Genomic DNA, 72,089 nt, shown 5'->3' on the forward strand with positions numbered 1-72,089 from the left:
AGTCTGGGTTTAGCGGTTGCCAGGAGAACGGTACTTGTCTGACTGCATTGTGCCAAGTGTAAAGTTTGGTGGAGGGGGGATTATGGTGTGGGGTTGTTTTTCAGGAGCTGGGCTTGGCCCCTTAGTTCCAGTGAAAGGAACTCTGAATGCTTCAGCATACCAAGACATTTTGGACAATTCCATGCTCCAAACTTTGTGGGAACAGTTTGGAGCTGACCCCTTCCTCTTCCAACATGACTGTGCACCAGTGCACAAAGCAAGATCCATAAAGACATGGATGACAGAGTCTGGTGTGGAGGAACTTGACTGGCCTGCACAGAGTCCTGACCTCAACCCGATAGAACACCTTCGGTATGAATTAGAGCGGAGACTGAGAGCCAGGCCCTCTCATCCAACATCAGTGTGCGACCTCACAAATGCGCTTCTGGAAGAATGGTCAAAAATTCCCATAAACACACTCCTAAACCTTGTGGACAGCCTTCCCAGAAGAGTTGAAGCTGTTATAGCTGCAAAGGGTGGACCGACGTCATATTGAACCCTATGGATTAGGAATGGGATGTGACTTAAGTTCATATGCGAGTCAAGGCAGGTGAGCGAATACTTTTGGCAATATAGTGTATATAGAGACAAAGTGATCAACAGAAATAACTGCATAACGTCACAATTACACATTTATGTTTTGGTTTTGGGGTTGGAGGCAGCAATAGTCATAACGAGTTGTTAATTTACACCATTTGTAGTGTATTAAGAGAAATACAGGAGATGCAATACATTACAGAATGTCTCCATTCATTCTGCACCAAGGAACCTTGTTGTAAACATTATAGGAGCAGGTGTAGATTTGAATGACACTCTTATGTAACCATTGGACCATGCATTAGGGTATAGACTTACAAAACATCAGAAACTGTGCTTTGTATAGGGCTACTTTTTGCAACCATGTTTGCGACAAATATTTGCATCACTTATTATGTGAATATCATGCATTATTATTTATAGCACATTATTATTTTGTCTGTATCCCTGCATGTGTGACATATGATTTTGCTTGTTGTGTTGGTTATGTTAAAAGGGAACTAACAAGTAACACCGGGGGTTTTCCTGGGGGAGGACAGGTTGTAGTAACACCGGGGTGAGGGAGAAGAGCAGAGAGAAAAAAGTTCATGTACATGTCTTGCCGTTTGGCCGAAATAAATAAGTTTTTGTAACTCAACTGTAGCCCGCTTATTACCCACAACCAGAAAAGAGACTGGAATAAGCCAAGAAATTAGGGTTACATAAAGCTATACTGCTACCTTACTGTTGTGTAATTATTCCATTCCCATTTACACGATTTACTCATTAGCTTTTTACTCACAGAACTAGCTACACCATGTTTAAATGTATACTTTGAAAGATTTCTATCATATTAACAGTTACACCCTATGGCCAGTACACTCACCATCATCCATTTTATTAGGGACACCTGTACATTCATGCAGATATCCAATGAGCCAATGACATAACTGAAATTGAAAAATCATGCAGATACATGCCAAGTCCTTCATTACATCCTCGCATCAAACACCAGCATAAACAATGTGATACTGAGACCTTGATTAAGGCATGATTGATTAATGCACGTATCAGAAGGGCTGGTTCGAATATTTCAGAAACTGCTTATATTCTGGAAATTCCACACTCAACTGTCTCCAGGGTTTATGGTGTGAAAACCACAAAGCATCATTTAAGCAAAGGGTCTGCAGGTCGAAAAACCTTGTTTTTTTTCTTGTCAAGTGCATCTGTATATTCCTTCAGGTCTGGTTGCAATAGCCCATATCTTATAATAAACAGTATGTGAAATCTTATTTAAAAAAATATGATGACGTTGTCGACAATGACCTAATATTCATTACCTAAGTGGATGTCCTTGCCTGAAGAGGAAAAAAAAAAACTATTTCGCAATGATCATATGACTGGTCGCCATGAGGTTTTCTCGTAAGGCGACCACATTGACTTTACACACGCTAACACACATTGTATAACTGTTTGTATAACACACGTTGTGCTGGGTCTCTCTGGACCAACCGCTCTCTTCCCACGCTCCCGCTTCATTCACTCGCTCAGCTCCTCATTACAGATTTGCCCACGCGAGCAGCACTCCGTCACTGGCCATGGGTTTCCACGTGAGGCCTAGGCCTGCCTTATATAAATAAACCGACGGCGATTTTGACCAATAGTCATTTGAGATGCGTTATGCCCGCCTACTTTCATTGGAAACACTATTTTCTGAGGCGATCTGATTGGTCGAAGAGAGACTTGGCTGGCGGAGTTTGAATTGAGGTCATCGCTCGCGCTGGAGATTCAGGGCAACAGTGTGAGAGAAGACTGGACGAAAGCGAGTGCAGTGTGTCAGGCACCTAAAAGCCCAGGAACACTGCTGTAAAGAAGTTCATCTAGGAGATTTACAAAAACAAACAAGAAAAAAAAGGTGGGTTATGTTTTTACTTCTTGGTGTGTTTTTCAACTGCGTGCTTGTATAACACTGAAATTTCTCTGGACGCAATGAGTGATGTAAAATGGAAAATTTCCTTGTAAGGGCATAATTCTCTTATTATGTTTCTCCTTGCAATAAAAAAAGGCTTGTGTTTTCCCCCCAGTTATTTCTCACATCATGTTATAGCATGAGACAGCAATGAGAAATATGTGTATCTTAGGGGCGCGTCTTTAACCCACATTGTTTAAACACGCGCGTTGCGTAACTGTGTCACGGAGTGGGTCAGCGCCGGTCACGGGCTCATAGTGTCCGTGAGTTAAAACGGAATTAAAAGAAAACTGTGGGCGGTTGCATCCAATATAGTGTTTATAAAATAATGTAAAAGAAACATATACGAATCCATTCTTTAACCCCTTTATGGTCACATGTGTTTTTACCTCTTAAAGCGCATTAAGTATTGAATAATCTTCCAGTGCAACAAAGGTTGGAAACACTTAAGGGTGGAATAAACTTAAGAGCTTGTTCCGGTTAGTAAAATCTGCGTGCTTAAACGAGCTTTCCGTGACCAACCCTGTGGGCTCATTATCTGATGGACTGAAAGATCAGAGATTTCACCGCTGGGACACACTCTTTGCCCTCTGTACGAGTTCTTTCCTTAATGCATGGAAGACTATGTAATAAATAAATCTGGTGTGGTTTCATATATATATATATATATATATATAGAGAGAGAGAGAGAGAGAGAGAGAGAGAGAGAGAGAGAGTCCTTAAATGTAACCATATGGTTGTAAAAATGTCTTGAGTATTTTGCAGAAAACAAGTTATGGTAGTAATATTTTAGTTATATGGGACTGATCTGTCAGTCTACTGCAAATTTTAATCCATTCATTCATTCCAGTGTTCCACCACCTACATACAAATTTACACACTTCCACCTAAGGGCCATATAGTGTAGCAAACCTAACAGCATGTATTTGGGAAGTAGATGGGAACCGGAAATCTGGAGGAAATCCACACTGATACAGACAGAAGATGCGAAAGACATAGGGTGATGACTTTTCTATATTACACTGACTTCAGCTGTAAACACTCAAACGGAAGACAGCAGTACTTCATTAAAACAGATTTTTTTTTTTCATTTACAAGTTTTTATGCTAGGGGGAAATAAAAATGAAAGTCTGGGGAACGTTGAGAACCATGGCTTTTGAGGGAAGAGTCAGTGTAAATAATTGGAAAGTTATTCTGACTGATCATCTTAATCCTATGATGAAATATTTCTATTCTGATGGCAGTAGTCTTTTCCAGGATGTTAAACGCAACATCCCCAGGGCACAAGATGTTAGTGAATGGTTTGATGAGTATGGAAATATTTTAAATCATATGCTATGGTCTTCACAGTAACCACATTTTTGGAAAATTTGAAAGCTCCTTTTAGGTCTATCATCAAAAATGCAAATTAGGGAATATCTCCTGGAGGAATAGTGTTTATCACCTTGTACAGTTTCAAGGTGCACTAAAGCAGATCAAGTGGCTTGTGATGGGCCAACACCTTATTATGACACTTTATAATGATTTTTCTAACTTATCACCAGTCTGTGCAGGTAATATACTTTATTCAATTAGACACTTACAAATTGTGCATTACTGAATAATTTACAGTCACAGGATTAAAATAAATACTTTTTTAGTCACCCCTTTTTAAGAGTAAGTAGAGAGTTTGGTTAAAGAGTAAGTGAGACATCCTCTTTTGTTTAATGCGGATATCTGCAGCCTTGATCAAATGTTCTCCTTCTTCGACACATGTGGAGCTTGGATACTGACAAGAAATACCAGACTCAAAGTTTACTGATAAAAAGTACCAGTTGCAATCTGGCATTCAAGGCTACATCATGGCTATCCAATGGTCTCTCCTATCTGTGCTCTACTTGGATGTATGAGCTAATAATCGTGTTTGTTTTCTTAACTGGTGAACATTAAGTAGGTCTTTGCTGAAGGTTTGATATTATTGCATCATTCAATGTCATGCCAGTGTATTATCATGTAGGGATGATAAACTGTCACACTAGCTGTTTTTGGAAATTTGTAGCAATGCCCACAATACATGATGAGACTTAGACTTTTCCCATTTCGTATTTGAGTACAAGAACAAGAAAGAAGAAAAGGCATGTATGCACTGGCAGCTGTTCACTGAGTGGATAAGACACATTGTGATGGGAAAGCACATTGAAAATATGTGAAGCGTGTTAAAATGGGTGTTGACATCACTGTAAGTGTAGGGGTGTCTGCTAAGTAAGTAATGGCTTCTGAGTGTGTATGCTTGTAATGTGATGTATGTGTTTGTGAGCTAATTATTAAAACTGACCTAGTCCTACATGAGGTGCTCCAAATACCTTAATCTGGCTTTAACCTGTGTGCCTGTGTTTTTGAATCTAATTCAGCACCAACTCCCTTGCCTGCTAATACTCAACAATTTTTGGTGATGAATTTGTGTGATGAGGGAAACTATTAATTTATGATGTTTAAATATTGTTTTTTTTTTTTTATCTTACATGGTCAAGCTGTTTTTGCTGACACTAGAATTCCATCTGTGGGCTGTTGTTTGTCTGAATGATATTGAAGAATGAGTACAAAGACGTTTTCTTTTAAAATGAAATCTGTGAGAAATGAGTACTTGCAGATATTTATTCTAGTTCATGGAAATTAGTGGGCGGTTTGGCCATCTGGTGTTTTTTCAGTCAAAATAAAGCAGGGCCTTACATTTAATGACTTAATCATCTAAATCATTTGGGATGATTCTTGGCTCATGTATACCTGGGTTTTACTATTAATGCATCATCGTACTTGTATCACACTCCATATCTAGCTAAAGTTTTTCTTTATTCTTTCATCCATTTTCATAACTGTCTTATCCTGTGGCATGAATGTACTTCTGGTAGATTTTTGTTGTTGATCTCAAGAGCTCAAGTCAAGCAGCACAATTCATATCCCATATCTCATTGTGTGGTTTTCTACACTCATACAGATAGCAGTTAGTTCAGTATCACCAGGAGATGACTACATGAAAATGCACCCTAGAGAATAAAGAGTAGATTTGGCAGGCAGTGCTGAAGTGGTTGCTGTGTTATTGCATACCACACTGTTAGGCATGGAGGAAAGGCTGATGACGCACATTGAGAGGGAAATGCACTCTTTTTTGCAGAGAGGCGTTCTGGCCATGAGTCACGCACACACATACACACATACAGTACAGCACAAAAACCTTCTATTTAAATGCTTACTGGACTAGTGTTTTTACATATACGTATGTAAATATGATGCATCACTTAAAATAGTATACAGAAATGTCTGTATGCTGTTTGTACATGTCACTGTCACTGTTCTCTGAGGCTTGTTAACCATTATAATAGTCCAGGACAATGTGACAAAAATAGATAATATAGTATAATACAGTATAATAGTGATATTGTGATATGTCACAGTATTTCTTTTGAGATATTTACTTTAAAATTATATGTCATTTCAAAATGATTGCAGGTAGCTGATGTTAAAATTTTGTATCTTTTCAAATGATAAAACGTTAAATTAAAAAATGCTTTCAGTGTTGGAGCCAGGTCTTCCATTCAAGGAGAACCGTAATTTTTCAAGCTTTATACATCTTAAAATTTCTTAGATATGCTTATCATGTGGAGGGGAAGCATGTTTCTATTTTAGACGGATGCCATGTTTGGCCAATAGTGTAGTGAAGGCAAGAACATGCTGCATTGCAGTTGGTATACGTAACACAGTCTAGAAAAAGCCTTCGGAAATCAGCCAGAAAAAGACACTAAATTCGGTTTTGACCCAAAGTGGAGTTTTTCAGCTAAGAATACACTTTGATACCTCTAACCAAAGAAAACAAATATATTCTCCCAAACTGATGTGAAAATGATTTAATTTAGGTTTTCTAACCTACCCTTCATGTGTGCCAACAGAGATTACATGTTTCACAGAGAGCTTGTTTAACAGTTTAGCAGTATTAGATATCATAAACATGGTAGTTGTCATTTCAGGTTGGAATCTGTCAAAATGTCTGCGATGCAGAATGCTTTAAATGGCCTAATATATGAAAGTAATAACAAGAAATGTAACCAACAGAATATTGATTGAATTCATTAGTGAGTATTTCCCCACCCTCAATGGGTAAAGTGATTAGTCCAGTGAAGAAGTGGAAACACCTGGTTTTACATTATTGATTATTGCTGGTCCAACATGGTTGTGAATTGTGGACACAATCTGATAAATATTGTTAATCAATGTATTTAAAAGCTGATAACTAATAAGCTTTTATATCATATGTAGTATCCCATATTTTTAGTAAGGAGCAATTTGGAATGCAATTGTTAAACCCTGGAAAAGTGTGAATGTTTCAGAGAGATACTAAAGAAGATCTTAAATGGCATTGTCATACTTTTTAACATTGTTAAAAGATTAGTGAAAAATTAGGATACTGTGGCATGTAGAAATGCTGCCTCAGAACTTTATGTCCACATTTCAATTCTGTGCTTACTGTCTGCTAGGGTTCTCCGGATTTCCCCTGTGTGTGTGTGTGTGTGTGTGAGAGAGAGAGAGAGAGAGAGAGAGAGAGAGTTCCTGTGCTGGACGAGTGCCCATCTAGGGTGTATCCCAGTATATGCTCCTGATGCACTGTGACCCTGAGGATAATGTACTTACTGAAGATGAAAGAATGAAAAAGTTAAAAGGCCTCACATAGGTCGTGTCGACTTTTAAAAGAATGAGTGAGAAAATCAATGAAAAAAATAGTAAATGTGACTATGAAACACTGTAAGAATGACATCTGGATAAATGTTCGATTTTTTTCTTCATTTTCCTCAAGTACTATTTATTTCATGGTCTATGGAAAATAGACAAAATGGAAATTCCAGCCTTGAAAGAATTTAGTGTGACAGAATGCACTCAGCATAGTATAATACAGGGGTGTCCAAACTTATCCGCAAAGGGCCAGTGTGGATGCGGGTTTTCTTTCCAACTAAGCAGAAGCCACACCTGAATCTACTGAGAGCCATGATCTACTGATTAGCCAGTTGGAATCAGGTGTAGCTTCTGCTTGGTTGGAATGAAAACCTGCACCCACACTGGCCCTTTCTGGATAAGATTGGACACCCCTGGTATAATACCATTTTTTTTTTTTTTTTTTACTTTTTCACATTAATTACAAAAAATTCAAAAGACTTCTTGTTCCAATGGAACTGACTATAACTTGAAGCAAACCTGTCATGTCCTGATAATCAGTTGCATCAACAGAATGATTTACATAAAGCCTTCCTGCAATTGTTTTCCTATAAGACCATTATAGAAGCTGATAGCTGAAGATTTCAGATTGGAAAATGGCAGTGGATATAGACAGAAATTTACAGGATATAGAAAGAGATTTTTTCCACTGAAACTCAATCTTCAGGTATTCCCACAGTTGTCTTTGTTTAATCAAGTTCATATTTTATTGGTGAGTTAAAGATTATTTAAAAGCAGCAAATTCAGTGAACAGAATTAATGTGTCTGTCACTGTGCTTTATGAATAGCCTGTTTGACCAAGTGACAGTCCACAAATGCACTGACGTACAAGGAAATTTGGTCAGCTGCTTCAGTCTCAGCAGAATCACTGCAGCCATGACCTCATTTTCCAACACTAACTCTTTGAATTATCAGGATCATTTTATCTGAAAGTTTTGAATGTTTCCTAGTAATGATAAGGTTTCACTCTCAGTTTTTAATTGTTTAAATTTGTTGGCCATTTTGTCAGCATACATGCAAGAAATTCAGCTGTAGGTGACCTTAAACATGATATGTTATATATATATATATATATATATATATATATATATATATATATATATATATATATATATATATTGTGGGGTCCGGTTGCTGTGGGCTTTTATGACTAATAGGAAATCTGTTTCTGGAATTTCACTCTCAGTAGAGAGTGGGTAGAAAATTCCTAACAATTTCTGTCAACCTCAACCTAATCATCAGGTACCTGAAGCCAGGCCATTTTAGGTTTATTCCATGTCACATCAAGACAGATCTTGGTAATTAGCATTTAAATAAAAAGTCTCCACTGTGCTGAAAACCAGCATCATACCAAATCCAAAAAATCAAGGCGTGTATACTTGGCTCAATATTTTTTTTTGTGCAAGAAAATCTGACTGGAAGACATTAGGCATCGGGTTCCATTGTAGATTATTTGGCTCTCTACATTGGTAGGAAAATACTTGCCTGGCGAAGTGTTCTTGGTTTGTACTTGTCTAATGTAACACAATATGTCAATATCTTTTGTTCATTTTGACACAGCTAAATGTGATTTGATTGCCAATTTCCTTCATTGCTTTAATTTTCAGTTTGTTAACCAGTTATTTCACCGGATTTTTCAGATTTCTGATCATAAGGCTGTACTTGTTGATCTCCTTGTTTCTTCATACCAAGAATATTAACCATTAGCCTTCCTGTCTAGTAAACATGCATACAATACTGAGAAATCCTTGGCTTCTGCGAATATAATGATTTAATTGTTGCTACATGTTCAGTGACAGTTATTCTGATTATATTACCAAACTTTCTTTTGAAATGAAATTCTTACCTCCTTTTATTGTTCAGCTCTTTACAATTATGCTTCTTCTGGAAAGTTCTTTTGTGAAGCTGTGAAAACTACCACTTTCCATCTGGATGCTATGCCTTCTCCTCTAATTAAAACATGTCTGCTTTCACCATGTCCACTCCTAATCCTGCTCTTTTAGTTCTGGCTCTAGTCTAACCAACTTGAAACTGGCAGCAATCAAGTTCTTAAAAAGTCAGGGCTTGACCCAGAGTAGCTCAGTAATTACAGGCCTATTTCCAACAAGCCTTTTCTGGGCAAGCTACCTATGAGAGCATGTGGTAGCAGCTTAGCCCAAAGAATGTTTGGCCTCAAACGCCCTGATTGAAAAGTTTCAGCCATATGGAACGTGTTATTTTCATGGTTTCAAGCAACTCATTGGTTGCAAATAATCCTTTTGCTAAATATAGTTTAGCTGAACAACTACTTTTGATATAGTATGCCACGGCATACTTCAGCACCAGCTCAAAAAATGGTCAGACTATGGGTACTGTCCGTGCCTGGATCTCTGGATTTTCTCTCTGACAGACAGCAGATTGTTTTAACTGTTATAGTGTTCCCCAAGACTCAGTACATTAACCTTGGTCAATATTAGTTGTTATTCTAATGCTGTGCAGATTTGCATACACACAGACTGCCTCCTCCAGCTAACGTTTGTAAACCACCTATCACTTTACACATTACTAAACTTCTAATGTAACCTTGTAGCCTTAACGTTACTTCTAAAGTTAATTATAACATGCTGTCATTTTATTCTCATTAAAAAACTATTAATACAGCTTTTCTCATCTGAAAGGGATACTTCATCCCACTCTGTAGCACAGATGCTTGTCCTTGTGTATGTCACATCTAGGCTCAATTATTACAACTCCCAAACCTACATTTTCTGCCTTTTCAGGTAGACGTAAAATAAAATTCTTATGGCAGAAAATTCAATTCACTGAATGGGAAAATATGCTGAGTGTGAACGATCCACATTACCTTCTAGTAGTTAGTTATTCATTAAGTAGTGATCACACAAGACTGGACTTTTGCCATGCTCTGTATTACACAATAACCGCCGCACTACAGAGTGTATTTGATCAGTTAATGTACATGCAACCAGTGAAATCTGAATGCCTGTTTAAAGCTTCAGCAAGGCACAGACAAATGTTGCCAGAAAGACTGAATACTTGATAATGACAGACTTATCTGCAGAGAGTAATGTATCTTCATGTAATTAATCACCATTTAAGGAGAGATCTATTAATAAAGCAATTTCATAATCCTGCTGCATGACATAAGTTTCTTTTGTCTGGAAGTTGTATTTTCATTTAGGCATATGATGACTATTATCTATAACATTTAAATAATTGCATACTTTGTAAATAACACAATCTTTTTTACACATTTTCCCTGAGACATTGTAGAATATTAATTAGAGCTATATTTTAATTATGAGCATGAATTTTGGCTTCTGCAGTGAATTAATCAGAAATGAATGCTAATGGTGAGCTTAGCTAAAGTGTTTTTAATTAATTCTTGCAAATTAATTAGATTACGTTTTTAAATAATACATACTTGTAATGTACAATGTGAATGAAAAGGCGGAAATTAGCCACGCTCTCTCCACTGAAATATGATAGGGTTAGAGCTGGCTGGAGGGTGGCAATAGGGCCATAGTACCATTAGAGTGGAGTGGATAATCATTGTTTCTGAGAATACACTAAATTCCAAGCTAACTGGTAAGTCCACGCCACAACCAGCACATCCTTTCCCCCCTGACCCAGCTCTAATTGGCCTAATTCTGATACCAAATATTATTCTCTCTCTCTCTCTCTCTCTCTCTGTCTCACACACACACACACACACACACACAGAGCATGACCTTGAACTTTGACCTTGAATAGTGTGAAAGCCACAAGCTGAGGATGGCCACATTTCATTTGGTTTGTTGGTGTTGAGTTTTTGAAAGGGTGCTGAAAAATAAACAGGAGCACAAATCTATTGTCAAAAGTCACATAATACCAGAGTCCTTCTTTCTACCCACACATGCCAGGGTTTTACACTGTAACCTTCAACATTTAAAAGCTTCCATGTTTAAATAAGCTGAAAAAGATGTGTTTGTTCAACAGACCAGCTATTTAAGTTTGCCTGTTTTTAATCCAACACTAGTACAGGATGTCACTGCAGCTGAGGGACTTTGAACTTGAGTTGCACATGAGGGTTGAATGACTTAGATATGCCTTTTACTTCAGAGCTATTGACTGGGGATTTTACTTGGAAAAGAAGCGAAAGTTCATTTGACTACATCACTTAAATATAACATTTTTACTATTTCATTTATAACTACTAATTGAATCTGTCCGTTCATGCTTTCTTTATGTGTGTGCATTTTTTGGGCTTGTAGCTCATGTTACATGTTTTTTTATTGTAGTGTAATTATTGCCCTTCTTGTCATGTACCATGCAGTGGACATGTGAGCAGAGTTACACAGTGCAAACTATTAATGGGCCAAACGTGTCGCCACAGAATGTTTCTACTCACTAGTCTGTGACTAACTGCTTTTCTACAAGACAATATTACATGGTAATCTTTAGTAGTAGTTGTGTAGTGACGTCCAAAGTTTCATTCTTTTTTCAAATGTCCATTTCTGGCAGTTTTATGAGACAATGAAAAAGTTTTCTAATATAATTAAATGTGCTTATTTAGTAGTGCTATCAGGAACAGCTGGACAGTTCCCTGCCAGGCCTAGAGAGGGCGCGGGCAGGTGAACCTCACAAGCCTGCTTTTCTGTGTATTATGCCTTGCCTATTCTCCTTCCGGTTGTATCACCCGTTTCCCCTTTTCCCTAATGTTAATCCCTATAAATAGGGATCCTCTTGTGTCTGTCCTTGTCGGTCATTGTTTAATGTTTAATGTTTAGGTCGCATGGTTATGTCAAGTTTGGTTTCGTTTTGTTTAGTCAAGTTCATGTTCACGTTTAGTCAAGTTCATGTTTATTTAAGTCTTGGTTTTGTTTTGGCCAACCATGCTATGTCGTGAGTTAAGTTTTGTCGTTCCCATGTCTTGTGTTTAAATAAAAGCAGCACTTTGCTGTATCCTGCATATGGGTCTGTCTTCTCCTGCTGTGCGAGTGAACGCGCTACCACGAAGGTCCGGGTTCGAGCCCCGTACACGGCCGGGGTTGCCCAGACGTGACAAGTGGGATGGGGCAGAAAATGTATGACAAAAGTGATGTTATGGAGAATGATCAATACCCATTTATATACAGAACCACAAGTAGTAGAGTACATCCTCTACTACATCTCAGCTTGCAGTCAACAGAAACTTGTTTCAAGAAATATTCCTGATATACACTAGATTACAAACCCTCTATAAGTTAAAGTAAACTCTGCAAGTGCTTAACTTGTGATTTAGTTTTTTAAGCTATTTGAAGTATATTTATCCAGCTTGGTACTATCAAATTAGATATTGATTCTATTTACATTTTTTCCTCTATATCTGAGCAGTGAATGTGGATTTCCCAGGGTGTGAGGGTGGGAATATCTGTGTATGACCAGCTGCCTTCTCTTGAGAGTTGAAGCTGTTATGTGCAGTTTTTTTTATTTTGTTATCACTTTAAATGGCTTGACCAATTTGTTCTATTTTAGGGCTGCAACAGCTAGTCAATAAAGTTAATTAAAGTCAATAATAAAAAATTTCATTTTCAGGTTGTTGGCCTGTGAGGTGAGGCATGCTGTGATGTGCTACATCTCTTGACTTACACTAAACATTTGATGGCAAAGGCAGAGCACAAAACAGTAGAGAAAACCTTGAAGTATAGGAGCTTTATAATTACACTATAACAAAATTAATTACACTCATAACAAAACTAGGAACATGAGAAACTGTGGAAAGGTGATGTCCCTGGTTGAACCATGCTTATTAAACACATTATTTTGAGTTGTCCAATATTATCCAGTTTACTAGCCATGGTGCACATTTATTCCCTTATTTATGTACTTTTCCTGCCCTATCAGAAAACATATTGTGCTTCTTTGTCCAAAGTCATTAATTTGTATTAAAAAAGACAGTGGGCTGAAAATTAGCATGGTCTTCAATGAATGATTAGAGGAACATTTTCTCATTTTAATATAAAACTCCTCAGGAAAACTATACTGAACTATACTGCATACAGCTGCTTTGTATAACTCCACCAGCAGCTCAGCTTTTCTGATCCTTAAAACCTCTCTGCAAAACATCTCTCACTGATGTGAAGTGGATAAAGGCAAACTCTTGTTGGGGCTGTGTTAGGCTGTAGGAGAATTTTACTTAAGCTTTGGGCTCACTTTTATTCAGTACACGTTTTTCAGCTAACTTTCAAAAATTCAGCAAAACAACACAACAGTGGACAGACCAACAGTGATCTGTCCCGGGTTGGCAGAATTTGCTCAATCAGGCTCAAGTTCACACTCTTTGGCATGTGTGAAAACTAATAAGACACAGGTCAGAATCAACATACACTATATTGCCAAAAGTATTCGCTCACCTGCCTTGACTCGCATGTGAACTTAAGTGACATCCCATTCCTAATCCATAGGGTTCAATATGACGTCGGTCCACCCTTTGCAGCTATAAGAGCTTCAACTCTCCTGGGAAGGCTGTCCACAAGGTTTAGGAGTGTGTTTATGGGAATTTTTGACCATTCTTCCAGAAGCGCATTTGTGAGGTCACACACTGATGTTGGACGAGAAGGCCTGACTCTCAGTCTCCACTCTAATTCATCCCAAAGGTGTTCTATCGGGTTGAGGTCAGGACTCTGTGCAGGCCAGTCAAGTTCCTCCACACCAGACTCTGTCGTCCATGTCTTTATGGACCTTGCTTTGTGCACTGGTGCACAGTCATGTTGGAAGAGGAAGGGGCAAGCTCCAAACTGTTCCCACAAAGTTGGGAGCATGGAATTGCCCAAAATGTCTTGGTATGCTGAAGCATTCAGAGTTCCTTTCACTGGAACTAAGGGGCCAAGCCCAGCTCCTGAAAAACAACCCCACACCATAATCCCCCCTCCACCAAACTTTACACTTGGCACAATGCAGTCAGACAAGTACCGTTCTCCTGGCAACCGCCAAACCCAGACTCGTCCATCAGATTGCCAGATGGAGAAGCGTGATTTGTCACTCCAGAGAACGCGTCTCCACTGCTCTAGAGTCCAGTGGCGGCGTGCTTTACACCACTGCATCCGACGCTTTGCATTGCACTTGGTGATGTATGGCTTGGACGCAGCTGCTCGGCCATAGAAACCCATTCCATGAAGCTCTCTGCGCACTGTTCTTGAGCTAATCTGAAGGCCACATGAAGTTTGGAGGTCTGTAGCGATTGACTCTGCAGAAAGTTGGCGACCTCTTCGCACTATGCGCCTCAGCATCCGCTGACCCCGCTCCGTCAGTTTACGTGACCTACCACTTCGTGGCTGAGTTGCTGTCGTTCCCAAACACTTCCACGTTCTTATAATACAGCTGACAGTTGACTGTGGAATATTTAGGAGCGAGGAAATTTCACGACTGGATTTGTTGCACAGGTGGCATCCTATCACAGTTCCACGCTGGAATTCACTGAGCTCCTGAGAGCGACCCATTCTTTCACAAATGTTTGTAAAAACAGTCTGCATGCCTAGGTGCTTGATTTTATACACCTGTGGCCATGGAAGTGATTGGAACACCTGATTCTGATTATTTGGATGGGTGAGCGAATACTTTTGGCAATATAGTGTACGTTACATGCCAGTTTGACCCATCTCCTCTCCTTATGGCATTATGGGAAGAAGGCAAACTGGTGACAGCAGAGTGAGACCCTTGATTTAGAACCCTTGGTTCTTGGCATTCATGCTGATGTTACATTAACATATAAAATATACTACTGTTGCAACAGTGTTCCTTAATTCCCTAAGGGTGTTGACTTGGACTCTAAATTCTCCTTCGTGGGATGTGCTGGACAAATAATTATGTCCATGGGGCCCCACACTCGCAACTTGCAGGACCTTCAGATCTTCAGGTCTTGTGGAGTTCATTTCTGATTGGGTCAGACCTACGCAATATTAAGCAGGTGGTTTTAATGTAATGGCTGAACTGTATATCCTGGCTGAATGCAGCAATGAACTGTGTACTGCTCACACTTTTCTTTCATAGCCAACTTTTTAAGCAATTTGTGCTACAGTTTCCAGTTCACCAGTTGTAATCAATCAAGGATAACAATAAAGAATTACAATGCAGTGTACAATTCTATAATCTACAATGTTATAATGTTTCAATGACAACATGCACAATTATTTAACTATAGATCTCCAAATAAACATGATTCCTTTTTACAAGGAAGATTCCTAAGTAGGATTCATTTTCAGTGGCATAGATATGGTTGCAACTTTATTGTCATTGCAAAGTACAGGCACATAGCAACGAAATGATGTTAAGCCCCTACCAGAAGTGCAAATTGTAGAAGTTGTGCAAATGAACAAGTGCAGATAAATATGTAAATATGTACATCAATAAATAAGACTATGTCAGTGTGTGCATAGAGAAGTATGTGTAAGTTGTATTTACATATAAAGTGTAAAGAGAAGAATAATTATATATTTGTGCTTTTAAATAAAGTCTATTGTATTCACACAGAGTTAGACACCTGTCTCCTGCCCAAATTTATTACCTATATGTCTTTCAACTGAGATGTAGTGCTGGTCAGTGGTGTAGTGCAGGGTATACGCAGGTATATGGAGCATACCCACTTCTTTATCAGCCGGGTTTGAGTATACCCACTTCTAAATCCCCTCTGATGCACATCATTCAGTTGTGTCTTGCATAAGCGAAAATCATGAAAGATCATCACATGAGTAGCTAACCCAATTAAATTGTGAATAAATGCAAATATTCCCTAAAAACACCCAGAAAAGACAGTGATGTGCTCAGGACGGAGACGCCGGCTTCCCTTTAAATAGGATAGCAACCTCCCCCCCTTCTTCTTGCATGTGAAAGTTATGGTCACATGGTAAGAACAAAGTTTAGCTGCTTAATAATTAACTTGTAAGGTGTGCAATTTGTTCAGTGTATGTTTATCAATGTTCAGTGTTCAGTGTATCTTTGTATGTTTAGTGTATCTTTACCAATGTTCTCAAATACAGCTGAGGGCTGCTTTTGAGAACATTGGTGTAGACTTTGCTTTAGTTGTCTCTTTGTCCTCTGGGTTACTAGGTTACTCTGGACGTTTGGCACACATATTCACTTCCACTGCTATGCTCACAATCAATAGGTTCAAGGTTCAAGGTTTCTTTATTGTCAATACCACCATATGTGCAGACATACAGAGGAATCGAAATACCGTTTCTCTTCTCTCGTCAGTATTAACATTGTAATTACAGTTAGTGTAACAAAGAACAGATTTGTGACGGTACCAGTAGTATACTTATAATAAATAGATATAAATAAACCAGTGAAAAATAAATTGAACTTCTGAGTAAGTGTAAACAGTGAATTCTATTAATATACAAATATATTCAAGGTGCAAATAAGCTGAAGATAGATGTAAACATGAACATAAACATGAAGATAAATGTAAACTTCACAGTAAGTTAGGTAGAAAAACAGCGTGTACAATATGTACAATAGCAGCAGTATGAGTAGTGCAATAAGACTGTAGGTGTAAAGTGCAAAACAGTGTGAGATTGAAATAGTTGGTGCATGTATGCTAAAACATGTAATGTAAGAACAAGTGTTTATAAACAGTCCAGTTTATATAGAATTTTGTCGACAGTATAAAGTGTCTAATGTGCAATAAAGTGTCAGTGAGCTGTGGTTTCAGAGTCCAGGAGTAGGTATGGGAGGAGGGACATGATTGACAGAGTTCAGCATCCTGACAGCCTGATGGATGAAGCTGTTTGAGAGTCTTATGGAGCGAGCCTGGAGGCTTCGGTACCTTCTCCCTGAAGGCAGGAGGCTGAAGTGGAGGTTTGATGGGTGTGAACCATCTGCTGCAATGCTGATGGTTCTACTAGTGAGGCGGGTATGGCAGATATGTACAAGGGAGGGCAGTGAGACACAGATGATCTTGCCGGCTGCTTTCACTATGCGTTGGAGAGTCTTTCGACAGGAGGCAGTGCATCCTCTGTACCATATAGTGATGCAGCTGGTGAGAATACTCTCAATGGTGCCCCGGTAGAAGGAGCACATGATGGGAGGCAGGACTCGTGCTTTCCTCAGTCGGCGAAGAAAGTAAAGGTGTGACTGAGCTTTCTTGGCCAGCGATGTGGTGTTCATCGTCCAGGAGAGGTCCTCAGAAATATGCACCCCTAGGAACCTGGTGCTGTTCACATGCTCGACTGCACCACCGTTGATGGTTAGTGGGGGTGCTGTGGTGGTCCTTTCCTGAAGTCAATGACGATTTCTTTGGTCTTCCCGACATTGAGGAAGAGATTGTTGTCGGCACACCACTGGACCAGATGACTCACCTCGCTCCTGTAGTTGGCCTCATTGTTCTTGGTGATGAGGCCCACTACAGTTGTGTCATCTGCAAACTTTATGATGTGGTTGGTGTTGTAGCTGGGTACACAGTCGTGGGTCAACAGGGTGAAGAGCAGCAGGCTGAGCATGCATCCTTGTGGTGACCCTGTGCTCAGTGTGATGGTCTTAGATGTTTTTCCGCCGACTCGTACATTCTGTGGTCTCTCTGACAGGAAGTCCAGAACCCAGTTACAGAGTGGGAGTTGATTCCTAGGTGTCTTAGTTTGCTTATGAGCTGCTGGGGGATAATTGTGTTAAACGCCGAGCTAAAGTCCAGGAATAGCATACGCACATACGAGTCTTTGGAGTCCAGGTGTGTAAGGGCTGGATGGAGGGCAGTTGAGATGGCGTCTTCAGTGGACTTGTTGGTTCTGTATGCAAACTGGAACGGGTCGTGGGAGTGAGGAAGAATGGATTTAATGTGCCGCATGATTAGTCTCTCGAAGCACTTCATGATGATGGGGGTCAGTGCAACGGGCCTGTAGTCGTTATGGCTGGATGGGTGTGGCTTCTTCGGGACTGGAATTACTGTGGTGGCCTTGAGACACTTGGGGACGACAGCTTGACTCAGCGAGATGTTAAAGATGTTGGTTAGGACATCCTTGAGTTCTGCAGCACAATTCTTTAGAACACGACCAGGTATGTTGTCTGGTCTGGCTGCCTTGCGTGGGTTAATCCTCAGGAGGGTCTTTTCCACATTGTCTGGGGTCAGACACACAGCCTGCTCGTGTGGGAGAGGTGAGATCTTCTGTGCCTGTGTGTTGTTGTAGATCTCAAAACAGCCAAAGACGTCATTGAGGCTGTCAAGTAAAGACATGTCATTGTCACAGGTTCATGGTGGGGGTTTATAGTTCGTAAGAGTTTGAATGCCCTCTGTGTGTCTCTAGAGCTGCTGAAGTGTTCGGATATTTTATTGCCGTATTATTGTTTCGCTTCCCTGATTCCCCGGGACAAGTTGGCTCTTGCAGTTGCTAGGCCTGAAGTGTCACCAGCTCTAAAGGCTGCATCCCGTGCCCTCAGAAGTTTGAACACTTCTCCTGTCAGCCATGGTTTCTGGTTAGCTCGAATAGTGACGGTTTTCCTGTGTGTGACATCGTCTGTTCACTTTAAGATGTATGCAGTAACAGCTTCAGTATATTCTTCTATGTCTGTAAGTTGCTGCTTCTTTGAAGATGTCCCAGTCTGTAGTGTCAAAGCAGTCTTGTAGGGCAGACTGGGCCCCTTCTGACCACACACGTACCTCCTTCTTGGTTGGTCTGATGACTCTCACCTTTGGTCTGTACGCAGGTCTGAGCATGATGGTGAAGTGGTCAGAGAGTCCAAGGTGGGGGAGGGGTGGGCTTTGTATGCTCCTTTGCTGCTTGAATATACTAAGTCCAATGTGTTATTGCCCCTTGTGGAAAAGTTTATGTGCTGATGAAGTTGCGGTAAAAAAGGCTTTAAATCTGCGTGGTTGAAGTCCCCAGCAGTGATGAGAAATCCGTCTGGGTGTGCTGTTTGTTGTTCACTGATAGCGTGATAGAGCTCACTGAGTGCCTCATTCCGGTTGCTGTTGTTAGCACTGGGGGGGATGTAAACAGCGACGAGTAAAATCACTGTGAATTCCCTCGGTAGGTAGAAGGGTCAGCACTTAACAATAATAAACTCTACCAGCGGAGAACAGTGATTTTGGACAACAACAGCATTTTGGCACCAAGCTTCGCTGATATAAACACAAACGCCCCTGCCGCGAGTCTTTCCTCCCTCGGCACGTACTCGGTCGGCAAGGTAGCATGTTAGCCCAGCTAGCTGGATAGCAGAGTCCGGTATGTTTTCATTTAACCACGTCTCCGTAAAGATGAAAACACAGCATTCTCTCACCTCACGCTGCGCAGATCTTATAAGTTGTATGTGGTCCATTTTGTTATCCAGTGATTTTACATTCGCTAAAATAAGGGATGGTATCGTGGATCTGTGTGGGCTGGCTTCTAGCCTAGCCCGGATGCCTCCGCGTTTGCCTCGTTTCTGCTTCCTCTCACAGCGCTTCCGACGCCTCCTGTCTGGGCGAGGTGCCACAGGCGAGGATGGTGTTTTGGTCGGCCAGCGGAAGATGCTGAGATCCCGAAGCTCCTCAGCTACTGTGTAGTCCAGCATGTGGTTTGTTGTCCCTGCTTCAGTTCCCAAAAGGAAATCTCGACTGTACCTAGCTTTAAACAGAGATGACGGCGAACTTTGAGAAAGCATGAACAAAAAGCACTCGAAAATGCACAATTGTACACTGAAGTCAGAGAGAGAGGGGCTGCTGCGTCCATACGCGCTGCCATCTTGTCAACATCTTGTCAACATCATCAATAGGTACCTTAGCTAGCTGATTTGTCATTTGTTATTTGCAAGGATCTATCTCTTAATGGTGAATATATTGTGTAATTGACTGAATAGCAGCCTACTTTACTTTGCTTTTCACTTCATGTCTAGGTGTATATACACCACCAGTCAAAAGTTTGGACACACCTTTTAGTTCAGTATTTTTTGTTTAGGGATTTATTTTCTACATTCTAGAACAATACTGGAGATTTCAAAACTATGAAATAACACACATGGACTTAAGTAATCCATATGTAACGACAACAAAAAAAAGTCAGTTGTTATTTTAAGACACGAAGGTCAGGTGTTCTGGAATAGTTCTTGTAAGAACAGTATTGTCAAGTGCATTTGCAAAACCCATCGAGCACCATGATGAAACTGACTCACATGAAGACCATCCCAGGAAAGCAAGACCAAAATTTACCTCTGCTGCAGAGGGGAAGTTCAATTAGAGTTACCAGCCTCAGAAATCACCAATTAACAGCACCTCAGATTAGAGCCATTATGAAGGTTTTACATAGCATAAGTAGCAGACATATCTCAATATCAACTGTTCAAAGGACATTATTGTGTATTTCAGCCCCCTTCAGCATTGTTTTACAATGTAGAAAGAAATAAACATTTTGACTGGTAGTGTATACATAATAAATGTCTAGGTATATATATATATATATATATATATATATATATATATATATATATATATATATATATATATACTGTATATATATTTATATTTTGTGTAAACTCTAGAGTCTGTTATTTTGATGCTCTAAATCTAGTCCATCTGGCACCAACAACCTTGCAATGGTTAAAGTCACAGAGTTTTTCCCCATTCTGATGTTTGATGTTGACCTGTATCTGAATAATTTTATTGATTTTGCTACTGCCAAATAATTGAATGATAACTTGTCATAACTGCAAAATTTGTGTCCCTTTCCCAAACTGCTGCCTTAAATAGAGACATAATTCTCTAGAATATTTTTGTGTGTTGCAGCATTAGGATTTCCCTTCACTGGAACAAAAAGCCCTAAAACTGTTCCAGCATGACAGTTACCCTGTGTACAAAGTGCACAAGTGCACCAAGGTTGATGTGGAAGAACTGCACAAGAAGAACTTGACCTCAACTGCAACACCACAACACCTTTGGAATGAATTTCAAAGCTGACTGAACACCAAGCCTCCTTGCCAGAGATCAGTGTCCATAGTCTTGTGCTCTTGTAGTCCACATCCACATAAATATAAAGTGGACATCCATAGAAGAGTGGAGGTTGTTAAAATAGGGGAGACATCGCAAATATTAATGCCCATGGAAATGCCCAATACTCTTAAAGTCTTTACATACTTCTGGCCATGTGTGTGTGTAGAAATACAGTTGGATACAACATTTGAACAGTGACACAACTGTCTCTGTACACCATTAAAATGAGACTGCATTGTCAACATTCAGCTTTAATTTAATTCAACAAAAAAATCTAATAGACATTTAGGAATTACAGCCTATTTATATAGTCCCTCTATTTTTATGGTCTAAAACGAACATACTTATAAGGTCTGTTTTTAATATTTGGATGCAAATCTTTTACAATGACTCAGTGATCAATTGAAGTCTGGAACCCATGGATATCATAGAACATGTGACATTTCCTCCTTTGAGATGCTTTACCAGGTCTTTACTACAGCTGCTTTCAGTTGCTGCTTGTTTATGGGTCCTCCTGCCTTCAGTTTTGAAAAGTATGCTTATTTAGGCTAAGGTCAGATGTCGGCCTTTGCCATTTAAGAACATTTAATTTCTTCAACTCAAGAGGATTTGGGTTGCTTTCGTGGTATATTATCCACCTATACTGTGGAACATCATTCTATGAGTTTTGCCACATTTGGCTGAATCTGAGCAGAAAGCATAGCTCTATACACTTTAGAAATCATCTGCAACTTCTATCAGCTGTCACATCATCAATAAACACCAGTGAACCAGTTCCATGGCAGCCACACATGCCCATGCTATAATGTGCTTCTGACTCGCTCATTAGGTATAAATTTAAATTATACTTTGTCATTTTTATTCTGAATTTTTATATTTTCTGTAAATTCCAGTGTTAAAAGCGCTATACAAATAAAATTGAACTGAATTGAGTAACACTGACTGAACCAGGTTTGACAGAAGATGTGGATCATGATGAGCCTTTTCTTTCCCTGTCCAAGATGTTTCCACCCATTATTAATTTTTGTTTCACCTGTCCAAAGAAACTTATACTTAGCAAAGTCTAATCTGGTCTTTCTATTCACGAGTGCTAACAGTGGTTTGCATGTTGAGGTTCCCTTATATTCATGATGTCATTTTTAAATGTACGTTGACAGTGGTATGATGTGAAGGGATTTTTCTTCACTTTTTCTTCACTACAACTTTTGCATCATTCAAATTAGTTGACTTACATTGTCTTCCAGGCCTTGTCGTGTTGCTGAACTCATCAGCATTCCTTCTATTTATTAATGTACCAAATTGTCGATTTGGTCACTCCTAAAGTTTCTGCTATCTCTCTGTTCTTCATCAAGTCTTGTTGATAGATTTTGTTTTTCAAGCCTAATGATGGCCTACTTCACTTGCATCAACACTTCTCTGAGAGATCCCATGAACATCTACCAAATTCAACACTTGGAATCAACCTGACCATGAAACTGCTCATCAGTCAGTTTTTAGCCTGAAAAAATGGAGGGAATATGTAAAAAATGACTAATTCCAAAACAGTTTAATTTTCTTGTTAAAGTCTTTAAATTTAAGCTGGAAGTCTGAACTAAAGACACAAATCTATTGTGACTGTGTACATAAGACAAGATAAGGCCGAACTTTATTGATCCTGAAGGAAATTCTTTTGTTAGAAGATTCCCTGGCAGCAGTGGGATAGGCATAGGTACAATTTTTAAAAAATTGTGTCACGGTTCAAATACTTATGAATCCCACTGTATTTGCAAATGAAATCCAGTCTGAATGTTACACCTCGAAAGGAGTGAATGTGGCACAATAAAGCAGGACCGCAGAGACCCTGGGAAATCAAAACATCAGATCAGTCTGGTCTGATAACCTACAGAACCTTTGGAAAAGCCTAGAGCAAGGCTAAAGGGCAAGGCATACAGCTACAGAGGCTAGACCACATGGTTCAACACCTTTGAAGGCCCAGATGGAGGTTTTGTTTGAGCAGAGCTGATGGAACCCCTAGACTCTTGACCATAGCTAAGCTAAACTGAGCTTTGATGTTCTGGCTAGCTCTGTGAGCTTCTCTTTTAAGAAGGGCACCAGACAGATGCTGCCCTTTAAGATCAAGCTTTTAACCTAGGTCCTTCTCTGGATTTGATTACTTTTTTTCTTAACTGTTATGTGCAGTTCAGGTATGGTATGTTCTTTTTTTGTATCCGCTTTAATGCTGAATGTATTTAAAGTAATGAAACAAATTTCTATTCTATTTTTCTGCAAGAAAGAGTGCCTTTTATGCTTATATGATCTATCTATCTATCTATCTATCTATCTATCTATCTATCTATCTATCTATCTATCAGTAATGTAAATTAAATAAAGATTGGAGTTTCATAATTCTGCTTTGAATGAATAAAATGAAGTGAAGGAGAATTGCTTTTTGTAACCATCTGTATGCAGTCACATGAACATCTCAGAAATAGCCAAGAAGTTATCCTATATTACATTGCAACCCTGAAATATTGGAAATTAACTAACTTTATTCAGTACATCAGAAATCTTATTCTCACACACTAGTAAGACTCCTTTTACACCTGCAAGCTTTTATCTATTTTTTTTTGTTGTTTTTTGGATGCCCCCCAAACCTCCAACTTGATTAGTCAGGAAGTAAAAAAAAAAGTGTTTGATGTTACATGATGCATTTCTGAAAAGTTGAACTTTTGTAAGCCCACTGTTGCCACATCCTGCCCACCCTGTGGCTGCTTCTTATATGATTACACATAAAACTGTACTAGCGGTTGAGAAGAAAACTGAGAACTGTGCCATGTGTAAAATCTTTTCAGGGTTGACATAAATCAGGTTTTAACACATCTAGTGGTGAACACAGTGATCAAATTTGTTTAGGCTATGTTTCCAATGTCTCCGTAGCTTTTGTATTACACTTTGATTTATGTGGTTTATCGCTGATGAGTGAAAATATTTCAGGTATATTCCACAGGAGCATTCAAACAATATGTCTTGTTATTTGTCCAGGTACATGGATTGGGCTGGCATCCTACCGTTAAAGAACATTTATTGCTCTTATGAATTTACCAAAAATATCAATCATAACAAACATGTTTTCTGCATGCACAAATACTTTTGAAACAAACTGAATTTATTAAAGGTCATGACGTAGCAGGTTTCAAATTACCTTAATGGTAATTAAGGCTTTTGTATCATGTAAAGTTCTCTATACTTCCAGTTTTCTGTCAGCCCAATTTTCTGTCGCTGATGTTTCTTGTATGCTTCTTTGTGTTTTCTCTCAAAGGTTACCCATGCCTAATATAATTCCGTTGTGTCACAACACCATTGAGAAGATGGGGTAATTTTCTTAATCACAGCACAAATGCAGAAGCCCGTCTCCATGTCTGAAGACGCAAACTCAAAACCGTATCTATTTTCCTCTCTGGAGGGCCAGGACCAGGCCACTGGCTGCAGTTCCATGGCAACGCTTCATCGGATTGGCAGTTTTGCAGAGACAGGGGAGCTTGGACTGGCCTCAGAGGGCAGTGACAGCAGCAGTCAGGACCCTTCTGCCTCACCCCATAGTGACCATAAGATGACACACTCCTTGCATGAGGATGTGGAGATGAAGAGCAGTGGTTCCAGTGGAAGTGGCACTGAATCGCAAGGAAATGAGTCACATGGCAACGAGTCACATGGAAACTCATCAAACGGGAATGAATCGACTGGAAGTTCCAATAGCAATAGCAAGGATTCAGCTCTTTTGGGATCATCAGGAAGCAACAAGAGGTAATCATCAACTACTTAACAGTGTATATGATTTTAAGGCCCATTCTACCACCACTGTGTATGGAGAACACATTGGTGGTAGATGAAGTGGCCGAACACTAATTAGATGGGGTATAGTACAAGATGTACTATGTTATGTGATTACCCCTAGTACTGGGGTAATCACATAACAGAAGTGTTTGTTCCCACTCCCATCCCCCCTACTCCAATTGAAAATGGCACACAAGTCAAATGTCTCTTTTTCAGCTAAAACAGACAGGCAGCAGCACCTGGTTACTAGTTACTGTAAAACTAGTATATTTGTTCAGTTTCTACCTTAGACAAGTAATTTATGAAATGAATATAATGAAAATGTACTTCGTGCTCATAAGGTTGGATTACACATTATTCCTCTTTGGGGTTGGCAGGTCTTATAATCATTTCATAATATTTATAACAACTCCAAACATGGAATTGTTCACTGGATGCATTTGTTTTCCAGATCCTTGGTTAAAAGCACGGCAGTGAGAGTTTGGTCATTCTAAGATTTAAACTCTCAAACACCCAAGTAGACTGTATAATAATATAGAGGTTTTTTCAAGCACTGAAGTTTCCATTGATGCTACTGTGTACGCCAGCAACTATGACACCAGGTTAATCAAATTTATTCAGAAAACAGTTGTTAAATTGGGTTAACTTAGCTTACTCATATAGCATGCTGACATAAACTAGTATCGATTTGACAGTGCAGCCCAATGACACAAACGGGGTCATGATGCAATTTTGGCCTTTTCTTACAGGTAATGGACATTACCTGTCAGCATCTTACAGAATAAGAAAGACCTATGCTTCACTGAAGGCATCTAACTTGGTCATTCTATTTTAGCAGAAATTTGCATGTTGGAAAGTATCTTTAGACAGATAAGCAATAGTTTTTCAAGAAATCTGTCAAAAAACAGACATTGCAGTAAAGCTGTTTCTATTTCACTACACACCCTAGTAACCATACAAGAAACGACAAGTTACTCACCACATAGTCATTCTCATATGCATTATTTTTACCTTTACTCAGAAAAGGCTTAGAAGCACCCACCACCACCACCAATAATAATAATAATAATAATAATAATAATAATAATAATAATAATAAACAATGTTATTTAACACAGAAAAACCTGCAATTATTGAAGTTTTCTGAGTTTACTTTTTCTGGTTTCTCAGTAAAGCCATGTTTTCACTCTACAGTATTTGACCCAGGGTTGATGTTGCAGGCACAACTGTACATCGTAAAGGATAGTCTTTGGTTGTAAGTCTTAGAATGTTGTGCCAGTTTAGTGCAGCTGCAACCAAGACGAGTTCTGGCAGTGTTGGAAAATTGTGCTTAAAATCTCAGAGTGACCCCTCACACATCTAAAAGCTACCAGTATGAGGATGGCATGTAATTAAACAAACATGGCAGTGTCGATGGTGAAATGTAAAAAAAAAAAAAATGTAATATTGCAGCAACAGAATGTCTATATAATATCTTATCACAATTATATCAAGACAGGAAAAAGGGCTCTGACATGGAAATAAACAGAGGATTAACTACAACTTCCCAGTGTGTAGCTAACTAATTAGTATGTAAATGCTCTATTCATTTTTATGCTTTCCAGTTTAAGAGCTAAAGGTCTGTGCTTTGTTGCTGCACACCTAATATAGCACAGTAATAACATAATAATATAGTAACATAATAATAATATTTCAAATTGATTGCATTTTTTTTTTAACTTCAACAAAGAAGAAATAGAGGCTATTCAAACATGATTAAAATAGAGGCAATTGCTTTCTGGCTGGTGTAATATTAGTGTTTATACCAGCTATAGTTTGTAAGGTGAAAACAGGAACTAACTTGTCTCACAGATGTTCTATGACATGGTATAAATATAAGGTAAATATAAGTATAAATGGTTAAAAAGCAATCTGTGTCATTAATAAAATGTAAAATATAAATACTGGCAAATCAATGTGAATATGCAACATAATGTACTTCAGGTCATACTGTGAAATTAATACATTTCATGGTGGTATAACACCTGCCTAGCGTGCATTGTTATCATACAACAGCTCAGCTTGTCGTTTCTCTCTTTTCTCAAAAGCTTCAGAAGGCCAGATTTGTTCCATAGACCTAAAGAGCAAGACACACCCTAACAATCAGATTAGGGCACTAGCATGTGCTGTATACAAAAAAAACATTTGCATGTATTTTTTGTATTTAAGTACTTAAATCTTAAATCTTTTCTTTTTTATTTAAAAGAATCATGTATACTGCAAAAACATTTAATTCAGTCATTCATGGAGTGAAGTTCAATCATCCATTGCATTTATATGAGCTATAAAGGAACTACGGCATGGTGACAGTTTCAAAATATATTCATCTATCACAACAGTTCATACACTCAGTGTACACGCAGCATGTTTTCCAGAAAACTTTTAGCAATAGTTGTAGTTTCTCTTCATTCACTCAGTCCATACTCATTCTAATGAAACCCTGAACAGCTTTGCAGTTTTATGATGAGCCTTTCTCTGATGTATAGGTACAGTCCCCATGGGTACCCAAAAGGCATGAAAGGATGATAAAGAAACAAATAAAATTCTCACCAGAGGCATATGCACCATTGCAAATCATCATTTTCTATTATTTGTTCAGCTGAGAATGTCAGGTCTGATATTTGTAAAAGGACAGAGGGTATCATTTGTGTGTAATGATAGAAAAAGCATGTCATGTTCCTTTGTAATTCCTCTGCATTTCATTCTCTGTGTCCGTCGGGAAACATTTAATTCCCACGCACTTACAGAGGTATTTCCATGCCAACGTGGCATTTGCGTATGTGATGGGTGTAATTTATTCATAGCCCAATTTCTGTGTTTTTGTCTCAAGCTTTCTCTCCATTTTATTTGGATTCCCTTTTCTATTTTTCTGTTCTTGCTGTTTCAGTCTTTGTTTTTCTCTGCTTTATTTTCTTGTTGGTCATACTTTATACTTGATTCTTGATATTATTTCAGATGTTTCAGTGGGATTTTCTTGACAACATATTGGTTACATCTGAATGACCATGAAAATTCATCAACATTGATGAAAGGACAAGAAGAGTACTTATCAGGGAGGCTGTCAAAAGACCTACAATAACATCAAAGTGGCTGCTGGAATATCTGAAGTATTTGTCACTTTCTGCATGTCTTTCTGTTATATACTTCACATATAAGGCTATGGGGTAGGGTGGCTGGAGGCGAGCCCAAAACCACCTAGATTTTGACAAAACATGTATGCAATCCATTTTTCAAGTATGTTATATTTTGATAAGACCAATGGAGAACAGAACATAATAATATTATAAGAAACATTCTTTGCATGAACAATACCTCACTCAGAGACCACCATAACCATGGTGGGGGCACAGCATCATGCTATGGGTCTGCTTCTTTTAAGCTGGGACTTGGACTCTAATCAAGGCAGAGGACATCATGGATAGCTCCAAATACTATTTTGGCACAAAACCTGTAGGCCTCTGTTATACAGCTGAAGATTCTGACTGGATAACAACCCAAGGCACAAATCCAAAAGAATGGCTTCAGAAGAAGAAGGAAGTTGACCTTTTGGAATGGCCCAGTCAAAAAAAACACTGAAAACCTGTCAAAAGGAAGAGTGAAATAGAATTGCCAAATCAAGACTCTTACCCAGAGAGGATAAGTTCAGTATTACTTGCATAAAAAGGCAACAAAAACAATATGGCATACAGTTTCAATAAATAATTTATTATTAATATTTGTTATACACGATTTTTCTGCCACACAATGTGGTATGTTAACAGAAAGATTTAGTTGCTCAGCAAAAAAAAAATCGACACAAATTATTATAAGGATTATAAAAGAATTCTGTACATGTCCATTGTTAAAAGCATGATACAAATAAAAATAACCACGATTTAAACCTAACTGGTTTATTGGTTTAAAACCTTTATAAGAAAGTTCTAAATTTCCTAAAAATATATAGGAATCCTGTTCCTATATATATAAGAAATGTATGGCATTTCTTATTTCTCTCAGTATATTTAGCTCATCAGCTTAGGTATCCTATTTGTGAACATGCTTTCCTATTTGTGAGCATGCTTTCTATTCCAAGCTCCTTTGGGGACTATTTATAAAGTCTCTGTTTAATCTTTGAAGAGCTTTAATGTCAACTGCACCTGGACAGGTGCTCTGTTTAGTACTTACAGCCCTAAGCTCACAGGACAAACCAGTGGCCTGGATACATGCATATTTATACATTCTGTAATCTCTTTTGATTTATCTTTCAGGAGCCTTAATGTCATTTGCACCTGTATGTTTACCCTTAGTAATTACGCAACTAAGCTATAAGAAAGCTGGAAAAAGCAGTGACCAACACACTCAGAGTTTTAGAAATACATCCTCTCCAAAAATACTGGGACAGCAAGGCCACATTTGCTATACAGAAAACATTTGGGTATATGCCCTGTTGTGATTTGCTAATAGCTTTTAATGTCTAATCTTGGTTTGAGCAGAATTTCATCTCTAAAGGCTGCATTTGTTGTTAAAAGGATAAACAAACCAGAGAACTGTCTATGGAAAAAAGCAAGTAAGTTGGAAGTAAAAAGGAAAAAATTTATCGCAGCCAGTATACAAGCATTGGGCATAGCCAGTTCAACAATTTCATGTTTTGAAAAGTAAAGGAATGACTAGTGTACTAACAACCAGACATCAAGCAGGTCCAAGGAAAACAATAGTAGTTGATAGCAGACCTTGCTATGAAGATAGCTATGGGGAAAAAAAAACACTGACATCAGCAACAACCTTCCTAGGGCAAGAAGCCAAAGGCCAGCTTGGAAATTCCAAAAAATAAATATAAAAATACAAAGATGGGCCACAAAAGTTTTGTCGAACTGCTGAAAAGAAAGGTTCTGCTCATGATCCAGGTCCAGAGGTAATGTCAGGGCTTGGGCTTGCAAGGCCTCTTCTGAACAGACTCATTAATTATTATTGATGATGTAATTCATGATGGTCAGCATGAACTCCATCTATGAAATGGTCTATTTACTTGTGGCCAGCCCATTATTGTAGCACTGAAAAGTAGAACAAGGTATTTGTCTACATGGTTGTCACATAGCGTAATGAACATACACTCCTACTTCATAACATTTACATTACTCTTGTTTGAGATGAATTTGCTGTTTTTAGCAATTTTGCTGCAGAAGGAAATCCTCAATTCTAGCTCTCTGCTTTACACAGCTCGGTCATTTCTACAACAAAGCCATAATTGTGATAGCGCTAAGATGCATTAAGTGACATCAAATTCTTTTGGTAACTTGTAGTAGTAAGCCGGGTGCATCAGTCCATTGAAATAAAGCAGCCAGAGATGGGAATATCTAATTATCTAAATATAGAATGTCTTGATTAAACTATGATAGACCATTTGCAGTTGGAGAACACTGCTCTCAGAATACAGCTACACCTGCAGACAGTACATTAAGAAACATGCCCAGGGACCTTTTTTTTGAATCATCAGGTGGTTTATCTGCATCAGACTTTTGCCAGCCAGTTGACAACTCTTGGTTTATGGATTCTTCCTATACAGTCGCAACACCCCAAAGGCTGTCAGCTCATTTTGTTGCTCTCCATGGTGCTACATGTTATTGCAGGTTTTGTGGGGGATAAATATCAGGGCACTGCATTTTTAAAATAAAAAACTATTGAAAACTATAAAGCATTTACATGAAAACATTTGCATTTATTTAACTGTTCTGAAAAGGATTTAGTGGTTCCAATTCAGATTGTGTTTCATTACTTAAATTTCATTACTTTTTTTTTTGCTTGCAGCTCCAACTCCCACAGTCCTTCACCTCCCAGCAGCTCCAATGCCTTCAGTCTGCTGAGTGCAAGTTCTGAACAGGACAACCCTTCCACTAGTGGATGCAGGTTTGTATACAATGTATAATTGCAGTACATACTTTCATTCTGGTATTAACACTTGTATGTACATCAACATAGAAACTTTAAACAATTACCTGTTGGTAGCCTCCCCCAAGTATGTGATGTGATTTGTGTGAATGTTCTGTACATTTGCAGTAGTGAAGAGTCTGCCAAGGCAAAAACACAGAAAGAGCTGATAAAAACTCTCAAAGAGCTGAAGCTTCATTTGCCAGCAGATAAACGGAACAAGGGCAGCAAGTCCACCACTCTGAACACCCTGAAATATGCCCTTCGCTGTGTGAAACAGGTTGAAGGTGAGCAGAACTCTTAAATCTTTGGTTTTTGTCATGTCCAATTTGGCCTGTTTATCACATCAAGAAAATTTGATTGAAGACTTATAGTTTTCTCTTGAAGCTCTCTATTATTTCTCGTTGGGCTGGTGACCTAGGTTATCTATATTTATGTGGGGGAAATGCATGTTTAGAGTTATGCAGCTAAAGTGTAAAATTGTCAGAGAATGTTTTTCTACAGCATCAAGCCTTAAAACTTAAATACTTGCCTTTAAGTCTAAAACAATAAGGGATAGAAAATGCTGACTGATAAAGAACATGGAGCCTTTTTCTTTGCTGTGAATTGTAATAAGATGTAAAATAAATGGAAGAGACCATTTAAAAATGAAAGATTAAAAGGCTAATATGCACTATTTGACCAAAGGTTTGTGGACAATTCACACTACACATTTACTACCTTCTTTGTTGTTAAGGTTTTCTAATAAGGTTTTCTAATAAGGTCTTCCAGTAAAGGGTAATTGTAAAACTACAGTATACAAATATATCCTATATTCAGTTCAATTACATTTTATTTGTATAGCGCTTTTAACAATGTACATTGTCACAATACACATTTACAGAAATATACAAATTCAGGATACAAATTTGTGGTAATTGCAGTCCAAAGCCAACTTCATGGTTTCCAAGTGGTACTATTCACAGCAATGTCATGTATTTCCAGGATGTCCATCTAAGGTCAGCAGCAGTGAGCAGCCTCCAATTATTTACTTACACCGATGAGAAGTAAGGCATCAGAATGGATCAGGCAGGAGCAGAAGGGTCAGGATCACTGGCTTGTCAGGAATAGCATGTCTACCTTGACAGCTAGAGAGAGAGCTAGAATGCACAGATTATTAGGTATGCTTATTGTCAAGTAAGAAAAAAAACTATTCACAAAAGGCTTGACTGGAACATCCATACAGGCAATACAATAATCCAACCTAGAGGTAACAAAGGCATGAATTAGTTTTTCTACATTATGTAGTGATCCAGGAAGATTTTTATTTAGCTATCCTAGTAATATTATCTTTGTGAGCTTTAAATGAAAGACTGGGGTCAGTAATCATACCAAGGTCTTTCATGATGAAACAAAAGGCCATCGAAAGTTACTGTGTAATCTGAAAGCTTAATTCTGGCTGCATGTGGTATTAGTACAAGTACTTCAGAGTTAAGTAAGAGGAAGTTAATAAGTATCCACTGTCTAATATGCTTTACACATTCTTTAACTTTATTAAACTGGTGCCTCCCATCTGGCTTTGCTGAAACATACAACTGTGTTTTACCAGCATAACAGTGGAACCTATTACAATTTTTACAATTAATCGGTAGCATTTATAAAGAAAAAAAGCAGTTGGCCTAAAACAGACATTTGCGGAATACCAAACTTTACCTTGGTGTGCATAGAGAAGTCAGCTATAATGACAAACTGATAATGATCAGTGAAGACTTGGAGAGGGTTGTTCCATTAACTCCATCAACATTTTCTAGCTTATCTAGGAGAATAGCATGAGCAGTGGTGTCAAAAGCAGCATTGAGATTCATTGATGATTTTGAAGAAGAAATTAATAAAATTAGTTTTTGAAGGCGAGTAAGACATTCTAATCCTTGATATGATCGAGTACTGTTATCTGCATGTTTAGTTATCAAATTGTTTAAAATTATAGTCTGAATTTTTGCCTGATATTTTCAATTTTGCCACTGGTACAATTTGATTATGTGCAAGTTTCTGTTGTGGTCTTATTCCTGGCTAATTTTGCTGCAGGATTAAATTAGAATCTAGGATCTACAGACATGTTAGTGTTTTTATTAATTATGAACTATATAATAGTGTGCAGTGCAAGCAACAGTTTGGTGAAGGCTCACATGTTGGTTTGGTGCTTGGGTGTGTACAAACTTTTGGCCATATAGTGTATATGATATGATATATGATGATAATGGGAAGATAACATATATTGAAATAAACACCAGTAAGAGTCTAGTATATTGCTGAAATATTGCTCCATTGATGAATGGGGTCTAATATGCTTTATTTTATGAAATATATTATATATTAAATATTGTCACTATTATATACTTAATATTGGCCTCAAAAGGCATTTAATTTATTTACAGACCAATTACAGAATTTCAGTATGATCTTGTGGTTACAAAAAATGTCAAGTAAAGGCACTGGACATAACTTAAAGGGAATTCCCGACTTCTGGTCTGGTTCAAATTGCTCCACGCTCAGGCTGATATCACGTTTGCAAAATTGGCAAAACATGATATTTAATTTGTATGACATCATATTTTATACATTCTGTGACATTTTAGTCTGTAGTGTGTCTGCATTTCACAACACATACTTAACACACCCTTATAACTTCTTATATCAAGTAATCAATTAAAAACATTGCTTCCAATTAATCAGCGTTCGATTTTGATTTCTGCTGTGACTTTTATTTCAGCTAATGAAGAGTACTACCAGTTGCTTATGATCAATGACAGCCAGCCATCTGGCCTGGATGTATCCTCATATACGATAGAGGAGATCGACAGCATCACATCAGAATACACGCTGAAAAATACAGTAAGTTCCACATGTTGGTCCTTCTGCCCAAAAAAATTAAGGGGACACTTAAATCACACATTGGATCTTGAAAAACTAAAAATAAGTTAAAAATCTTTACTTATATGCATGTATAATTTGTTGAGAGCAAAATGATGTGACAATGATCACTGGAAACCAAAATCATCAACCCACTAAGGATTGCATTCAAAATCACACCGAAAATCAAAGTAAAATGTTGAAATTGCAGCCTGATCCAACCTGCATGAATTTCATCATGACAACTTATAATGTAAGGCAGTAGTGTGTATGGCCCCCACATGACTCCCGACAACACCTGGGCATGCACCTGACATGGCAGATGGGGTCCTGGGGATCTCCTCAGATACCGGTCCTGCTGCTCGGTTGTTTCCATTCCACAGCCCTGTCCAGCTCTCCTTTTGTAATGGGCCATCTCCCAGTATCTTCTCCATGCTCTTGAAACCTTTGCTGGGAGACACACCAAATGTCCTTGTAACGGCACGTATGGATGTGCCATCCTGGAGGAGCTGGACTTCCTGTGCAACCTGATTGGGTTTCAGGTACTGCCTTATGCTGTTAGGGTCCTTGTCCATTAGTAAAACACAACACTAGAGACACATCAGTAAGGAAGGATAATTAGAAAGCAATTGTCTGTGGTCACTAAAACCATTCCTTTTTTTGCTGCTACCTCTCAAGTGCACCTGTTGTCACTTTCATTTAAACCAAAGCAGGTGAAACACAATTACTTCACAATCACTTTTCCTAACTGGACGGACTGATATTCCTAAAGTTTAACTGACTTAGTGTTATCCTGTGATGATTAAGTCTTTCCTTAATTTTTTAGCATTGTATATTTAAACTGATATTTAGCATGTGGTGAAATATTCTAATTGTTGCAAGTGACACATCATTTCCACTAACACTTTACTCCACAGTTAATAAAACTTCTTTTCAGACTGATTTTTTCAATGAAATCTTTTTCCGAGCCTTATGATATTATTATTTACAGCAGACCCTGTAGTGTTTAGATTTTGAACAGCAGAAAATGAAACACTAACTATGGAGTTACTCTCCACAAATAAACAGTGTGGGATCCAGCATTAGTGCCACCCATGATTACTCATCAGACAGCTCAGTTGTTTTATGGTAGGTTCTTTATTTTTGCATAAAAACTAGACTCAGAAGCTAGACTCTTGATTTTCGTTTTTTCTAGATCTTCAAATCCCATTGTCCTGATGCAGGAAAATAGAATAACATAACTTAGACCATAATAGTTTATTCTCTGCTATGTTTCTAGGGGCACTCTTTAGGCGTGATTTGAACTTTTTTAATCATATCAAAGTGCAATTACAGTGTAATTTATTAATATTTTTGATCTTTGAGTGGTTAAATGTACTGGCTAATAATGACACCTAACATGGTTTATGTGTAGGACATCTTTGCAGTGGCGGTATCCCTGATCACAGGCAAGATTGTATACATCTCCGATCAGGCAGCATCCATTCTCAACTGCAAGCGACACGTGTTCAAGAATGCCAAGTTTGTGGAGTTTTTAATACCACAGGACGTCAGCGTGTTCTACAGCTTCACCACACCATATAGGCTGCCATCTTGGAGCATGTGTACAGGAGCTGGTATGACACACATGTCTTATCCACAGTCTAGATTGCTGCTGCGAGGGCTGTCAACAGCAGCCTCACGAAACACATTATCCCACATGAATGCTGATGAATTCGCTGAGATTTCCAGAGTGAGTGCGTCATTCTGTTCTGATTCAGTCTACAGCAAACTCTTCTTGTGCCATTGAGTCATTTTTAGAACAGGGAGGCGGAGAGCCAAAGATTAAAAAGCTCAAGTCTGGAGCAGGAATCTCTTTATTGGTTTAGAATGCCACTTGTGTGTGCAATTCAATTCAGTTACTGAAAATAGGGAGATAATTTTTTTTTTTACAGAGATTACCAATGTGTTCCAGGTAACAGCCTGGGGAGGCTAAAACAATTATTTGGGATTTGTTTTATCAGATGGTAGCCACATGGTGAACAGATGGTGGCTGATGTGACCCTTAAAATAAGTTTTTCCACCTCGGTTGCCTCCTCAATTCTAATCTCCAGTCTCTTGTGTTTATTTTAATCATCATTATAGCACTGTAGGGTTTTTTTTTCCAGTGTTGTCATTATTTGGTCATTAAAAACAAAAAGACAAAAATTTGACCATTGCATGTATTCAGTTCACACAAGAGGATGTGCTGTTATAGAAAAAAAAAAGTCAGTGACTAATGCCATTACCACCTTAATGATGATTATTTTCTGAAGACAACATGCCCCTTAGTGTTTATTTATCTTGTACCAAAAAAATAATTATTAATAAACAACATGCTTTTAACTGTTTGTAGTTACATTTAATGTGGAACATTCTAGAAATGAGTTAGTTCCTTTATATTACACTAGAGCAGGTATTATTTATATTCTATTAATTATCTGTTTTATTTTGTTAAATAATGACACCTTTTTAGTCTGATTATTAGCCTTACAATATTTGCCGCATTTATCACACAAGGCCCTGTGAATGAGCTACTACAGAAACGACACCATATTGAAATAAGAACATTCATTTGAACATGCGCTTTGAATTACAGCTTGCACTACTGTGAGAGTTGTTATAGAAAAAGAATCCACGCCTTCTTTTCAATAAGATTCAAGAATTCAGCAGTTCTATGGTATAATGGGTTTCAAACGGCAGCCGTCAGTCTTACAGCTCTGTAGTAACAAATATCTTATTTTTTCCCCTCAAAGAATCTTCACCTTCTGACTGCATGCAGGAAAAGTCATTCTTCTGCCGCATCAGGTGTGTATAACTATATACTTATATATGTGCATCTGGAAAATATATAAATATAATATATATAAATATTGCTTCATCATCAGTAGGATTGAACTGAAAAATTTCTTTTACTACCAGAGCTCCTTTGATATATTTTTTGGTATCTCACTATTGAACATGCCCCCTCATACTGTCCTTTCACATTGCTATTCCTTACAGATAATTAGTAGTGTATTTTGTTTTGCTGTGAAGAGAATAGTGCAGTTTCACCTCAGATATTTTACGCCACTTGGGATTTACAGTTTGTGAGACTGTGAGCAAAGTTCAGTCAAGCTCAACTTTTTTTCTGCTGACAAATGAGATACCATTGTATTTGATGTGGCAGTATGTGACCAACTTTGTCCTTTGAAAGTAAAGCTGATTTCCTGTTTTCTGGGTTATCCAGCTCAGCATTATATATAACGTTGGGAGAAAACTACAGCTTTTCAACACGCCTTCCCTGTGCAACAGGTCATCGAGTAATACATTGATAAAGGTGGTAGGAATTTTTGAGACAAATTAAGATACAAGGTGGCTGGTGGACGGCTTTGAAACTCACTGCTAATCAACAGTCAGCTGAGAGTTTATCGTTTGTATTATGCACCCATGTTTACAGATCGTGAAGTGCAAAATCATTTGTAGATAGCCTTAAGGTTAATGAAGACTGAATGTTCTTGTACGGATATAAATTTGTTTACATATAATTGTGTGTATGTGTTCGTGCGTGACCAAAGGTGACCACAGATATGTACTTTAAATATGTCCGTATTGTTTAAACCTGTCCACCTGTGTTGCAGTGGAGGTAAGGAGAGTGAAGGAGACCTGCAGTACTACCCATTCCGCATGACTCCTTACCTAATGAAGGTGCAGGACACTGAGCACACTGAAGACCAGTTCTGCTGCCTTCTGCTGGCTGAAAGAGTGCATTCTGGCTATGAAGGTGACTATTCAGCTTTTCAAACACTCAACAAACACCACGGTTTCTATAATGTTAGATAATAAAAAAGTGCTTTAGGATTTTTAAGGTTTATTTACTACAAACCTTAACTGCATTATTAATTCATGTAACACATAATATACACGTGTACTAGTACAGACCTCATTTATCAATCTTTTACTGAAGTTGTGTGCAAATGTTTGCATAAGCCAGATCAAGCTAATAATTTCTGCTGAACTTGGAAAAGTTTTGGGATTGCAGAGATTTCCTTTGCTCTCGGTTGTGTATATTGATTAGTAATCCATAAATTATCAAGTACATACATGGCACAGATTTCTTCTGTTGACATCCACAATTATCCATAATAGTAAACAACAAAAAAAGCCTTTATATCCACAGTGCACAGGTGATCATGGACACCAAGCACATTACATAGAGAAACATGTAATATTTTTTCTCAAAATAAAGCATCTTAGCAACTACCAGTCATGCTTAATATTTAGTTGAAGCCTTCAATTTGAAAGATTAGACAAGATTTTCATTACATTCGTTAATGAAAAGTTAATGAGCTATTAAGACGTGAAAGCATAATCTGTTTATTAAAGTGCAATAACGCATCTTGATTGATGTAAATTGAAGCAGTCTTCTGGTGTGTAAACTGAGCACGAGTGGGAAAGAAGTGTCTTCAGGAATAACCGATTTCATGTCTAAATGCTCATACAGATGATTTACAAATAAATATATTCAGAATCAGTTTGATTAATGAGTCCTGATATCAGCACAACTCAAATCGTGATCACAAAATGCTAAAGCAAACACTGATTCTTCAAACTTCTCTCATGTCTGATTTAGCTCACTGTAATTTTTGTCAACAACCTTATTAAGCACGAGCAATTTTTCCTTTCACGTCATTTATTTGAATTCACGTAGGTTATGTCTAACTCTGTGATTTCCTGGGTTTTTTTTTTTTCTTCAAATAATTGGTTTCCCCATTACTCACTGATTCAGAACTTAAGCTGCACTGTCACATAATACCCCATAGTCCAAAATCTGCTGCTGCATGAGCACGAGTGAGTAAGGAAGACTTCCTTTACTTAAAAGCCAAAGCCATTAGGTATTTTTGCACGTGAAATATAATAGAAAGATTAGCCTATGCCTATGACTACTCTGTGCCAAATGGCTTTTGATAATGGAACTGCGTCATTGTCCAGTTTTGTTACTATTAATCTTCTGATGTTTACTTCACAGCTCCAAGGATCCCCACGGATAAACGCATCTTCACCACTACACACACACCAAGCTGTGTGTTTCAGGATGTCGATGAAAGGTCAGGATTTGTGTTTGTCTGGTTTGTCTTCTAAACACGAGTCTCACTGTGAAGATGTGAATTAAGTGAGATAAAAAGATACTGATTTGGAAAGAAAATGGTTACATCTGTTGTGCCTAGGTGATCATGGACCCCAATGCACATCATGCAGAGTATTTTTCTAAACACAAAACTCTTTTTTTTTATCATTTAATATTTGACTTATTTACCTCAGCATGAGTCTGCACTCAAAATAAAATTTGTAAATCTTAACAGTACATTAGTAGACATTTGAGACACAGGGTACAATATTTTATAAAGAGCTCTTTTTAAAAGTTATGTCCCTCTTGGATATAGAACACATGAATAATTTGTATTTGAGTCATGCACATCAATTGAAAAATTACAGCTCTACTAAAGTGAATAATCATTTTGTTTGTATCTCAGAGCTGTCCCGTTGCTTGGATATCTACCACAAGACCTGATTGGGACACCAGTTCTTTTGCACCTGCACCCAAACGATAGACCGTTGATGCTCAGCATTCACAGGAAGAGTAAGTGTCACACCACCAGTTTGTACCCCTTAAATCCTGTACTGACAGGATATGTTTTATATTCAGAAGTCTGTTAATGTAATTATTTCTAATATATCTTTGGAAACTTCTTTTTCCCTCAATAACAGTGCCTGTAGAAATAACATCAGGTGTAGTCACAAGTTTTTGCTTAAAAAGTGACCCAGAGACAGTGTACATGTTTCAGTAACATGTTTCTTTTGGTGTTTTTTGCATTTTTTAAAACTTATTAAATTGAAATTTTATGTGCCAAATTTTAGTGAGGTCTCAGACTTTTGACCCAAATCTGATAAAACTTCCCTTATATCAAAAAAGATATTCAGACAATCCAGTAAGAGTTCATGTTTTTTCTGTCATTTTTGGCCAAAACCAAATTAATAAGTGTTGGTTGAGGTTAAAACACAAAAATAATACAGAGGCTGTTTAAAAGAACTCGACAGATTAATTAAGTTTCTAGTACAGGTACAGTCTACACTTGAGGTAAACATATTTGGTTTATAATAAAGATATGAGACGCACATTGTGTGCATGATCATAAAGACGCTCATGTTTCTGCATTTTTTGTACATAAAATTTTATCCTGTCCTGAAAATATTTGCCTGTGTCTTTAAAAGTGGTTCTTCATTGCATTTATTTTATAATCAGCACATAATGCTCTATTATAAGACATCATGATGTATTTTAACTTTACAGATCGGTAACATGGTAAATCAATTATTTTCCTGTAGTCCTGCAGTATGCTGGTCAGCCATTTGACCACTCCTCCATCCGTTTTTGTGCTCGGAATGGAGAGTACATCACCCTAGACACAAGCTGGTCCAGCTTCGTCAACCCCTGGAGCCGCAAAGTGTCTTTTGTTATTGCACGACACAAAGTCCGCATGTGAGTATGGGTCATACTTTATGTACTAAAGCTATCCATTCTTTGATTTGAAAATATTGAATATATACTTGTCTGATAATCTTGTTCACTGGTTTACTAATGTAATAAGAGAGCAAAGTAGCCTTTTTAATAACTGCATTATCTATAACTGGGATCATTGAATGCAAGCCCCAGCCATCCAACACATTTTTCCAATTAGATACCACAGAAAAGACCTGCTGAAAAGTATACAGAACCTTTGTTTGTGTGTGGGCATTGGTGCACTAGACCACAGAGTAAAAAGCATAAATACTTGCCAAATTTTACCAATAAAAATGCACAGAGTGACAGAATAAGTTAGAAGAAATGAGTACTAAAAAGCAGAGACTTTTTGACAGATGTAACTGATGAATCCTGGGTGATAGTTTCTAAAGTGCTTGAAGCATAGGTATAATATTATGAATAACTTCTTTAAATTAAATAAAATGTAGTCACTGTGTAACTTTTCTCATGTTTGCACTCAGCTAAATGCCAAATGTCCTTCATCTTCATTGAACTTATTTCCTCAGCCAAATGAAGTATGGTGAAAGCAATAAAGGGTTTGACTGGTTTGGTATTTTCCAGGGGTCCAGTTAATGAAGATGTGTTTGCAGCTCCAGCCACAGCAGAGGGGAAAGCAATGGACTCGGATATCCTGGACGTCACTGAACAGATTCATCGGCTCCTACTTCAGGTCAGTCGGTACAGTAAGACAAAAGAGACTAGCTTTTGTGCCTTGCATTATCAGTTATTTTAAGGAGATTATTGCCCAGGGTAATTATGTTTTCTTGACCTGCTAAAAGGAAGAAAACTCATGCAACACAAGACAGAGACCAGAGCCAACATAAACTCAGTTACAGAGAGTGCCAAAATTTGAAATATACTGTTGCGGGGAAATGGGAAGTACAAATTACGACAGCATGCAAGTTATATGTGGATGAAATAGATTTAAAAACACATACACAATTATGATACAACTATTGCTAATTGCTTGACTCATAAGGTTACTGTGGTGATTTATGTCCCATAAATTGTGTTGTTTATGGGTCTGATCATGCAAATAAATTAAAGAGTTTTACATGAGGCAAAAATGAGAAGCCATTTAAACAGTCACCTCTGTTTGTGTGTATGTATGTATGTAGCCGGTACATAATAATGGCTCAAGCAGCTATGGAAACCTGGGCAGTAACGATCATCTGGTGAGTGTGGCCTCATCCAGTGACAGCAATGGTAATGGAGTCCATCCACACGCGGACGACGAAGAGGGCCGAGCCAAACCTGTAAGTCATGATAACTAATGTACTATATTGCAAATGTTTGGTCACCTGATTATGTGGGCCCAAAATTAGAGTAGAGGTTGTTAAAGGATCGAACTCCCTATTAATGCCCATAGTATTGGAATGGGATGTTTAACATGTGGATGTGATGATAAGGTATCCACATACATTTGGCCACAAAGTGTATCTTTAACAGCATGTACATAAGACATGCACTGAAATCTTCAGACCTTTTATAGTTCTACCACTGTGAAAGAAAGATGATTTGTTAATAGACCGAATGATGTGGATGTGCTTAACCAAGGTATTATACATTTAAAAAAATGTTAGTGAGAATCCCACATATTTACATAGGTATGAGTGACATTCCAGTCTGATACCAGTCCTCTGTTTTAGGCATGGTCATTGCCCATTGGCTATTAAATGATGCCTCAGACATCCAATAATACATCATTACTTCAGCCATAAAAAAAAAAAATATGTTGCAATTGCTTACATTTAAATATGGACCTAGAAATTATACAGCATTTTGACTATTAAATACTGAATATGTTCAGCATTATTTCTTTGATATTTTAAATATTTCAGAATTTTAAATCTGCCTGTTTATTTGTAATTATAAATTAAATAAGCCCAGAATTCCAATGTGGAAGGTTGACTTTTTTGCCACTGCATATATTATAGAATATGTTATACTTTATATTATACATATGTTTCATGTGTAGCTGCACAGTTACCAGTTATGGATTTGGTTTAAAGAATTTTTGTTTTGTACTGCTGACAGCCACTAGAGGACGTCATAGACATATTTTACATTTTACATTTTACTTTTCAACTGCTTTCATGTTTGGTCACCATATACTGTATATATACAGTCTGTAGTGCAGCCTGTATTCCCTTCATGTTTAATGTTCTTTCCCTTCATGTTTAATTTCTTTTCACAGAGAACGTTTCAGGAGATCTGTAAAGGCGTTCACATGCAGAAGAATCAGGGACAGCAGTTTAAAAAGAGTCCAGGCAGTAAGTACAAATATGCCTCTGCTCCTGGATATGCTTCTGTGAATAGGAGTAATTGTAGCTGTGCAAACTTCTAGGGATTGGAGGGGACTGTGAATAACCTCTGGCCTAAATCACTCACTTTCTCCAGCAGAACTGCTCCAGAAGTGTCCGGTAGTTCGGCCCAAAGACTCGGCATGCCCATTAAACTGGAGAGAGAGTGTGGAGGAGCAGCAGGCCACGTTACAGGAAGAACTCACATTAAAAGACCAGACAGTCTACTCATACCAGCAGATCAGCTGCCTAGATAGTGTAATTAGGTACATTGTGATAATAAGCTGTTATCACTTACTATTTATTTTGGATTATCTGTTGGATTTTAGTCTTTAATAAAGTTTGTTAGCTGATTTTTTTATTATGATCTGTTAACAGACTTTTAATTGCAATATAATTAATTGTCTAGCTCACTTTGTTCCCAATTATTTAACTGTAAAAAATAATCAGTAATAATAATTAATAATAATAATAATATAATAATTAATAAAAACAAACTGTACACACTTATCAGTGGACCCCTTCAGAACATATCTATTCTGCAAAAATAATTCAAGTACGAAAACATTAAGCTCATTGTTTAAGTATGCAGTAATATTTTGGCTGTTCATTGGATTCATATATGTTTTTTATGCCTCTGCCACTAGGTGGTGGAGTTACTATGTTTTCAGTTTGTCCATCTGTATTGGTTTCATAAGAACAAGTGGCTAAGTTTTTGTAGGACTTATATAGAATTATCAGTGTTACCAGCAGATAAACAAATTTTGGAATTGATCCTAATAGGATCAAGGTCACAGCAAGATGCTGTTTTTTTTTTTTGCTGTTTCAAATGCTTGAAATTGTTTTTCTTTAATAGTTTCTTTTGTTTTTAAAGTATATTGTATGTTTTTACTCCTGGGTGTCCCTTGAACCCACTTTGAGAACCATGGGTCTGTTTACAATCATATCTTTCAATCACTATTTTTGGTTTGGAAATGATATTTTTTCATATTAAAGACCCCTTAACCTGTATACATATAATTGTAACCTTGACCTGGTTAAAGCAGTTACTGAAGATGGATGAATGATTTCTCTTAGATGAATAACTTTTCTGTATCTTTTTCTCTCTCACTCTTTTTTCCTGTGTCTCTCACTCTGTCTGTCTGTCTCTCTCTTTTCCTCTCCTTTTCTGTTTTTCTTTTTTTTGTAGGTATTTAGAGAGCTGCAATGTGCCTATTACAGTCAAACGTAAATGCCAGTCTTCTTCCAACACCACTTCCTCTAACTCAGACGAGGACAAACAGAAGTCATCTGAAAGCTCTATGCAGGTGGCTGAAGGTAGAAAAACATGCACTACAATGCCTCTTAACCACTAACCACATTTGCTGCAGAAGTGGAATTGAGTGTTCAGTGTTGACTTTCATTTGAGGTGAACAGAATGTACTTACTTTCTGTTGTTCAAAAATAAGCAACTACTCTACAATCACGTATACGTCTTTAAATTGCACTGCATCAGTCAAAGCATTTAATTAATATTTAGCATTGTGATTTTTGGATAAATAACACATAGGAATGAACTAGCCATAGCTATAGACATTAGCCTTAACATTAAAACCACCTGTCTAATATTGTGACATCACACTCCCTCTGCTGGCTTGCCTTCTTCCCATAGTGTATCCTGGTGCCATGTCACACATGGTCACACATGTACCTGTGTATTTTCTTGCTTCCAACATTTCAACAAGAACTGACAGTTCACTTGCTGCCTAGCCTAATATATCCCACCCAGTGACAGGTGCCATTGTAAGAAGATAATCAATGTTATTCACTTTCACTTTTATAACTGATTGTTGTAGTTTGCAGTGTTGTAAATACACTTGCTTAATGTATGAAATGCAGAATCTTTGCTGTCAGTATAAAAAAGGGACACAGTGTTATACATTATAACAGCAGTATTTAATAGTCAAATAATATCAGAACATTACTTAACTTATATAGTAAGTACTAGTATGATAATGCTTTACATTATGATACAATACACAAGACTAACATCATTTACATTATATGACCCACAAGTTTTAGCAGTAATTACAACAGCAGTAACAGGTTAACAGAATATGTGTATCAATAGATTTTTTGATAATGAACAAAATTAGTCAAATATTTCATATAACGTTGCCCTACTTAAGTAGAGAATTGAAACATTTCATTTTTCAGTTCCAGTAAAGCTGAATAATAGGGTCTGAATAAAAGTGTAAAAGGGTTTTAACACTTTATTATTAATTTATGTTTCAACAGTCATGAACTTTTATTATGTAATTATTATTTAATATCCTTATTATATTAAAAATAAAATATTTTCTTCCCTCTTAATACTTTAGCACCTGGACACTTGAAGAACCAAGCTGGTCTTTCACCTTTGGATGTGTCGAAGAAGCCGAGCAGCTCAGGCGTGGTGGGCACTTCACTCACTCCCCTGGCACTGCCCAGCAAAGCTGAGAGTGTTGTCTCCATAACCAGCCAGTGCAGCTATAGTAGCACCATCGTACATGTCGGAGACAAAAAACCCCAACCAGAGTCAGGTAGATAAAGCACATATGTTAATCAGCAATACAGTCCTGAAATATACCTGGAAAAGCTTACTGAGTCAAAAAATTCACTGCATCGGTACTGTTGCTATAATGCTAGCTAGCAGTGAACTATTTAGCAGTAACTATAATTTGGGTGAACTATTTCTTCACACTGACCTGCTGTGGTTGGTTGTAGTAAAAGTATCACTAACAGATAACTTTCCTTCAGCCATCACTTTTCCTTGTTATGTGTCTAAGTGGACTTATACATTACCGCTCGAAAGTTTGGTATCACTCAAAGATTTTATTGTTTTCCAAGGAAACACACAAAATTAGTCTGAATAGAAAATATAGCAAAAGAACAGGACATGCTGACATGTCAGAGCTAGAAATAATGATCTTGATGGAAATGATGAATGTTTTCTTCAACAACAAAAAAACACCTTTTGAAGCAATTACAGCCTGAGCATTCTAGCTGTCAATGTTTCAAGATAATCTGATGAGATTTCAACACATGCTTCCTGGAACATCTCCCATAAGATTGATTGGCTGATGGAGTCTTCCTCCATAGCTGAAATCAAGCTGAAATATGCAAGTGATCCCAAACTTTTGAGTGGTAGTGTATGTCTATAAGGTGCTTCTTACTCAGCTAGTGACAGTATAATATTGTGATCAATGTAAATTATATATAACTACCACTAGGGGGCAAACAGCCATCCTGTTCAAGAATAGTGTTCCTGAGTTGTATAGTTTATAGCAGGGATTCAATAAATAAATAAATGGTTCACATAATGCAAGCTTGTTTTAGCATGTTTGCCTGAACAGGAACATATTTGATCAGTGAAAACTGCAGGGATAGAGTTTGTGTATTGTGTACACTAAACGAACAAGTCTGCTTAACACAATGAATGAACATGAATTTGACCTAGTTTTCATCACACAGAAATCATTGAGGATGGCCCCAGTGCTGGAGACACAGCAGAAGGCCCCACTCCAGCCACTCCTTCTGCCACAGTTTCACCTCCCAGCCAGGAAAGAGAAGCATATAAGAAACTAGGCCTGACCAAGCAGGTGCTGGCAGCACATACACAGAAGGAAGAACAAGCCTTTCTCAACCGCTTCAAGGAGCTAAGAGGTGTTCACACTTTCAAAGCAGACTACCTGGAGAAGCAGAAAGGACAGGCCACATCCAATGGTGAGGATAAAATCATCAGTGTTTGAAATTCAGTCCTATCCATCTATCATCTAGTTAAAGTAAGATTCATTTCAAATTCATTTAGCAAGGCAAAACTTCATCTAGTTCATCTAGTGACAATCTGTGTCAACTGAGCTGAAAATAAGCAGAAGTGAGGAGGCACAGTTCACACTCTGTCAAACACTATATAAAACGTCACTGTGAATTTCACTCAGCAAAGCAGTTTTTAACAGAGCTCATTAATTTATTGGACGAAACAGTCATGTTTTGACTAAAGCCCAAATAAGTACATTCCGAGTCCATGTACCAGTGAAAGAGTGGGAGTAGGTGAAGTGCCACCCTAGCAGCGTAAGCCCTGACTCAACATGTTGGCTGTTAGTTTGGCAACACTGTTTTCCTAAGTATAGCCTGCGGGAAGAAATGAAAGCTTCAAAGATGGGTCAGGTTCCTGCTAAACCTATGATACAAGAAGACTTTTTAAAGGCATAGTAAATTTATAAATACCTAGACAATTAGTTGGGGGATTACAGTTAGTACAGTATGATTCTTGTTGATTGAATATGAGAGCCCATGGTAATCTTTCATTTAATTTTTTAGTTCTTTTTTTGATTGCCTTCTTGTTAAGATTACCTAGCTATGTTATCGCAAAATGTAAGCTACCGGTATATGCATAATTAACACAAATGCAGGCAAACTGACTAACAACCTATTCTGAGTAATTGATCTTCTTAAACTCTTTTTGTGCAGGTCAAGAACCTGGAAATGCTAATCACCCAAACATCAAGACTGAACATTAACATTTCATGAGATATTCTATTTAAGGAATAAAGCATGACTGTGCATGCTGTCACAGAAAGAAAATCTAAAGTTGATGTTCTTATAGCAGCATGTCCTACAGCAAATGCTTCATTTTCCTTGTACTATAGCAGTTTGTCAGCTATTACGATTTGGAATTTATTCATGAGTGACACATTATATATTTACAGTACTGTACCGTTTAACATTGTGTCTGTGAGGCAAGTTTCTGTCTAGTATTGTGTTTATAAAAAGCCATTCTTTCACCAGTCTCTCTTTTCTTTTCTCTCAAAAAAAAGTAAAAAATGCCAAAAAAATGTTGCTTGCCATGTTACAGAAAAGTCTCTGGTTAGACATCTCTTTATGAAAAACTTTGCCATATCAACATCTATTATAAGACATGTATATGTTATTAGATTATGTGGCTTGTCTGTTGTGGTACTGTTGTTATTATATAAATGATAATGTTTTAGTACAAGCTCAATTACATAAATATATGAATTTCAGGTGGCACTGCTGTCAGAGCTGCAGTTAAGGAAAATTAATCAACACTTTGTGAACAAGCAGATTTCAGAATTCAGTTCATGCTGTGATCTCTCTTTGTACAGCCGGACCGTCTCGTGTTGGTAAGCAGGGGGGAAGAGCAGAACCTGCCACTGGCCGTGGGGGACGCAACAGAAAGTCCAAAACAAAGCGCATCAAACAGAACGAATCATCCGACAGTACCATCTCACACAGGAGGCAGCTGTTCAGACAAGAACTGCAAGGACTGAACCAGACTTCATGGTCTCCTTCAGAAACCTCACAGTCTGCCTTTCCCATCGCATACCCTGCCGTTGTGCCTTCATATCCCCACCAGGTGTATCCAGGGACCAATCCCATGCCATCCAGGGTTGATGCTCCACTCTCAGCATTCGGAGACAGCCAGTCTCAGAATCCACGTTTCCCCATGCAACCCATGCAGCCACAATTCCCTGCCCCTCTTGTTGCGCCCATGGTGGCACTTGTGCTGCCCAACTATATGTTTCCACAACTAGGAAGTGCCCCTCGGCAGCCTTTCTACCCTGAGCAGGTGACATTAAGCTCTTGTTCAGTTGTCTTTTTAATACTCTCTATTCTAATAGCATTAATAAGAATTTTTTTTAATTGTTTTTTCAATTACTGTCCCACAGGCTTTGTTTCCACCCTCTCAGGTTCCATTCCAACCTCAGACAACATTTCCTCTACAGGCGCAGTTCGCCCCACAAAACGCTTTTCCAGTTCAGCCATTCCCTTTCACGCCACTGGACAAGCAACCCAAGTCTGCAGAACCAGAAACAAGGGAGGAACCTTCACGGAGCTCCACCCCTGAGTCACTGGGTGGTCGGGACCAATCATCTCCACCCTTGTTCCAGTCACGGTGTAGTTCACCACTGCAACTCAACCTTTTGCAGCTGGAGGAAAGCCAGCGCTCAAATGAAAGACAGGAAACCACGGCAACCGCTGCTGGTACTCAAGGGAGCACTGCAGTGGAGAAGGGAGCAAGCGCTGGCACGCAGACCAAGACAGACAAAGAACCAGTATGGACCTGATTTCTCATTTCTGTCTTCTATTGCTCATACTGTCTCTTGCCAGCAGATGGCATTATTATGTACCTTATTTTTTATTTTATTTTTTTTATTTATTTATTTTTGTCCTGTTTTCCCCATAGATGTAAAGCAGTTACTGAAATTGAAAGAATAAAAAGTATTTGCCCCTTTAAAGTTAATACGTGCAAACCAAAGTGTTTTCTTTAAAATATAATGGTTCAATGGATTCCCAGACTTGCAGTAAAAGCTTTGTAGCTTATTCCAGACACTTTTCATGGGTTTCAACAAATCTATCCAAAAAAACAAATTGATAATAATGCTCTATACAGATTTTCTTTACACAGAAAGGTGAGTGAATACCTGAATACATTTGCTATTAGACAAAATCAGGAATGGGGCAAATATTTTTCAACAAATACACAAATCTTTTTTAATAAATCAAATTATAATAACAATGAATAAAGAGGACTTATGGCATATTAACATATGGTGTCTTTTTATTGTGTGTTGTTTTGCAGGAACATGCAGAAGACCTACACCATTGTGATGCTTTCTCTTCATCCAGTGATCTCTTGGACATCCTCATGCTGGAGGACTCTCGCTCCGGTACAGGGTCAGCCACATCCGGGTCCATGGGTTCTGCTTTCAATGGGTGCGGCACATCAGCATGTGGAAGTGGTGGATCTGCTAGTGGAACTGGTGACTATAAACTTCATTTCTCTATTCTCTGTGTTTAGAACATTATAAGTGAATTATAAATTATAAGTTCACTTTTGTTTTTACGGGATTTTAATTGTACAATGATTTTAAAATCTCCTATAATATGCAAAAGCACCAAAACCATTCAGTGCTGCAGAATTCTCCTGATGGCAATTGAGTGCACTTATAAGTGCACAGAAAAGATCCCAGTAACATGACAGGATTTATTTATTATTCTTTAGAATTATTTTTACAAAGCCAGTTCATTTTATGACACAGTAGTCCTTTCCGTTTAGATTTACCTAAACAATTTCTACCCCAAAAAGATTCTGCATGTTCACTGAGTTGAACTCTTAGATCTTTCTTGTTTATTTTTAATACTGTTCCACTTTTGCGGATAATAATCCTCATTTGCAACTAAACAGGAAGCCTACCCCAGATACTGTTATATTGTCAAATATCAAATATTTGCCTTATGAATGAGCCTACTTATTTAATGCAGCATTTTTGCAGTGTTTTAGTTTTTTTTATATACCTTTATATTTTATTTACATTTTTATTTCCCTCTTTTCTGGAGTTTATTTATGCCATTCAGTCCACTCCCTCTCTCAGACATTGTTTCTCTTTGTATCTTATACAGGGAGCAGTCACACCAGCAATAACAGCAGTAACTACTTTGGCAGTGTGGACTCTTCACAGAAGTCCCTAAAGGCCCAGAGACCAGGAGGTGGTGTTTCAGGATCACTGGAGTTAGAGGAGAGTGAGAGTTTGATTAAATATGTCCTGCAGGATCCTCTGTGGCTTCTGGCTGCCAATGTGGACAAGGGTGTAATGATGACATACCAGTTGCCCTCTCGGTGAGTGAGGTTGCTCTAAAAAAAAGCTCAAAAGCACAAATGCTGTTCCTTGTCCCCCTTTATAAGAAAAACATTAATGATCCCTGTTCTATGATGTGAAAAGCATATGGGGGAGAAAAAGGCAGACATTGGGCAAAAGGAAATTAATTTAATAATAATACACTTATTTTAATTAGAGATCTGTGTCTGTAAACCACATAACTTTTGCTGAATGTAGGAATATACATATTAACAGTCAAACATTGCATCAAAAATTATTGGAGGTCATTACTAGCTTTGTTGTTTATGCAATTGTATCATGCGCTATTGTTGCTTTCACTAGGGGGCAGCAGTGTGTGCTTGGACACGTCCAACGGCTGTGTGTGCTGGAGGGTGCATTTGTCTGTGTGTGTGTGTATGCTTGTGTTGCATGTAGATGTATTTTGAGTTACTGAATAATAGCAGACAAGCTTTTGTTCTTGGTTTAAAAGATTACAACAATCATTTGCAAGTTTGCCAGGTCAAAGTAAGCTTATAAACTTGTGCTGCATTTTCAATAAAACTACAGTTATATACATTTGCACTTTCAAGATGAAATGTATGTATTGTGGGCTACAGTCAGGACAGCATCTCATGGGAGATCTGCCATTCTGGCAGGATTAGTCAGTTTTCTACTCAGACAGTCTAGCTAGTTTTCATTCAAATGTAAGTATTTTGGGTGTTTGAGTCATTATGCTAAGAGTCAAGTCAAGTCAAGAAGCTTTTATTGTCATTTCAACCACATATAGCTGACGCAGTACATAGTGAAATGAGACAACGTTTTTCCAGGACTCTGGTGCTACACAAAACAACATAACTCCATATAGCTACAAAACAAAACATTACAGAGCTAATGACAGAAAGTAGTTGTCCTAGCTACATAAAGTGCAATGCAGCAACCTGGTGCAAACTGTGCAAGACAAAAGACAGTGCAAACAAAACAAAAACAACACAAAACAGTGCATGTGTGCAGAATACAGCACTCTTACATTCATATATGCTCATTTAATGCATATATGCCTTATCCAGAGCGACCTACATTACATCTCATTTTATACTATGCAATTTAGATTTAAGGGACTGGCCCAGAAATTTTTTAATTGATGAAGTGGAATTTGCACACCAGATTTATATTAATGTAAGAGGATGTAGTGTAACCAGAGCATTATTCTACTCTGAGAGTTCATATGGACCCACACTGTTAATAAAACTATAATTTGAAGGTACTGTCTTGATATTTCTTGGGAGGAGGAGTGATACAACCATTTCCTCTTTGATTAGCTTTAAACACACACATACAAAAAAACACTTTGTGTGTGAAGAAAGAACAAACCCATCCACAATGGTTAAACAATCACATGATCTAGTCTGTGATGTGATGTGATGTCTATTCCCAAATTACTATGATTACCTGATGTTTAGTTGGAATAAAATGTTTTGATGTATGTTCACAAGCTTTATCTTCTGTTTTATGTCTCTTTAGTGATATCCAGCAAGTGTTGCGGGATGACCGGGAGAAACTGAGGCAGATGCAGAAGAGTCAGCCACGGTTTTCTGAGGAGCAGAAGAGAGAGCTGGCTGAGGTTCATCCCTGGGTGAGAGGAGGAGGTCTACCCAAAGCCATTAACACTGAGGTGAACACAAAGAAAAAGTGCTTCTCAAACAGACAGATTTTTCATCTAGTCCAAAAAGCATCCGCTAAGTAACCAAAATATAAAGCCAATATATTTAATTTACCTAAGAGTAAAACACTTCTCCTAATTACGCAAGTTGACAAGTAGTATAACTGGTAATACTATTACTTCCTTAGTCTCATAAAGAAAGTTGAATGGAAACTTTTATATTTGTCTGGGTTTAAAAACACATGCTTTCATTTTAAACCAAGGTTTCCAAAATGCGGGACAAACATTTAGCAGTTAAATGCTCAGAAGTCTCTCATCTCTGTATAAGTATAGGTTTAAAACATTACCTTATGCAGGTTTGTTTTCCTTGGTGTAAATTATTGTAAATAATGACAGACAAATAAATGTAAAAAAGCGTTAATCACATTTCTAAGACACGTATGGTATTTAGTTTAAGTTTAAGATTTTTTACAGCCAATTTTGCTCTCTTGCGCATCTGACTAAAGGGTCATTTTCTGTTGGAAAAAAAATTAAGGCTTCTTCCTATAATTATGTGTAAAATATGTAAATATGCTTGAGTCTGTACATGTTCTGTAATTGCTGTGAGGATGCTGGTGTAGGACAGAGCTAAACTAAGTATGTGTTATGTGTTGCATGTTGTAAAGGCGTGTATTGGCTGTAAAGGGGTCACAGAGACGCTGGTAGAGGCGGAACTTCCAGACCTGCACATGGGAGAATCTGAAGTCAGTGATGTCACAGCACATGACCAGACGTAATGGAGAGCTTGTACACACACACACACACACAGTGCTGATCTGGGACAAGAAGTTTATGTTTAAAAAAAAAACATTTCCATAGATGTTTATATGTTTAGATGAAAAGAGCTTTTGATCTTGAAGAGCATTGCTTTTGATGAAGTTTATGGAGTTCTCTGAGGTGTGTGTGTGTGTGTGTGTGTGTGTGTGTGTGCACCTTATGTGTGTATGTGCGTGTCTGCATGCGCGTGTGTGTGTGTGTGTGTGCGCATGTGTGAATGTCTGTTAGTGAAATTCCTAGACTACAGGTTGTTATAAGACAATGTCCTTGCGACTAAAAAGTATTCTTGAAATGTATCTTGTAAATGCTTGTTATATTAAGATATTTATGTGAATCTTGAAAAACACATACGAATGTCATATTTTGTGTTCTATAATTTTACCCTACAAATGTCCTTGAATACCTCAACAACTTGTATGTGTAAAGAAGGTACAGAAGCATTTCTGCTGGAAAAGATAAAAAAAGGTGTTAATTATAACAATTAATAGCAATTATTGGCTATTACACTATATGAACATCAGAGAAATGGGACAGGAGAAAACACAACTTGCCAGCTAAATACTAAAGACCAAGCTTTTTACTGCCTCATTAAACCCTGAACACAAGAATCCCAGAACTAGTGCAATGAAAAGAGTTTAGTATATTTTTTATATAAGTTACTGTATAAGCTCACAGAAGAATCTGTTTTCAGACAGTTGTGGTACAGAGATGTTAAAAAAAAGGGGGGTTTAATTCTTTTCCCAAGGAAAGAAACTAATATATAGTTTTGAAATAAAATTCTACCTGATAGCTTTAGACATTGGATATTTCCAGATCTGCCTCTTACTGTACTTAACAACATCTGAATATATTACTATTCAATTTATATGAAGTAAATATTAATATATTTTTCTCCTTATTAAGTATCCTAACCCACAATAACCACAGCACTTTTGACAACGTGAACCAGATCACAAAGTCTCTTTATTTATTTATTTTTTCTAACAGATCGTTTTGCTAATAAGAGTTATTGATTGAAAATATTTTTCTCTTAAGCTACACCTAGGGAAGTTTGCACAACAGTTATTGCAGGTTAAAGTACATGTCTTTTTTTTTTGTGTCAGTGTTATACAGGAACTTTTTGTTTCAAAAAATAAAATATTATTTTTTAGGGAAAAAAATGCTTGTGTCTTGATTTGAGGTCTTCTGTTTGTTTTGTTTGTTTTGCATTTTGAAACTTATGTGGTATTTTCTCAACGCAAATGACAAATGAGAACCCCAAAAAAACCCAAACCCCAAAGTGAGTTTAGAGTCAGATTAAATCAGATGATGCTGAGGTGACCGTTGTCTGTGTAACTCGAGCCATTTCGGTGCCATATGCTCAAAATGAAGCGCGTTGGGGTTTTTTTTTTTCTAGCACAAACGACATTTCCTAGTAGTTTTGTTTTTATGACAACGCTGTTCCGGTGTACAGCCTCTCTACAGTCTTTTAGTGGCCCTTTAAGCGTCGCTGAGGGCGCAGAGACTGGACGCGACGTGAAGAGGATGCGGCTGCCTTTGATGAAAGGGACGTGAGTGTCGTTCACACCTCAGCCTATTTGAGCGCGAGGTGTTAAAGTCCGGACGGCACTAAAGTCGGCACCTCACAGACGCCACTATAATCCTCCTGATCAGAGGAGTAGGTTATCTTACAAGCTGACAACAGTCCGCGAAGTTCCAAATGTGGATTTGAAAAAGGTTAATACGTTTTTATTCCACACTGACCAGATCATCAAGCAGCTACAAACTATTATCCGGTTAATCTGCGAGTAGGTCATGATATTAGTTCTTCAGAATCATACACTACTTCTTACTGAGCCTACCCACTTTACTCTCTCTGTATCTGTTATATCTGTGATGCCAGTAGGCAGAACAAAGATTTTTAATGTTTACTTGCAGTATTTGGAAACTATTAACCTAGAGTCTGTTTTGAAAACGAAATGTAAGGCCTGGGTCAGTTTCTGAGTTAGTTGTACTTCTCAGTGTATGTCTAGGATCAGTTTGGCTTGTTTCGTGCATGTATTCAGCCCTATAACACGTCCTGTTTAGGTCTTTTCAGTTCATATAGTTCTTTACTCTTCATTTAGGCTTATCCTTGAGTCCTTGGCCTAATTCAGAGTAAGAAGAGTGCTGTGAAAATGTAGATAATGTTCTGTACAGTATAAAGATATAAATAAATAAATGATACTCTGGGGGGGGGCGCAAGTGTCTCATACATGAAGGATATTGAAGTGTCTCATAAATGCATTTCTTCTCATTTATATCAAGAGTATCTGACAGACAGCTGGATATCATATAATATACCTTGTCAGAATAATTTGCAGCTAGTGTAGTGTTTAGTGTAGTAGTATTTCGGATATAGCTCACTGCAGTTTATGTGCTACAATTTCCTACAAACCTGTATTATCCATGACCACAGTGCTTTATAATGTGTGAGCCAGTCAAGCTCCAAAAGGCTCTGAAAGAATGACAGCTGGGTTTGTCAGCTCCGGAGCACCGACCATCAGAGGTGTGGGGTTTCCTGCAAACTCCAAAGAGTGCTTTCTCACCTTCAGTCTGCATAAGTGTGGGAACGATGCACCCCATGTGCTCTTGACCTCTGCTTATTTCAATTGTAAATTTTTTGTTTTCTGTCTAAGAAGCCTATTCACTGATTTCAATAGCGTCCTGCTAGTGTGTGAAGTTTGATGACGTGTAAGTATAGCGACCCCAGTTCTGTTATGAGACGTCCATGCTTCAACAGTTTAACCACACGCACACTTAGGAGTAAAATGCAGAGTCTACATTTGTCCCACAAGATAATGATTAAAAAGAAATAATAAATCAAAAAGGTATGAGTGTTCATGTTTTTTTTTAATGAAGAAAACGCATAGGTCATCCATATATCTACAGCAACAATGAAATATTTACATTTTTGTCTACAATAATAAGATACAGATAAGCACTTCCTAGAAATACTCATCAAAACAGTGTCGTCTTAATTTAGCTTATACAAAAAAACACTTAAATACGCTACAAAGATGCTGATGTTGCAGTGTTGTTAGGTTGACACGAGGCTGTTTCACCATGAAGAGCTTTTCAGAACTGTTAAAGACATTTCCATAACCAGCTAAAATCTCACAAAAAAATCATGTCCAGTCTTTCTGAGCTACATAATAACTTGCGCACTAACAGCTACACAGGTTCTGTTGCATACATCTCACGACTGTGTTTAAGGCTTGTGACCAGCTCTACCAGGGCCTCCATACTGATTTAGAGTAGAACACAGTGGGCACATTATCCTGAGCGTCCCGACTGTCCACGTGACTGTGCTCGGTGTCAGTCTCGTCGATGTCCGAGCACAGGTCGTCACTTGATGTGCTGGACGGAGACGGTGAGAGATCTGTAGGTCTGCCGTTGGCACTTCCTTCGCGCGGGGACAGCACGGCGTACATCCCCTCGCCCGGCCAAGCCCCACCGTTCACACAGTCTCCCATTAAATCAGAAAGCAGATCTTGGAAGCGATCTTCGTCGTTCAGAGGCATACACTCCAGGAGGTGGTTGAGCAGGTCCGCCGCGATGGTGGCGTCGATACCGGGACAGCTGGACACGAACGTGTGCACTTCATGCATGCACTGGATATAACCGGCGGCGAAACGCTCACTCGCCTCACGATTCATGCTGTCAGCTGCTGAAGTACAGACAAACAAATGAGGGTCTTAATCTCAAAGTTGATAGAGTTTAGGCTTTGTTTTAACAGTTGAGCATGCACTGGCAACTGCTACATGCCCACGCATAACTCACCTTTCGCTCTGTTTTGAAGAATACTTTCCACGTGTTTCACGGTCATTTCCAGGACTTCAGCGTTCTCCATCTTTGTCTGCGCCTAAGGATGACACAAAGAGCGTAAGAGTAGTTTTGCGTCCTTGTTATGGAGAAAACGAGCTGTCATCATATGTGTAGGCGTCAAAGTTTGGAAAAGTGATCAACGCAACTTACGTCCGAGTCGGTTAGTAGCAGGCGCAGCTCCTGTAAACTTTCATTAATGCGGGCGCGCCTCTTCTTCTCCACCAAGGGCTTTCTCGTCTGCACAGATGGAATATTACATAGAATTAAGCATCGCTGCAAACACCACCGAAGCCGGACACGATAGCAAGGACACACAGAACTGTTCGTACCTTTCTGTCTCCTTTGATCCCACAGTAGTCATCCTCACTCTTGCCATTGCGGGAGGCAGGGGCCATATTGCTGTTTCCGATATCCGAGGCAGTGCCGTTAAGACTCCTGAATGGAGGGCAGATGGCTGGCGAGCGCAGTCTGAAACAAAGGTCTACACACGGTGCTAACAAGCGAGGCGGGTATTGTGCAAAAGTGGGCGACCAAGGGGTGCATTTATGGAGCCTGATTTACATGTGAATGGAGCACGGACTGCGCGAGAGAGCTGACGGCGAGCTCGCGCATAAAGAGAGCCAATCAAATGCAGCGCCTTTGTCTCGCCTTCGAAAACCAACCCACCCTGTAAAGTGTGTACTGGAGGGGAACGATTCAATTCCCTGTCCCAGTACAGCACTCTGTTCAGTCATATAGGCCTACGTTTGTGTAAATCAAACAACAACAATAGACTACTATCACTACTACAACTGACATAATAAGAAGAAGATGAAGGAGAAGAGTGGATGTTAACCAGTGATAATGTTGGATGTTGCTTTTTATTAGTTAAATTAGATCTGGGAATGATTTGAAAGATACAAACATTTGTACTGAATGTGAATGGCCAATCAGAACAGAGCATAAATAAACCCCAGACAAAAGTTAGCCATTTCTGGTTTATTGCCTCTAATGTGCCATTCGTGTATTTACCTGCAACTAATGAATAACTACAATAAATGTAATCAATAAAAGGTTTCACATGAATTAGAATATTAAGTGTTTTAACGATTTGCTATCTAGATGCCCCTCAGATTAACCACTTGCTTTTATTATTATTATTATTATTATTATTATTATTATTATTATCTGATTAAAGAATAAAACGCTTGCCCTCTGCTGTGCACTAAGGGTATGCTTTCATGACAGGAGTCCCAGTTACGCAGCTTTCGAGGACATCCTATTTTTATATAAGCTATGATGTAAGAAGCCTAATTGTTATGCTGACGCAATTACAGAGTGGCTTGAAGATTAACAAGTGCTAAAAAGATGCTATTCCATGATGAATCCACTGGTTACGTCCAAGGCCACAAAACGTTATTGGGTATAACTGTGTACTAACATAACAAACTGTTCATTATGTAGTAATGAGAGAGAGCAGTCTGTGTGGTGTGGATGCAACCTTTGACCGGGAACACGTTCATAGGTCCAGCTTTCAAACCTCAGAGAAATATTTAAACAAGCAGAGTTGTAGTCCAAAATAATCCAGGGAGGAAAAAAACCCAGGTATTTATGACATCATAAGACAAGGGTGTCTGGTGTGGTTGCAAGTTTTCATTCCATCCAAGCAGAAGCCACAACCTGAGTCTAGTGGAAGCCAAAATCACCTGATTAAACTGGTGGAACTGGGTGTGGCTCCTGCTTAATTGGAATGAAAACCTGTACCCACACCAGCCATGCAAATAAGACTGGACACCCCTCTCCTAACAGCATTTAAGATTGCATAAGTTTGGACACCTTAACCCTGACAGCAGTTTAAGAGTCATTTTCAACTTATATATTGTAGATCAGGGGTCTTCCATCTGATCCACAAAGGACTGATATGGCTACTGGCTTTCATCACAGCCAGCTTGCAGGCACACTTGATATCTGAAGGGAGACTAAGATGAACTAATGAGTCCAATGAATTCAGCTGTAGCTCTGTAGATATGTATTTGTACTTCAATGTTCTGTATGTTCTGGCTCCATTTGGCATCATGTTTATCATGACAAGTAATTGAATGTTTCTTTCCCGGGCACATCACACAAATGATAATTATATGCCATTAATCTAATACACTGGATTTAAATGTGCAATGCACCCCGGTGTTCAAAACCACAATTTTCTAATCAAATGAATGATTAAGGATCATGGATTCCCACACACACCGTCAAAACGGTCATAATTTATAATAAGTCCATATAAGTAGAATGCCATGTCAGGTTATTTTTTCACTTCCGGAAGTCTGATGCAAATCTGAGTGCGTCGTTCATCGTAAAAGCCCAAAATAAGCATCGGAAGGCACAGCCATTTCAGGAGCATTTCAACTTAAAAGCCCCTGTGCGTACACTGCAGCTAGTATAGTCTAATAGGAGCACAAATTTAATCAGATTTTGAAAGCTGAGTGGATATTGGATATACATGTAAAATTAATAAAGATCTTACAACAACATACTACTACTAATAATAATAACCTTTGTACAGGTTATACCAAAGCACTACAGAAATCTTGAATCTGGTAGGTTAGAAGGTGTTGATTAATGTTCTCTAACATCTCTGGCTGCAAGGTGTATATTAACTATTAAATATTGTAAATCTTTTTATTAGTTTTATTTATAAGAGCCCGAAAAACAGGCTGGTAAAGAAATAGCCATTTATTGCTGTTATAGTTTACATGACAGCATGAAGTGTGAGTTGCCTTGTGGTCGTTACACATCATTTAGTGCAAACTTGTTTTTTATTTAATTTCATTGTCTGTACCGCTTATCCGATCTGTCATCGGGTCAATGGGAACCTGTGCCTATCTCAGGTGTCATCAGGCACCAAGGCAGGATACACCCTGGATGGAATGCTAACCCATCACAGGGCACACACACACACTCATTCACTCATGCAATCACACACTACAGGCAATTTAGAGACTCCAGTCAGCCTAGAAGCATGTCTTTGGACTGTGGGAGGGAACCGGAGCACCCAGAGAAAGCCCACCAAGCATGGGAAGAACATGCAAACTCCACACACACAGTGAGCGGGAGCGAGACTAACTTTTGGATGGAACTGTATCACGTCACCCTGTCATTGATTATTTTCCCATAACAGCACACTGTTTTTTATTCCTACTAGAAAAAAAAGTCAGATAAATTGCTTAAATTGTTACTATAAATCATTACTCTTTCCCAGTTTTCCAGTGTACAATGTCTTATACTAAATTGTTAAATAATACTGTGTGTGTGTTGAAAGGATTTTCAGTGTAATCCTTGGGTTATTTTAAGATTACAGAAATAAGGCTTTGCGTACAAGTCTACAGTATGAAGTTATCTGTTGAAAAATGGTCTTAGACATGAACTGTTTTTGGAAAGCATCCATGTGGGACCATCCCTAAAATAGGAAGGACAGAAAGGGTGTCAAAAGTGTCAAGATCAGAAAATGTCACCCCATCTGGCAGTGGAAGTAACGTGAGAAGGTTAACAGAGAACATTTTAATATTTTAACACATACATATGCTTTGTAGGCTGTGAGAAAAAATACTGAGCTGTTTTCGAGCCTCAGTCACAGGATGTTCTCTGTTCTCCAAAGCTATTTGGGCCTGTCCTTTACTCACTGTACATGCTCCTATTTGGAAACATTATCTGAAAACATTTCTTTTCTTTTCTATTGTTACACTGATGGTACTCGTCTCTTTTCCCTTTTAACTCAGCACATACCATCTAGAGGTTAAGACTTTAGCAATGGTGACCAATGTTCTTCAATGAAATGAAAACAAATCTGAACTCTTTGATCTATACAAAGCAAAATATCTGAAATACTTTGGATTACTGATACATATATACATATACACTGATCAGGCATAACATTATGAGCACTGAGAGGTGAAGTGAATAACACTGATTATCTCCTCATCATGGCACCTGTTAGTGGGTGGGATATATTAGGCAGCAAGTGAACATTTTGTCGTCAAAGTTGATGTGTTAGAAGCAGGAAAAATGGGCAAGCGTAAGAATTGTGATGGCTAAACGACTGGATCAGAGCATCTCCAAAACTGCAGGTCTTGTGGGGTGTTCCCAGACTGCAGTGGTCAGTATCTCTCAAAAGTGGTCCAAGGAAGGGTCAGTGGTGAACCGGCAATAAGGTCATGGGCGCCCAAGGCTCATATGCACGTAGGCTGGCCCGTGTGGTGTGATCCAACAGACGAGCTACTGTTGCCCAGATTGTTGAAGTTAATGCTGGTTCTGATAGAAAGGTGTCAGAATGCACAGTGCATGACGGGTCAGGGCTGTTTTGGCAGCAAAAGGGGTATCAACACAATATTAGGCAGAGTCATAATGTTATGCCTGATCGGTGTATATTGTATATGGTGTTGTAGGTAATTGATTTCCTCTTTCTTTAAAAAAAAAAAAAAAGGACTTATTTATAAATGAAGACAAGTTAAACTATTCAAGTTTTACAACTCTGTAGCAGTCTACTTTTCAGCACTTTATGAACTGACTTCGCTCACTTTCTATAAACCGTTATTTATAGGCGTTTGGTATTTATAGACGGCGTCCGTTGATTGGACGACTCTTACTTTGAACCAGACCGGAAGTCGGGAATTCCCTTTAAGTGCGCGCGCAGTTCAGCGGCTCACATCAAGCGCATCGCAGCCTTGTGGTGTATTCAGCTCCTCTCCTCAGCACCAGCAGAGACCTGCGAGATACAAAGAAAGAAGGGGAAGATGGTGAAGATATCTTTTCAGCCCGTATCGGTGCAGAAGCCTGAAAAACAGAGGGATGGAGGAAAAGAGGAAATTATCATGTCGTATTCTCAGGTGAGTATTTTTTTTTTTTTAAAGTCAATTATATGGTATTTTTTTTAATGACATTATTTGTAAGTATATTCTACTACTGAATTATTATAAGAACTGTTATCCGACGTAAATATAGATTTTTTGCCTTTAAGTGCATTTTTAAAAATACGTTTTTTAATTAATAGAAATATTAATGTTAATATATTGTGTCATATAAGCTACATTGAAACCCCACATTAATTGCAGTAATTATAGGTTGATGAGATAAGCACTATATAATGATAGAATGGTGGTGTTTTCAAACCAGTACATTGCTTGCATTGGTAGTAATGGTAGACTATTGATGGTCCAGAACACATTGTTCTTTTGCATTACGGTAGCTTGGAGAAAATAAACTAGATTCCTTAAAGCACTGTCGAGACTGCCATTACATCTTTGTTAGTATGTACTAAGCGCTTAAAGCTTAAATAGGATTAAGTGGAAGGAAAAGATTATGTAGGGAGGAAACAAAGCAAACTGTCCTAGTTAAAAAGTAGCCTATATTAGAATGCAGGTTTATTCTAACATGCAATGATTTAGTGTGAGTGTGCCTGTGACTAGTAGAGTGACTATTTTATTGTAATTTGTTGTTTGTTAATTTATGTAATAGGGTCAGATAGCTCTAATTACAACGAGAAAGTACTTCTGTTGAAATTCCATCTTTAAGTGGGCTCATAGATGAACTAGATGGTAATAATTTGACATCATTCTGGAAATGACTTTTTCTGATATTGGTTGATGGTTTTGTTAAAAATACAGAGAGAAATACAGACAGCTGTTCGAAATACAGACAGCTATCTTATAGCTGAATAAATCGAGCAAAAGAGAGAGTTTCCATCCAGGTTAAAAAGATCCCCTATTATTTTTTGGATTTGTAGGATTTGGTCTCAGTCCTTCTCTGAAGTTTGAATAAATGCTATTTAAAAAAAAGACAGAAAATAAATATATTTATATCATATTCTCATAATTGTTCATAGATAGAGAGAATAATTGAATTCTTCATGTCATTGAGAAAGTTATCATTTTTGAATTAACTTAAATGAAGTGAAACTCCAGAAGCAACATCCCACTCATGGACATACAGATGGTCTTCCATAGACCATCTCCAATTATCTCTGTCTCCTGTACTGAAATGTCTCTAAATATAAACTAAAAAGTACAGTATGTGGCTAAAATAAAATGCCGCTGCGTCACACATTTGCTCTGTCAGCAGGTCTGGTGGACTTGCTATACCATTGCCATGGTGAGTACAGTCAGCGTAGGCTGAAGCCAGAATGGCGTACTTGGCAGGCTTGCCTGAGAGACTGGAGGCGTTCGCACCTCCTGACTCCTTGAGATGTGGCGTGACTAATTCCTTGGCATTCACAAAGAGAAATTGCAGAGAGAGACAGAGAATATGTGCTACTAGTGCTTATTTGCTAGGGAGGTGTCATCGTGTTCTCATGATTACAGAATCATAAGCACAAGCTGTGATGCCAATAAAGTTATTAATGGCTGTGCTTATAGTTAGTAACTGGTTTATTAGTCACAGCCAATACTAAGAACATCTTTAAATGATCACACGACTTACAATTGCTGAGTTTGCATGAGATCAGGTGACCCTGTGGGGGAATAGGACATCTGAGGTGGTTCCTGTTTGGTCAGATTTTGCATGACACAAAATATTCTTTCTCAGCAGGCAAAATTAACTGAATGATTTCTTCTTCTTTTTTTCCAGCCGGATGAGCTGGTCCTCCCTCTCAGGCCTAAGAAGTCTTCAGTAAATGGCCTCTGGTGTCTGATTCCTGGCCTGGTGATCTTCATATCTGGCCTGATCATTGTGTCAGTCTATGTATATCGCAACTACTTTACCCCTCAGGTGAGACACTGGTAAAAATTGTGCCATATTTTATATTAAACAGTGCTTTAATATTATTAAGTGACACATAAATGCTAAGTCAAGTAGTCTGAGAAAGCTTTCTTTATGCAGGATGCACAAAGAAAAGAATAATCTAGGCCACATTCTGTGTCTGATGACTAATATGCCCTGTCAGTCATCTTTCTTAATTTTTACTCCCTTTCATTATTCATTAGCTATGTCTTCCATCCCGTCCTTTCTGTCTTCTTTTTTTAAGAAATGTTCTAAATTTGCTCTTCACACAGATCCCAGAGGACAGCCTGTTCCACTGTCGGGTGATGTATGAAGACTCGCTGTACGCACCGTTGCTAGGGAGACAGGAGCTGCAAGAGAATGTTGGCATCTACTTGGAGGAAAACTACGAGCAGATCAACGTTCCTGTGCCCAACTTCGGAGGAAGCGATCCAGCTGACATCATCCACGACTTCCACCGGGTATGAAGGGAATCTCCTAGCCTTTTGCACTGTACCTCTTCGGCTACAGTCTAATCCCAAGTAGCCCTTGCATGTGGCTTCATTCACTCTGAATAAGATATGCAATGATATGAGTAGAACTCAAGGACTGTATTAGTCACTTTCATTTAGTTAATTTGTGCTAATTTGTGTCTTTCCCCCTTCTCTACACAGGGCCTCACAGCATATCACGACATTGCGTTGGATAAGTGCTATGTTGTTGAGCTCAACACCACCATTGTCATGCCTCCCAGAAACCTGTGGGAGCTACTAATTAATGTCCAGGTAAAATGTTAATTCCTTGGACTCTCACTCTCTGTCTCTGGGTCACACCTTCTGTCAAGTCTTGTATCATACTCCATATAAGGCCTTTTTATATAGGCATTTCATGATAAGTGAAATGTGCCAGAGACTGGAGAAAAGCTGTTTTATTTGCATAAGGCTAATTTTCTCTATGGAATGAGATCTAGTACAAACTGGAAATAAAGAAAATTGAGGTCAAACTCTAGGTCTAACAATTTGGGTCAGTCTTTTAGGCCAATATAATTGTACATTTATTTTTACAAGTATATGAACCTCAATGAGTGTGTTATGAGAAAAGCAGAACGTCACAGATTTGCTGAAATCCCAGCAGTTCAATCTTTTCTGTAATGAATAATTGCTGTGTATGTGTCATGCAGAGGGGGATGTACCTACCACAGACCTACATGGTTCAGGAAGAGATGATGGTGACAGGCAGAGTGAAAAACATGCGTCAGCTTGGTCCCTTTATCCACCGCCTGTGTTACGGCAAAGAGACTTTCCGGCTGAAACGTCGCAACTCTCGCAGACGTAAGTTCAAGCTACTTAGCCTAATTTTCTTGCAAACAGCTTATTTTCTTGTCTGCCTGTTGTTCTTTTTCTTTCTCTGTTTCTTTTTATTTGTCACTAGGACTAACATCCTGTGACTACTATTCAGCTGTTATCTAGATACACACTTAAAGAGGAAATTCAGCACCTCCAGAATTTCAGTAACATTCTAACAAATATGAACAAACGAAAATGTTATTTCACAGCCACTGTTATGTAACATATGTGGCAGATGCAATCTTAGGATTACTCCCAGAATGGGCATACCCACATGAGAACACTTCCTGTCTGATCTTTGATTTCTCAGCTGCGATCAACGTGACAACCATGAGAGAAACTCAAGCAGATTATTCAGTGTATCTTTAAACCATATCATTTTGCAGGCATGCAAAACCTTGTACGTCACAAATAGTCTGCCTCCGCTGTAGTGGCAGTGGAGGAAACCTGGACCTGATATTAGTGTAGGCTGATGCTACGTAGTTCTCGCGTGCGTGTGTAGGATGCAGTAATACTGTGATCCACTGCATGATTAATCCATGTGTGGATGATTCACAGGCAGAGAGTACGCCAACCAGCTCCAAGTAGGGTACTGCACGGGAGGAGGAAGTGATGCAATTGATGGAGTGTAGGAGTTTGGCTTATAGGGATTCTCCTTCTTTTCACAGATTATGTCGTTGTGACAGAATGACGCGTTTGGCTAGACAGCATTTGTACTAAATGTGTAGGCCTCAAATACTTTTGTCTAAAATAAGCCATGAGTGTTAAATAATGCTGCGAATCTAAATGTATTTTTACCAACTAGGGCTTAACACTAAATATAATATTACATATTTTGCAGTGTATTCAGATTTGGAAGACATTTAATTTCTGACTTTGTGCATCTTGTCTAGGTATCGACAAGCGAGAGACCAGGAAGTGTCACAGCATCCGTCACTTTGAGAACACGTTTGTGATGGAGACTCTGATCTGTGACCGGGCCTAAAACTTCAGCCTCGGCATCTTCCCAACTCAACTGAGCAGATCCCAAAACCTGTTCCTCTGCGTTTAGCTTTTATTGCACTTTATAGCACATTTACTTTGTACATACTGTGTAAGGCATCATGTCTTTTTTTTCCCAAATTTAGTCAGTTTGTGACTAGTTTGTTTTTCAGGATCCTAATGTTCCAGGTTGAATAACAACTGCCTTAGAGTTAAGTTTGGTGGCTGGTTTTGTTGTCCTGGTTAAACATGTTGATCTGTATATATTGGTATTTATGTAATATTTTTTCATTGAATATTTGGGGGGTGGTTGGGAGGGTTCTTAATGTTAGAGACTGGTCTGAGAAATGTCAGCACGTGGAAATGATTTAACTGACAGTATTGACATCTTTTTAGTGTGAGACTGTGGCATGCACTATGCACTGACTTCATTTTTTTTTTTTTTGTCTGTGAGTGGGTAAGGGTTATTGTCTATAGAATGGACAACCCGTTCACTACCATTTCCCTGTGTTAAATAAGAAATCCAGATTAGGAAAATTGTCTTAATGCCAAAAATTATACCTCATGTTTTAGAAATGTATGAGTTAATTACTTGTTATTTAATTAAGACATTGTTTTTATTTTTTCCCCAAAGTAACTTAAGCAATAGAGTTTTCTTATCTCGGATTTCATATTTTAACATCGGACATTTTCATAATGAGTTAATGAACCTGTATGTTTTTTTGTCTCTTTGTGACATATTTGTGAATAAAGTTTATAGAAAAATTTACCTGACTCGCACATATGAGTTAAATAGATGCCAGCGTAGCTCTCCCAAAGGCCTTTCACTATAAATGAGTATAAATGTTCAAAATTATTATAATATATATTGGATCTCTGTCTGACTTTTATTAACATACCTATTTCAATAATGCATTGGGGTAAAGTGATGAAGGCTATTGCCTAAATCTTTTTCTCCTTGCATGGTTTTCTTTATACACATCTTAATCAGTAAAAGCCTTTTTTTCTGTGACAGAAATCATTTCACTGTTCAAAGCCATCAATGGTTGCCCAGCTTGCAATATTAAGTCCTTTAATAGCACCCTCTTCAATAAGGTTCATGATAAGGAAACACACCTTGTAAAGTGGATATCATTCAGATAACACCAACTGACAGTGCACAAAGCCTTGGGGTAGGTCTGCACAACCAATTATGCTTCTAGGTGCATATCACTAACCTACTTACCACAAACAGGAGGATCAATCTTTTCCTTGTCCACTGAGATCACTCAGGTGCTTGTTCAATCCTTTGTCACCTTAAGATTGAACGACTGCAATTCACTCATAACAGGTCTGCTGCTATGTGACATTGAACCCTGGCAATTGGTCCAGAATACAGCTGCAATTAATTGTTCAAGTTGTCCCACATCAGCCCATTGCTGTTGTCCCTCAGCTGGCTTCCTATAGCTGCCTGTTGCAGCTTTAAAACACTGATGTTTGCCTACGAAGCCAGATATGGACCAGTGCCTAGCTACCTTAAATCATGTATTACACTTTGCTCTGCACCTTTAAGCTTCTAGTATGGCTCAGCTGGACCCACCATGCCTCAAGGAACACTCTTCTCACGCATCAACACTCTTCTTTATATAGTATATAAATATAAATGCAATTATAGGGGCTGGCAGCTGAAGTAATAACATCCTCCATTTGAGTAGAGACCCAGTCTCTGCTTAGACAGGAGTTGCTAAAGTAAAGAGAGCTAGCAAAAAAGTTTTTGGAAATTTCAATATCTCATTTTAGGATTAATGCGTATAGCATCATTACACTAAACAAAATACCAGGCAAATTAAATGTTCAGTAATTCAGAGTTTGTAATACTAATTTACACTGTATGACTACAGGTGGAGGTCCTTGGTTATGAGGAAGACTGCTAAGACTGTGCAGCTAGGCACACTATAATCACCTCATGTGTAGTGCTACAATAAGTAAAGACAATTTACTTCGACTTACAAGTACTTTGTCATGTGAATTAAAATAAATGTATATGTATTTAGATAACATATTTTACTTAATAACTATTTTAATTCATGAACTGCAATTTATGTAATTACATAGTCTACACATTTTTTTTCATCATGGCTTCACACAGATTGGCAACAGCAACAGGATTTGGTGCTTGGCACAAATCGCATGTGCGCTTGAACATAGGTGGGTGGCTGTCCCACACTTTTTGAAGCCTGCAAGCAATGTATGGGATCTGGAAAAAGCTAAAGCTTACATTCACTCAGAGCCAGATTCAGTGGTTAACCATAAAGAGAGTTTCTGGAAAAGACTCATGCTACTAGAATGTAGTCACAGAGCTTCGAGTCATCAGAGAGTGGAGGACGTGGAAGCTGAATGAATCACAGATGAAAAAAAAAAAAAAAAGATTGCTTGGCTTTTAAAGGAGGGTTCTGTTTGTAGATACACTAAGAGGGCAGCTCCACTCTAGCACATATATACATATTAATAAAATCCAGCTGACTTGTAGTGTAGAATACAGTATGATAAAGGAAAACTGCTCAACCAGGCTAGTTTGTGTTGTTGTTCTAGTTTGTTCTCTGCTCCAATGTGCCATGGGAGACCCATTCAGTGCAGATGGAGTGCAATATGGTAAGGGGAAAACCACACAACCATGCTCACTCCACCCATAAACAGGCCTGGAGTTGGTCAGATAGCAGGCGTGGTGAAAAAGGGAAACTGCACTTGATGATGGACTATGGGGTGAGTGACATACTAAGCAAAAGAACAGTTTGTAGAAAAGGTTGTAGATAATTTGTCAATAATTATTACCATGCTTAACTGTGGGTACAGTTTCCTGTAGGTTATAAAATGTCTCGTTTATGCACCAAACATATCCTTATGCCTATATGTCCGCCAAACATATCCTTATGCCCATATGTCCAGCCCAGACATATAAAGAATACAAAGATTACATATAAATACATATAAAGATTGTTGTCATATCCAGGAAGTGACAAGTACTTGTCAGATATTCCTGAGGCTCATTTAATGTTGCTGTCGGTATGTAGGTAAAAGTCCATGATTTTTTCTTGTCCTTTTGTCATTGTGGCTCCAAAATAAAATTGAATTTCACATTTATTATAAAATCGTACTACTGACCTATAAAGCACTATAAGGTCTCACACTGCAGTACTTGAATCATCATTTGGTCTTTTATGGTGTGCCATGCCTTCTTTGATCGAAAGTTGCAGGTTATTTGTTGCTACTTTTATAGTGAAAACTAGAGTTGTGGGCAGAGGTTTCTCTTTCAAAGCCCCACAGTTATGTAACAGCCTTCCAGTTAGTCTTCAGGACTTAGACCCGGGTGTCAATGTCCAACATTCTAGGCTGAAAAATATAGTTGTTTAGTCAAGACTTCTGTGAAAAATTTTGTTCTTATATAAAGGAGCAGATTTTGAGGGTTCACCTTCTGGCTTTCCCGTTTAGTTATGCAGTCATAGCTAGTCTTGCCAGAGTCCCTGCTTGCAGTCTACACACAATGTACATTGCCCATAACCATTATGTGACAACGAGCATTCTCTCTCTCTCTCTCTCTCTCTCTCTCTCTGTCACTACTACTACTGAGATACCAGTGATTCTGACCCCTTATGCTCCCTGGATCTGCCTGATCCATCTTGATGCCCTACTTATCTTGATGATCCAACTTATGCTATGCTTGGAGTTCTCATCACATGGAAACCACTTGCTGCTGCTAAGGATGGACAGTCTGGAGATACATGTGATTTCTGTAGATGGTACCACTTAGAAACCATGAAGATGGCTTTGGCCTGCGAATTCCATGAACAGCTTTGTACTCAATTCTCCATCTGTGAACTTCAACAAAATAAACCTCATATTTAAACTAGGACAGATTTTCTTGTTACACAATTGTACTTTTTGACCATACAGTACACAGTTGTAGAAGCTATTCTATTGTTTTTAATAATTATTTTCTAATCACACTATCTGGTGTCACCCATATGAGTCTGGTTCCTTTCAAGGTTTCCTCCTAATGTCATCCTCGGGAGTTTTTCTTGCCATACATTTATAAATGTAAACTTTATATCATGAATTTATAGTTTTCTGTAAGGCTGCTTTGTGACAATGCCCATTGTTGAAAGATCTATACAAATTACATCAAATTTAATTGAATTTTATGGAGGGATGTCCTGTTTTTGGTAACATCACTTGGGTTGATGTCTCAGTTTTCTCTACTTGGTGATACTTGTAGCATTATTTCATGGTACAAGTAATGTTTTCGAAATTCTTTGTAAGCACTTTGTAGACCAGTTAATCAGAATCAGTTCATTAATGACATAATTGCTTTTAAACATGAGTCTGAATGTGATTCTGATTAATTCTTTATTATGAATACAGTCTCATGCCTTACTATAAAAGCATACACAATTATGCAACCAGTTTATTGTACTTTCTGCCTTTTTCTTTTGTTTCTATTTGTGTTTTTAATTATTATTTTTCTATTTGTTTTGTAGATTGTTGTCACATTAAAGGAGTAAACAATCTGACACGACTTATCTTGGTTTAATTTGTTTACGTCCCATAAACCATTCCTAAATATTTTTATATTTTCATATGTGCAATCTGAAATGCATACAGGTAAGGAGAATTAAGAGAAGATAGCTGTATGTTTTGATTTACTGTTTATTACATTTAGTATTTATTACTTATACTGACATGTCAATTTGTCACTTTGTTCACAATATTTGTGCACATGCCTACAAAGTGGTAGCCAGTCGTCTCACACTGCCCCTGAAAACAGGAAGGAAGTTTAAACCTTTTGTACACGGATTATTACAATCAAGTTTTTAGAAAGAGTAATGATCAGCTGAAGATATACACAACATAATTGTTAAAGTAGAAGAATTTATGGGGTGTAACAATGAAATAAGATTAAAATTTGTATTTAAATCATACAAAAATTCCTGTGAAATGTGATTTACAGTTTATGCCAAATGTTTACAGACACCTAAGCTAAAGATATCCAATCTCAATTTCACATTAAAGTCAATCAAAAGTGGGTCAAAAGACATCAAGACTTCCAGTGGCTAGTGTTTTAGCCACATTTAACAGACTTAACAGGCTTATTTATGATACCTGCCACTGTTATTATACCTGCAATGGATTTTAATACACCTGTTTGGTAGTAAAACATTCAGCAAGTTATGAGGTTATGACACAGATTGCTATTATCTAGCAGGTTAATATACTTTTAAGAAGCGGATTTCAGCAAGTTACTGTTTAAAAATGAAGAATTTAAGACAGACTGTAAGAGATGACAGATGCACTATTAATGGGTGTCAGTTAACTTTGGTTGTATTTCTCTCAATTTGTACTTGCAGTTCACAGACACAGGAAGCTGTGGGAGGTTTTCTTCATTATGTGGAGACTTGCTGAAAACAGCATGTGTAGCTGCTAGACAAGGCCAACTGCAGATCTCATGTGAGATTAGTATGTGTTAACAAAAAGTGTGTTATGTTGAGAATAACTGAATTACTTGTATGGTATGTAGACAGTTGAATGCAAGAAATAGTTGCTAGAAAGAAAGAAGATAAGAAAGAACTTCTGATTTTTCACAAAAAATCACAAATAATTGACATGAAAATTCATCTATTTGGAAATGCCCTATTAGGTTTCAAAGAAAGTCATTTATATATATATATATATATATATATATATATATATATATATATATATATATATATAAATGACTTTCTTTGAAAGTCATTTCTTTGAAAGTTATATATATATATATATATATATATATATATATATATATATATATATATATATTTTTTTTTTTTTTTATCCCACTGATAAACACAGAAACAGGGCTTTTCTTCAAATGTAAGACAAGAGCAAGATGCTGTATATGACCATGATGACTTAGCGCCATCTTTTGGCAACAAAAATCACTGATATTCATTCATTTACCAGTAACTGCTTTATCATTTGTTTCTGCTTTTTGATGGAAGGAAACCAGAGAACCCAGAGAAAAGCTTGGATAAAAGACAACAGGGGAACATGTGAAAATCCACAGGAAAATTCATGTAAAAATCCACATAGACAGAAACCCAAACTCAGGATCAACACAAATACAAAAATGGAAAAGCATATAAAAAGAAGAATGCGGAATGTAACTGGGTTGCTAGATTGTGGCAGTTTTTCTGAACAAGGGATGTGCTCTACTTTTGTTTATTTTAAGATTTGTATAGTTTGCTCACCTAAAGTTTTGGTGGACTGACACCAGAGGCACCTTGTTATATCCAACACACTTGGATATAAATACCAGGAAATGAAAGCTGAAAATATGATTGATTGTCTC

General features: G+C 38.0%; 3 protein-coding genes across 6 annotated transcripts; 2 read left to right on the plus strand and 1 right to left on the minus strand.

Moving 5' to 3' along the window:
* The first annotated feature begins 2,312 nt into the window (after positions 1 to 2,312).
* Positions 2,313 to 53,968, plus strand: per2 (period circadian clock 2). Of its 3 annotated transcripts, none has more exons than XM_058418382.1 (24): positions 2,313 to 2,470; positions 24,475 to 24,959; positions 30,813 to 30,911; positions 31,062 to 31,219; positions 33,682 to 33,803; positions 35,236 to 35,437; positions 36,596 to 36,647; positions 37,460 to 37,602; positions 38,848 to 38,926; positions 39,353 to 39,459; positions 40,206 to 40,359; positions 40,963 to 41,071; positions 41,520 to 41,657; positions 42,599 to 42,674; positions 42,802 to 42,970; positions 43,894 to 44,021; positions 45,065 to 45,265; positions 46,197 to 46,448; positions 47,852 to 48,315; positions 48,416 to 48,802; positions 49,330 to 49,510; positions 50,151 to 50,367; positions 51,869 to 52,019; positions 52,673 to 53,968. In XM_058418382.1, exons 2-24 carry the CDS (start codon positions 24,553 to 24,555, stop codon positions 52,781 to 52,783), a joined length of 4,107 nt encoding a protein of 1,368 aa, XP_058274365.1. In that variant the 5' UTR covers positions 2,313 to 2,470; positions 24,475 to 24,552; the 3' UTR covers positions 52,784 to 53,968. The 3 variants fall into 3 exon arrangements, with proteins under 3 accessions (XP_058274365.1, XP_058274366.1, XP_058274367.1); XM_058418383.1 differs by having other exon boundaries at positions 42,805 to 42,970; XM_058418384.1 differs by lacking the exons at positions 2,313 to 2,470; positions 24,475 to 24,959; positions 30,813 to 30,911; positions 31,062 to 31,219 and adding an exon at positions 32,062 to 32,092.
* A 1,705-nt stretch (positions 53,969 to 55,673) lies between these two features.
* Positions 55,674 to 57,385, minus strand: hes6 (hes family bHLH transcription factor 6). 2 transcript variants are annotated; one of them, XM_058418700.1, is made up of 4 exons: positions 56,999 to 57,385; positions 56,820 to 56,906; positions 56,625 to 56,706; positions 55,674 to 56,508 (listed from the first exon to the last, which is right to left on the minus strand). In XM_058418700.1, exons 1-4 carry the CDS (start codon positions 57,062 to 57,064, stop codon positions 56,072 to 56,074), a joined length of 672 nt encoding a protein of 223 aa, XP_058274683.1. In that variant the 5' UTR covers positions 57,065 to 57,385; the 3' UTR covers positions 55,674 to 56,071. The 2 variants fall into 2 exon arrangements, with proteins under 2 accessions (XP_058274683.1, XP_058274682.1); XM_058418699.1 differs by having other exon boundaries at positions 55,674 to 56,511; positions 56,999 to 57,381.
* A 3,967-nt stretch (positions 57,386 to 61,352) lies between these two features.
* Positions 61,353 to 66,521, plus strand: itm2cb (integral membrane protein 2Cb). Its single transcript, XM_058418015.1, has 6 exons — positions 61,353 to 61,531; positions 63,267 to 63,407; positions 63,692 to 63,880; positions 64,073 to 64,183; positions 64,579 to 64,729; positions 65,638 to 66,521. Exons 1-6 carry the CDS (start codon positions 61,439 to 61,441, stop codon positions 65,727 to 65,729), a joined length of 777 nt encoding a protein of 258 aa, XP_058273998.1. The 5' UTR covers positions 61,353 to 61,438; the 3' UTR covers positions 65,730 to 66,521.
* Positions 66,522 to 72,089: the final 5,568 nt, after the last annotated feature.

Source organism: Hemibagrus wyckioides, linkage group LG20, assembly GCF_019097595.1.
Source record: "Hemibagrus wyckioides isolate EC202008001 linkage group LG20, SWU_Hwy_1.0, whole genome shotgun sequence".
Taxonomy (NCBI): Eukaryota; Metazoa; Chordata; class Actinopteri; order Siluriformes; family Bagridae; genus Hemibagrus; species Hemibagrus wyckioides.

What these genes read in the sequence shown, in the direction of transcription:
- per2 (XM_058418382.1), top strand. Translation starts at nt 24,553, where the DNA reads ATGCAGAAGCCCGTCTCCATGTCTGAAGACGCAAACTCAAAACCGTAT. An exon ending in TTCATCGGCTCCTACTTCAG is followed by an intron (nt 41,072 to 41,519) that starts GTCAGTCGGTAC and finishes GTATGTATGTAG; the next exon opens with CCGGTACATAATAATGGCTC. An exon ending in AGCCTTTCTACCCTGAGCAG is followed by an intron (nt 48,316 to 48,415) that starts GTGACATTAAGC and finishes ACTGTCCCACAG; the next exon opens with GCTTTGTTTCCACCCTCTCA.
- hes6 (XM_058418699.1), bottom strand. Translation starts at nt 57,064, where the DNA reads ATGGCCCCTGCCTCCCGCAATGGCAAGAGTGAGGATGACTACTGTGGG. An exon ending in GGATCAAAGGAGACAGAAAG is followed by an intron (nt 56,907 to 56,998) that starts GTACGAACAGTT and finishes CCATCTGTGCAG; the next exon opens with ACGAGAAAGCCCTTGGTGGA. An exon ending in TCTTCAAAACAGAGCGAAAG is followed by an intron (nt 56,512 to 56,624) that starts GTGAGTTATGCG and finishes TCTGTACTTCAG; the next exon opens with CAGCTGACAGCATGAATCGT.
- itm2cb (XM_058418015.1), top strand. Translation starts at nt 61,439, where the DNA reads ATGGTGAAGATATCTTTTCAGCCCGTATCGGTGCAGAAGCCTGAAAAA. An exon ending in TTATCATGTCGTATTCTCAG is followed by an intron (nt 61,532 to 63,266) that starts GTGAGTATTTTT and finishes CTTTTTTTCCAG; the next exon opens with CCGGATGAGCTGGTCCTCCC. An exon ending in ACGTCGCAACTCTCGCAGAC is followed by an intron (nt 64,730 to 65,637) that starts GTAAGTTCAAGC and finishes CATCTTGTCTAG; the next exon opens with GTATCGACAAGCGAGAGACC.